A 72,089-nucleotide genomic window follows, 5' to 3' on the forward strand; every position below is an offset into this window, starting at 1 on the left:
ACAAAAAATGGGTGAATTTGTTGCCTCACATAACACTTTAGTTGATGCCCATGCTAACCACTCAGAGGACACAGACTGGCTTAAAGCCAAGATGGCCGACCTTGAGGAACGGGCAAGGAGAAACAATGTAAAGATACGTGGGGTCCCAGAAGCTGTTTTACCAGCACAACTTCAGGATTATGCCAAAGACCTCATGAGGGTGTACTTGCCCACCGCATCTGAGTCTGATTTGGTCATCGATTGAATACACAGACTTTCCAAATCATCTCACCTCCCGGATAACATCCCTAGAGATGTCTTAATGCGGGTACACTATTACCAGGCCAAGGAACAGCTCGTGACAGCATTCCGCAAAAATCATCAGCCTCCAGAGAGATTCTCACACATTCAACTGTACGCGGACCTCTCTCAGTACACCATGCAGAAACGCAAATCAATGCTGTCTGTGACGAAGGTTTTGCGCAACCATAGCATACCTTACTGCTGGGGATAGCCAACAAAGCTTTCTGTCACTCTAGAGGGGAAAACTACAGTGATCACCTGTATGGAGGAAGGTCTAACATTTCTCCGCTCTATAGACATCATACCTGAGCATAATGCTGAAAACCCCTCTCCCTCTGTGAAGCTGAGCATACACGGTTAATTGGCAATCGGTATCATGCAAGAAGAAAACTAAAAAGCAAAACACCCAATTACCCCTCACACATCATTCACAGCAACCTACTGATTCTCGGAAGCATTATGGGGCGCATACAGCACACGTTTTTTTTCCTCCACAGTAGTAATGGGCAGCTGTTCTGCCTCCAGATTCCTAACCGATTCTACCTTTTTACAGTACTGTTTGTTTTTGTTCCTGTTTTCCTTTTCAGTTTTTTCACCAGTTTTTTTCTCCTCTCCCAATGGTCTGACCTGCACGAGATGTACTCCTTCAATAAGGATACCTGCTGGCGAAAACCTCTCCCCGTTGTTACCACTCGGAACTATACTCCTCTAGAACCCTCCTGAACCTCAGTAAGGTACTGTCAGCATCTCGTTCCACTCTACACATATGTAGCTAGATTCATGAAGACTTACGACGGGCGTATCAGTAGATACGCCATCGTAAGTCCGAATCCGCGTCGTCGTATATTTAAGCGTACGCTCAAACTGAGATACGCTTAAATGTTGTGTAAGTCTCCTATGCCGTCGTATCTTAGCTGTCTATTTATGCTGGCCGCTAGGGGCGTGTACGCTGATTTACGCCTAGAATATGTAAATCAGCAAGATACGCCTATTCACGAACGTACGCTCGCCCGTCACAGTAAAGATACACCGTTTACGTAAGGCGTTTTCAGGCGAAAAGATAAACCACCAAAAAGATGGCGCAGCCAATGTTAAAGAGGTAGTAAACCCTCCCACATAAAAACGATTTTCACAATATTATTAAATAAATAGTAATTACGAATCAAATGGTTACTTTGAATATATATAAAATTTCGTTCTTACTGCAAATATTCTTTATATTGTAAAAGTTTCTCTGCATATTAGCTGGCGCCATCTCCACTGTGGTCTTCCGTGTCTGTAAAGATATGCATTTCCGCCCACAGTACATACTCCTCTCGTAATACCGTGCATGCGCACTAATAGCAATGTCCAAGCCTCTTCTTCGTTTCCTGTTACTACGGAAACGAAGCATAGCGAATCACAGCTGCTCCAATACAAGAGAAAACCCTCCACCCTGTGACGTAGTGAGTCCAGGATCCTCTGGGGGGAAAACTCAGTGCAAGCATCGCGGGATGTCGGGGCTGACGTCTACAACAGGAAATGACGCAGCCCCGACATAGACACAGAATCTATCCGGCCGAGGCTCTGCTTGCCGGAATGAACGGGGATCCGGCGCATGCGCGGTACACGTCCCCACTCGTGAATGCACCTGTAACTTCACAAGTATACAGGTAAGAAAAAAATGGCTAATAGCAATCGGTTTAAAATAATGACATGCCCAATTACCTTGAAAGTGAAAATTTTAACTATACAACCGCTTTAAGTATGGACGTCGGACAGCCATCAAATTTTTCACGTTTTAAGTCGTTTGCGTAACTCGTCCGTGAATGGGGCTGGGCGTAAGTTACGTTCACATCGAAAGCATTGACTTTTTGCGACGTGATTTGGAGCATGCGCACTTGGATATGTCCACGGACGGCGCATGCGCCGTTCGTTCGAAGCGTCATTTACGTGAGGTCACTATTAATTTACATAAAACACGCCCACCACTTCCACATTTGAATTAGGCGGGCTTACGCCGGACAATTTAATATACGCCGCCGCAACTTATGGAGCAAGTGCTTTGTGAATACTGCACTTGCTCATCTAAATTGCGGCAGCGTAGCGTAAATAACATATGCTACGCCCGCAGAAAGTTTAGCCGTCGTACGTGAATCTAGCCATAGGTACTTAAAATCTTATCTTTAATGTTCACGGATTGAACCACCCAGCAAAAAGGGCCTCAGTTTGGAGGGAGGCGCTGAAACTCCAGACCGATGTTCTTTGCATACAAGAGACTAATTTTTCCTCCTGCAACACGCCCGGTTTCAGCCACAAAAAGTTCCCCTATACTTTCCTCGCTTCTGCCTCGACTAAGCAAAAAGGAGTTTTCATTGCCATCAAAGACTCAGTGGCTTTCTCCCTACTAGAAATTCATGCAGATCCAGAAGGGCGCTATCTAATCCTGATAGTGGAGTATAATAAGCTTTTCACCATTGCAAATCTTTACACACCTAGGGCCAAATCCTCAAAAGGGATACGCAGGCTGAACTGCTGTTCAGCCTGCGTATCCCTGTGCCTATCTTTGGAACTGATCCTCAGAAGCAGTTTTCCAAAGATAGGCAGAAGATCCGACATCTGTAAGAGACTTACACTGTCAGATCTTAGGATGCAGTACCGCATCCGCCGCTGGGGGCATTTCTCATTGAAATGCCGCTTTGCGTATGCAAATGAGGACTTACGGAGATCCACAAAGCTTTTCAGCTTTGTGTTTTCTGTGTAAGTTTACGTTTGCATACGTAAAATTAGTTCTGATTTTACAAAGTGTAAACTAGTAACACCTTGTAAAAACAGATCTTTTTTTCGATCGCCGCGTTTTTTTTAAAATTTAGATTTTTTTTTTTCCGGCGCGTAACTTTTTTTTTACCCGACGCAACTTTATTGTCCCGTCGCAATCCACAAAGCCAGACGTAACGTAATTTTGCGCGCTGCCCGTCGGGAAAATGACGTCACGAGCATGCGCAGTACGGCCAGAGAGGGAGCGCGCCTCATTTAAATTGTCATCGCCCCCTGCAGAAGAGGACCGCCTTGCGCCAGAGACATTTAAGTTACACAGCCTGAAATTTCTAGGTAAGTGCTTTGTGGATCGGGCACTTAGGTAGAAATTTTAAGTCAGTGTAACTTAAATGGGAATAGTTAAGTTTGGCAGGATTTTTGAGGATTTGGCCCCTAATTCCCACCAACTCCGTTTCCTGAAAGCATTGTTTCGTAAGATAGCCTCTGTCCGTAAGGGTTCTCTGGTGATCTGCGGGGACTACAACTGATGGACATCAGTAGTATCTAATGTAAAGTCCGCAGTGGAGTTGGACCGTTTTCATCAGACGAACTGATCGTGTGTGGGCCCCATCGTTTTTTTATCCATCGGTGAAAAAAATAGGAACTTGTTTTAAAATTATCTGATGGTTAAAAAAACGATAGAAAAAAAAAACGATTGTCTGTGGGCACGTCTATTGGTTAAAAATTCACGCATGCTCAGAATCAAGTCGACGCATGCTCAGAAGCATTGAACTTAATTTTTCTCAGCACGTCGTTGTGTTTTATGTCACCGCGTTCTGACACGATCGTTTTTTTAACTGATAGTGTGTAGGCAAGACTGATGAAAGTCAGCTTCATCGGATATCTGATGAAAAAATCCATCAGACCGTTTTCATCGGATGAACCGATCGTGTGTACAATGCATTAAACTTATTTTGGACTTATATCACAACGACACCTTTAAATCCTTCACCCACCTGCAAACGCAATTCGGCCTACTTACCACTGACTGCTAAAAATACTTTCAAATCGCCCACCTCTTATGATCCATCAAATCACACCATATTTAACTAAAAAGAAGATATATGGTGATTCTATAATACTTCCCCTACACCTACTAATGGGTATATCATTTTTTTACAATATCCAACAAAAACTCAACTTTGTTGCCTCTCTTTCCTACCAAAAATGGGAAGCAGATTTAGGCACAACATTCACATCTTCCCAGTGGACGAATGCATTTAAATTGACTTACAAGGCCTCTAGATGCATTACCCACTGGGAAATTTTGCAGAAAATAGCCCTCAGGTGGTATCTTACCCCCTACAGGATGTCCAAATTTTCCCTTTCCAACTCACCATTGTGTTGGAGAAACTGTGGTTCCGTTGGTAACCTCCTTCATGTATTCTGGTCCTGTAAACATCTGACCAGCTTTTGCAGCTAGAGGTTCGGAGCCCGGTCTCAGCTACATGTGAATTGAGTTTGGTGGTCTCAGCCCGACTCCCGGTGGGTGTGCTATGAGAGGTAAGCTTGCGCTTAGTACGCCCACCCCCCTCCCACAAAAACCACCACACTTACAAGCACTCGAAATTGGGTTAACATGCACGCACTTTGACCACGCGGTCTCTAAAAAAAGAGAGGCAAAGGACTAACAGGGCTGGTTGAGTGGGCTAGATCCTCTCACTCCCTTATATTGAGTCCCTCTGCCCCGTTGGGCTTCAAAGCGGAGCAGGTAGGGCGGGCTGTGTGGGAGGACCCCCAAACACACCCACCATTGCCACCCGGGGCATGGAGAAAGGTGGAAGATTGCCTCTGGGGGAGGCCTGCCTACTCCCAACTCCTGCAGTCCGGCTCCTCTCTCGAGTACACGCACAAAATACATTTTAAAGAAAAAAAAATAACAGGTTTTTTGATATCCTCTAATCCGGATCTTGCAGTGCTAAATATAGGCATAGAAACCTTCCCCTCCGATCTAAGGATTGTGGTTACGCATATTCTTTTGGTAGCCAGAACACTTATAGCGCAGCAATTTATATGGCTCCTAACGCTTCTGAAGTACTTAGGATTACCCAATCCCATTATGTCTATGAGTCTCTACTGGCTTCCAGACAGGGTAATACGAAACAATTTGACTCTCATTGGAAAATATGGAAAGCTTGGTATAATGTACAGTAGATTGATATTGTCTCTCGACCCCAACTACCTCCAGCTGCTCTTGTAAAGGTCAGACCAAAGTCTACTTCCCTTCCTACCCCGTTCATACCCTACCCTCTGTGAATGTTAATATTATGTTTATGTTGTTTCATAAAATGTTGTTTCCAATCCATTTCTCTATCCAGTTTCTATAGTCTACTCAACTACGAATACTTTGAGTGTTTCATGTATATCACTCTGTGCCTTGGTAGATTGTACATAATGTACGGTTGATTGTACACTGCTATATTCCTTACATCTCTTGTATTCATGTTGTACAATGGAAAACTGCAATACAAACAATTTAAACTAAAAAAAGCATACATTCAAGTTGTGGTCAACTTATATAAGTATTAGGCGAAAATTTGTACTAAAGTGTCTATAAATCTGATGTTTCGCCAGCGATGGCTTCTTCAGGGGACTTTGTAGGACACTGGTAGTTAAAGAACTATAAAAAGAGATAAAATACATAATAGTCATCAGGAAATAACATCATATAATTGAATATGAAAAAAATTCAACACATTTTTAATATAGTAACATTTATCCTGTCAAGACCACCATCCGCTTACCCTAAAGCCCTGTACACACGATCGGAATTCCGATGGTCTAAAAACCAATGAATTTTTTCATCGGAAATCCAATGAAGCTGACTTTCATCAGTCTTGCATACACGCTATCAGACTAAATTCCGACCATCCAAAACGTGGTGACGTACAACACGACGACGAGGCAAGAAAAATAAAGTTCAGTGCTTCCGCGCATTCGACTTGATTCTAAGCATGCGTGGATTTATCGCTGATGGAATTACACACAGACGATCGGTTATTACTAGTGGCCCAGATTCAGGTAGCAATTGCGCCTGTGTAACCATAGTTACGCAGCGCAATTGCTGACTTGCGCCGGCGTAACGAGTTCTCCTGATTCAGAGAACTTGTTACGCCAACTGCAGCCTAAAATCTGCGTGGCATAAGGCTCTTATGCCACGCAGATTTTAGGCTGCATTCTAGCGATGACCGCTAGGGGGCGCTCCCATTGTGATCTGTGTATAGTATGCAAATTGCATACTAACACCGATTCACAACGTTGCGCGAGCCCTGCGTACGCAAATTACGTAGTTTGCGTACGTCGGGTTTCGCGTAAGGTTACACATCCTAATAGCAGAAGCAGCCAATGCTATAGGATACCCGGCGTTCCCGCGTCACGACGTTCAAATTTTACGTTGTTTGCGTAAGTGAATCCTTGCGACGTCATTTGCCGCAATGCACGTCGGGAAAGTTTCCCGACGGAGCATGCGCTGTACGCTCGGCGCGGGAGCGCACCTAATTTAAATGATTCCCGCCCCCAGCTCCGTGAATCGAGGGCAGCGCAAATTATTTGCGGGGGCGTAGGGCAAAATCAGCACAAGCGCAGGGCTTACCAATTCACATTGGGGGTTCAGGATCTTGGGGTCCGCTTGCTAAAGGGGGCTTCCAGATTTCGATAAGCCCCCTGCCAACTGACGCCCACAACCACCGGGCAAGGGTTGTGGGGATGAGGCCCTTGTCGCCATCAACATGGGGACAAGGTGTTTTAGGGGGCGACTACAAATCTCCCTCCCCATGTTGAGGGCATGTGGCCTGATATGGTTCAGGGGGGGGCGCTCTCTCGTCCCCCCTTTTTTCTTGCAACCTGCCAGGTTACGTGCTCAGATAAGGGTCTGGTATGAATTTTGGGTGGAGCAGGGTTCCCCCTTAATATTCATACCTGACCTAAAGGGCCTGGTAATTGACTGGGGGGAACCCATGCCATTTTTTTCAATGAGTGTTATCTACATACTGTATATTGCCGAGACCTGACAATTCAATACAGCCGCAATTTGTTTTAAATGACTTTTCTTCCTTTAGAAATGTAATTTTGCATTTCTGAGGTGTACCCCAATCTCATCAATAACACGGATTCTCTGAAACTTTCTTACATGCAGAAATGGGAACAGGAGATATCCTTCTCTTATTCCCCAGATGACTGGGAAGAATCTATCAACAACCTTCACAAATGCACTAGATCAATTGCTATTAACCACTTCAATACCCAGCCCATTGTCATTTGACGTCCACAGATGGGATCTCCCATCCTGGGTGGACGTCAAATGACGTCCTGGGCTTTGCGGGTGGATATCTGAATGATGCCTGCAGCTAGAGGCATCATCCAGATATCCTTTTGTTCTGCCGGCGATTCTGCGCAGCATAAGAATGATCATAGCGGCGGTTCCACCTCTTGATCATTCTTACAGGCGGCGGGAGGGGACATCCCCCCTCCCGCCGCCATCCGGTGCTTCTCCGGGCTCTCCCGTGCCATCGGGGGCCCGGAGAATGAATCGTCCGGCGCTCGCAGGAAGCATAGAGATGACTGGTGACCAGATGGTCACCAGTCATCTCTATGACCGTCGGAGGACCCGGGCGCGATGTGATGACATCACGCCCGGGTCCCCGTAAGTAAACAAAGCCGCGATTGCGGCTAGTAAGCAACAGTATTCATGAGATCGGTGAATTTTTTTTCACCGATCTCATGGTTTCCAGCCTGGAGGAGAGATGCGGGGTCTTATTGACCACCCCGCATCTCTCCATAAAGAGGACCTGTCATACACATTTCCTTTTACAAGGGATGTTTACATTCCTTGTAATAGGAATAAAAGTAAAAAAAAAAAAAAATTGAAAAGAAGTGTAAAAAAAGAAAAAAATAAGTAAAAAAATAAATAAAAGAATAAAAAATAAAATTAAAACGCCCCTGTCCCCGGTAGCTCGCGCGCAGTAGCGAAAGCACACGCAAGTCCCGCCGACATATGTAAACGCCGTTTAAACCACATATGTGAGGTATCGCCGCGTGCGTTAGAGTGCCAGCAATAAATCTAGAACTAGATCTCCTCTGTAAATCTAAACTGGTAACCTGTAAAAAAAAATTAAAGCGTTGCCTATGGAGATTTTTAAGTACCGAAGTTTGGCGCCATTCCATGAGTATGCTCAATTTTAAAGTGTGACATGTTAGGTATCTATTTACTCGGTGTAACATAATCTTTCACATTATACAAAAAAATTGGACTAACTTTACTGTTTTGTTATTTTTTTAATTCATGAAACAATTTTTTTCCAAAAAAAGGGCGTTTGAAAAATGATTGCGCGAATACCGTGCAAGATAAAACATTGCAATGACCGTTGTTTTATTCCCTAGGGTGTCTGCTAAAAAAACATATATAATATTTGGGGGTTCTGCTTAATTTTCTAGCAAAAGAATAACGATTTTTACATGTAGGAGAGAAGTGCCAGAATAGGCCCGGTAATGAGGTGTGTATAAAAGCCCGGTATTGAAGTGGTTAAGGAAACTGCACTGAAACTATTCACCAGATGGTACTATACCCCAGTTAAACTACATTCCTACCATTTCACAACTATGCTTCAGAAACTGCAACTCCATTGGTTCATTCTCACACACTTTCTGGGATTGTGATAGAATCACATATATACGGAAACAACTTGAGAAATTTGCCTCTAAGATTTCAAACTACAATATCAAACTGACAGTTCAGAACTGTCTTCTGTTCTCCCCTATTATAGGCCTCCCCATACAGCACATGAGACTAATCCACACAATGGCCCAGATTCAAGAAGCACTTGCGCCCGCGCAACCATAGGTTGCGCGGCGCAAGGGCTTACTTGCTCCGGTGTAACGAGTGCTCCTGATTCAGGAACCTCATTACACCGACTGCAGCCTAGGATGTGACAGACATAAGCCTCCTTATGCCTTCATATCTCAGGCTGCATTCTTGCGTTGGCCGCTAGGGGGCGCGGCCATTGTGATCGGCGTATAGTATGCAAATTGCATACTACCACCGATTCACAAAAGTTGCGCGGGCCCTGTGCACGCAAGGTACGGAGTTTCCGTACGGCCACTTTAGCATAAGGCTGCATCTGCTAATAGCAGGCGCAACCAATGCTAAAGTATAGCTGCGCTTCCCGCTCGCGACGTTCAAATTTTACGTCGTTTACGTAAGTGAACCGTGAATGGCGCTGGACGCCATTCACGTTCACTTAGAAGCAAATGACGTCCTTGCGACGTCATTTGCCGCAATGCACGTCGGGAAAGTTTCCCGACGGAGCATGCGCTGTTCGCTCGGCGCGGGAGCGCGCCTAATTTAAATGATTCCCGCCCCCGGCGGGATCATTTACATTAGGCGCCCTTACGCAGGGCTATTTAGCATATCGCCCGCGCAATTTACGGAGCAACTGCTCCGTGAATCGCGGGCAAAGCGCAATATTTGCGTGGGCGCAGAGAAAATTTTTTGCTCTTTGCCCACGCAAATATTGCGCGATTCTACCTGAATCTGGGCCAATCTGTTTTGCCATCCACTGGCTGTTTGCTTTTCACTGGAAATCCCCCACAGTTCCATTAGATATATAAATATAAACCTTATGGAAAAAATCGATCACATTGTTCAAAATTCGATCCATATAAATAATAAAAAATGGTACCCATGGTTTGAACATTCTGTTACTTTATTTAATCCCATCTAAATTGCATAATTCCTTTTGCTGATCTGTAATAACACTTATGTTTTTATATCTACCTTTTGACCCTCATCTTAATTCTCTACTCTTTAGCGCTATGTTTTATTAATGTTACATAAGATTTGTATAGATTACTATTGTATGTTTTTTGGCTCCTGGACATTTTCTTATGTGTACTCTTTTATGTATGCCATTTTGCTTTTTGTACCACCATTTTGTACCAAATAAAAAAAGTTTGTAAGCAAAAAAAAAGAAATGTAATTTTGTTGTGGGACTGTTCTAAACATGGGAAACATGTGCCACTTTACAGATATACTATAGAAACCCCCAGGCACAATATTTAACCACTTCCATACCAGGCACTTACGCACCTTCCCGCCCAAGCACTTTGAATGGCAATTGTGCGGTCATGCTACACTGTACCCAAACAAAATTGGCATATTTTTTTCCCCACAAATAGAACAGAAATATTTTTCTGTTATTTTTTTGTAAATAAGTAAGTTTTCTCTTTCAATTACGGGCACTGATATCGCGGCACTGATGGGCACCGATGAGATGGCACTGATGGACATCGATGAGGTAGTACTGACGGGCAGAGATCAGGTGGCACTGATTGTCGGCGCTGGTATGCGGCACTGATGGGCACACATAGGCAGCACTGATGGGCACACATGGGCAGCACTGATGGGCACTCATGGGCGGCACTGATGGGTACTCATGGGCGGCACTGGGCACTCATAGGCGGCACAGATGGGCACTCATGGGCGGCACTTATGGGTGGCACTGGTGGGATACTTATGGGTGGCACAGATGGGCACTGATAGGTGGGCACTGGGCATGGATGGGCACTGTGGGGTGGCACTGATGGACACTGTGGGGTGGCACTGATGGACACTGTGGGGCGGCACTGATTTACCCATGTTGCCAGTCAGTGCCCATTTGTGGGCACTGATTGGCATCTTTTTTATTTTTTAATGCTTTTTTTTTCAGACTTTTTTTTTTGCCCCCCTTTTTTTTGGTTTGCCCTTCCCTGGTGGTCCAGGGTGGGCTTCCCTGGTGGTCCAGTGTGGCGATCCGAGGGGGGGCTGCGCTGATAAACAATCAGCGCGAACCCCCCCTGTCAGGAGAGCCACCGATCGGCTCTCCTCTACTCGCGTCTGTCAGACGCGAGTGAGGAAGAGCCATCAACGGCTCTTCCTGTTTACATCGTGATCAGCCGTGGTTGGACACGGCCGATCACGTGGTAAAGAGCCTCCGTGAGAGACTCTTTACCTTGATCGGTGTTGCGGGGTGTCAGACTGACACCCTGCAACAACGATCGCCCTGATGAGCGCCCCCGGGGCGCGCAGCGGCTCAGAATCCTGAGGACATCATATGACGTCCAGTCAGGATTCTACAACCACTTTGCCAACGTCAATATGTCATTGGCGGGCGACAAGTGGTTAAAATAATATTTTATTTTTATTTTTCCCTTTTAAGCATTATTAAAATCACTGCTCCCGAAAAAAAGTCATTTTTTTTTCTTTTTGCATTGATACATGTCCCATGGGCAGGACCCGGTCCGCAAAGACTTTTTATGACAATACCATGCATATAACCCTTTAAAATTACGGTGTTCAAAATTGGCCTGTTGGCAAGTTCTTGTGCGATCCGAACCGAGGGTTGTTAGGCTCATGCTTATCCCTGACCATGTTTGCTGGTCCATGTGTCAGCAGTGACATGGATCTTTAAGCTGACTGCCTTGCCCAACGATGCCACAACATTGGTACAGAGCTGGAATGGCCTTACATATAAAAAATAGCAACTGGGAAGCCATTCTGAAAATTAATGGAAGGGGTAAAATTGATCAGACAAAAAGGCAGGATTTGTAAAGCCAGCAGCTTTGACAAGCTTGAATTTAGAGGCTGGGCATGTGGGTGGCAGTGGCTGTATTTTTTTTTTTGCTGCAGCAGATGGGTCGGAGAAATTTACCTGCTATAGTCTACAGCTGGGAGTTTGCTACTGATGGAATAGGGTGGCTGCTCTCTACTCTTCCACAATGGCTGCTTCCTTGTGGTTGTGCCTCACCCTCACTTTCCTCCTTTGCTCTATCCAGCACCAAAGTCATGTCAGTGACCCCATGATCATTCCCTCTATCCTCATCATCACTGGAGACAACTTTAGCAATACACTGCAGCTGGGGGAACATGACTGACAGTGTTTGCTCCTCACTGTAGGCTCACGTTCCTACCCTCCTTAACCTCAGAACCAACATCTGAATCAAGCAATGGCCTGCATCGTCAAAGAGCAAGTGGCTGATGCTGTGTTCAGATAACTCAGCTGACTCCTCCATGCCTGATGCTGGGGCTATGGCAGGAATAGCTGTGGACAAGGAGGCAAAATAAGCCACTCTGGCAGCTGCAGTGGACTGCGCACTAGTCTCTGCTTGGGTAATGGAGGATCAGGGAGGATGCATGCTGTGGGTGGATAGCATTGGCAATATACTGCAGTAAATGTACACTAACACATTGAAATATACTGAACTGAAATATACTGCGTTAAACGTGCACTAACACACTGAAGTGGATGCGTGGATGAAGCGTTGGAACGCATGGATGGGCCATAGATCCCTGAGGGCATGTAAAGCTAGGGAATCATACGGCCATCTTGGACAGCGGTCGCAACGCCTCCCCTATATTCTTTTTTGAGAGGTTAAAGTGCTTAGATTTAACTTTATTTTCTTACACTTTCTTTTTTATCACATTGTGACATGAGTCCGATTTAAAGTCACCCTTAAGGGGTCTGACTAAATGAAAAAAAAAAAAAATGTTGAAAATACATTTTGGTTATAAAATTTTGCAAATAAATAATCTTTCTTCATACATTTAGACCAATATGCATTCTGCTACATTTCTTTGGTAAAAATAACCCACATCAGTGTATATTATTTAGTGTGAGGGAAAGTCTACAAACTATTGGGTGTAGATATGAAAATGTATCAGTCCTGATGTACTAATGCCCTCATTTCGTTAGGCCTTAAATTGTCAGAACAGTACAAATACCCCAAATGACACCTTTTTTGAAAGTAGACTCCCCAATGTATTCAAGATCCAGGAACAGAAGGGGAAGGGATCACCGCTCCAGGTGTATGTGTGGAAATGGCAGTCTCCTCAAGGTGGAAGCATCAGGTGCAGGCTAAGCATATTGCAATTAGAAGAGGGAAGATCTGGACAGCCGCACTCCAATGAAAACGCCTTTATTGTGCAAATTAACAAAAGTAGCTATGACTAAGCACTGTTGAGAGTGTGAAACGTGTCAGATCTTTATCCTGTACCTTGCTGTGGTCTGAACTTTTGTTATTTTGCACAATAAAGGTTTTTATTGGAGTATGGCTATCCAAACCTTCCTTCTTCTAATCCCCAATGAATTTATTAAGAGGCATGGTGAGATTTTGAAGTTGTATTTTATTATTTTTTGTCTCAATTTTTTGGAATTTTTATTTTCATAAAGGTGTCATGTTAACAAGTTGGTTCTCACACATAGCATAGGCATACCTACAATTACATCCCACAACATATTCTGCTATACCTCCTGAGTATTAGGGTGCCACATTTGTGATACTTTTTCACAGCCTAGATACATAGAGGGGCACAAAAATCCAAAGAAGCACCATTGGGCTTTCAGGGAGCATACATTCTTCTAATTTCCCAGTTTGCCAGGACAGGAGAAACACCCACAAATTTACTACATTTTGGAACGAAAACACTACTAATGTATTTTCGAAGAGGCACAGGGAGTGTTTTGAAAACTTCATTTTTTTCTGCCACAAGTTTTTAGAAAATGTTGAAAGAAATTGTAAATGAACAGTTGTTCATAAAGGATGGCTGTGACACGTGTCAGTCGAACATGCGGATAGGTCTGTTCAAGTGCCAGGCAGAGACATGGTCATACAACAAGCAAAGGATTGATCCAGGCAACAAGCAGAATTGTGGTCAATAGAAAGCACCCCAATTCACTTGAATGTGCCATGACCGGCAGGTGTACAGGGGGCATCATTTCTGCCACACCTGTAAAGCAAAGCATCATAGCCATGGCGTATGTACACCCCCGACTGCTAGATCTGCAGTTAAAGCCAACTTCACATGCGAACGAGCCCATATAGCGCAGTGCTCAGTAAAAAGGTAATCTCATCCCGATGGCATTCTCCAAATGAGATATAACTAGATTAACAATCTATAATCAAAAATGTATTAAATGTTCTATATACATATTACCTATAATCATTTATGTCATTTTTTAAGCTGTCCCGCTATGTAAAAGAAGTACTGTACACTGATCCTAATGGCAAGATAATGTTTTTTAATGATAAAGGAGAACTGCCCATCCCACTGGACATTGTAAATTGGATTACAAGAATTACAGATACAAATGACACCGATTGGAGGCACGTGGGCCACTTTGATGGGTCCCTTTCAGAGGGTCTGCAGCTTGCACTACAACCAGAGCGAATATCATGGAAAGGAGACAAGGTGAGTTACACTGGGGAAGCTGATTCAGAACTTATACAAGAAACACACTAGTTTTGACCCTAAACCCATCTCCAGACAAAACCTAACCCCCTCCCCCCATCCTGTTCATAGACCGCTAACATCTGCCCTGACTCATTCCATGGTGATTAGATGAAGGTGTCAGTGATAGATGTGTGGATATAAATGCCGGGATATGCTCCCAATACTCATTATACCTGAAGAAGTGGATAATCTACAAAACATCTTCTACATTACAGAGTCCAGCTGAGTGTAACGGACTAGCTAACCCCCTCCTCATACCAAAGGCCAAGACATAGACACTCACAAAAGAGCTCCTGTGCACAGAGGAAGATAGCTGCTGCTAATCCAGGACTGATTCATTTTGATAAATGTCATCCGGTCCACGGAGTCTCTGGACAAACACACTCTCTAATCTGTCACAAAAACTCCACAGGAACGGAATGCCCATTCGGAAAGAATACTGGATGCAGGGCAGGGCAGGGCAGCACAGCAGCTCAATTGCATACTGGGCAAGTTCTAGCCAGTGGTCTATTCTCATGAGCCAGTAATCCAGTTGATCTTCATGTCTGTTTTTGCCCCTGGATAATCTCCCACCATATGATGCAGACTCTGCTGATTTATTCAGAATCATAAAGGTACGCACTTACATAAATGAGGTAAATTAGTAGCATGTAAACAATCGAGCCGGACGGCTAATCGATCTAGCAGCCCACATCTTCCGGGTCTAGCGTGTGACGCGATGACATCAGAACCTCACTCTCCTAACGATTCGTCACTAGAGGGACGTGGTCACGGGATGATTCTGAATACATTTTAAAAGGGTTTTATGTAAGGTTTTTTATCCTATGTGGTATATCCTGAATCGGTATACTGCACGAGTTGTCATCTATGCAAGTAGAGATTTTCCTGAGGAGATCCAAGGCTGGGATAATTGCTACATGCGCTAACTGATCTCCTATAATTAAGAGATCATGTTTACTCGGTAAGTGGCAGTGTGTTATTCAGGTGGAAGCACTTTTCTATCACCACTCCTTTCTGGATGCTGTGGAATATCTGCACGTTGGGGACTTTTTGATTTATATGGACATTTTTGGTGGTCTATTTTAATATATATATAGTGTCACTTTTCAAGGACTGTTTTATTTATATTTCACATGGGTTAATATCCATTCACTTTTTATTCATACAGCGGTTTTGTATTACTTTGCAATTAAGGTCACACAGACCCTTATCACTAATTTTTCATCCTTCTCCTTTATGCCATATATTCTTGGATCCGTTTGCAGGCTTTGAAGCATAAGGTTACCCATGCGTCTCAAATTTGCCAAGGCTTGAGAAGCAGATTCCTCGGGGGTCACTCAGGATGACAGCATCTGGAACTTCCTCCTCCCAGCCACATACTACTCCCAAGGGTCCTGGGGTTGGAAAGCCATTGCTTACAGATTGACGTATGTCTTCCTCTTCTTCAAAGCCTATGAAAGTGCCAGAATCCTCCTCCTCATCCTGCTCCCTTCTCTCCTCCTGTGTGTTCTGTGACAGGAATGATGGTGTCTGGATAAAGTGGGTCTTGAGAGGAAAGGTAGTCCTCCACTTTCTCTTGCTGATCTGCCTCCAGTACCTTGTCCATAATGCCATGCAAAGTCTGCTCCAGCAGGAACACAACAGGGATTGTGTCACTGATGCATACACTGTCATGGCTCACCATCCTTGTGGGCCTCCTCAATTGGTGACAATTAGGGATGAGCTTCGTATTCGAGTCGAACTTATGTTCGACTCGAACATCGTATGTTCATTCGTTCATCGAATTACGAATGTTTTGGGTTGTTTGCGCCAATTTCGAGTTACATTTCACAGCCCATAATTCACTGCGGCATCGCAGTGCATTGCTGGCTGATGATTGGCCAAGCATGCACTATGACCCGCATGCTTGGCCAATCACAGCTTGCAAAAAACGGAGAGCCATAAATGGCCAAAGCCAGGGTGGCTTTGGCCAATTATGGCTCAGGGGGTTTAGTACACGCCCCACACTATAAAAGGCCGCCTGCAGGTCAGCCTTGTGTAGTGTGTTGCAGTGGTTAAGAGAGAACAGAGAGACAGAGTCATTTTTTGCAGGTAGATAGAGCAGGCAGGCTAGTCAGTTAATGTTACAGTGTGTAGAGGATATATATGCATCCCAGGTGTTGTACATATATTTATACACTGTATAGTTTAGCTAGATCAGTTCTTCCTAATTTGCTGGCAGGCAGGTGATTGTGCTAGCTGCAGTATTCTCACGTGGTTTATTGCCTGTGTCCTCTGTAGTTTGCACCTAAAGCTACTTGGTGTGTACTGCACGTGTGCTCTGTAGTTTGCACCTAAAGCTACTTGGTGTGTACTGCACGTGTGCTCTGTAGTTTGCACCTAAACCTACGTGGTGTGTGTACTGTCTGTGTCTGCGCTATTTTTCTCAATGATTTTCATCCATATTGCAGGGACCAGACATTACATTAAAGCCGCAAGCAGTTTTAAATGACTTTTTTCTTATAGTAATCTCATTTTGTGCAGGGGCATTTCTAAACACGTGCCACTATTATAGACACCCAGCAGGTACGATATTTAAAGTATTTTTTCATTTGTTTTTGTTTTATTTAAGCATCATTAAAATCGCTGCTCCAGAAAAAAACTTTTTTTTCCATTGATACATGTTCCCTGGGGCAAGACCCAGGTTCTCAAAGACGTTTTACGACAATAACTTGCATATTAGGCTTTAAAATGAGTACTTTTGAATTCGAACGTTCGAGTCCCATAGACGTCAATAGGGTTCTAAATGTTTGCGCGAACGGTTGGTCCGTTCGAAGGTTCTGGTGCAAACCGAATGGAGGGGGGTGTTCGGCTTATCCCTAGTGACAATACAGTGCATGCATCCTTAATGATCAGCCATTGACATGGGGGAAAAAAGCAGAGGCGGCCTGAGCCTGCTGTCGTGCCGTATTCTCACAGGTACTCGTTGACGGCCCTCTGCTGCATGTATAGTCGTTGCAGCATTGACAAAGTCGAGTTCCACCTGGTGGGCATGTCACACATATGGTGGCCCTGCCAAGTAATTCAACCTTTTTGGAAGGAAGTTCATTGCCTCATTACTCCTATTACAACTTACTCATTAGACTATACTCCACCCCAATTTCTCTTACACCATACATCACTTCCACATGTATCATACCACCGGTTGTTAGCGATGCATCTAGTTAACTTGGAAAAATGTGTATACTAGCAGTAGTGTATTTAGGGTTTGTGCTGCCCTAGGCCTGACTAAACTCTTGCACAACCTAATTTAAATATGACCCATCCCTTCCTGTCAAGGCCACAGTCCTTTCTCTTTAAGGCCACCCTGAAATTTTTGAGTGGGGACACTAGTTCTGAGGGCCTGGGGGGGAGCAATGGATTCCCTTAATTTGCATAGATTTCCTCTCACTTCCTGTTTGGCTATGGGGCAGGAAGTGAAGGAAAATCTCTGCAACGGAACAGGTATAGTAAAAAATAAACTGACATGGGCTATAACCCTCCCTTACTCTATACAAAATGAAAATAAAAAGTGTTGCCTATAGTTCTACTTTAAGCGCAAATTTATGATTATTTTTATGGAAAGGACTAAGAAGATATAACCAAGTGAGGAAGAAGTTAGAAGTAGCAACCTCCCCCCTCCCCAGAATGTCTGCCGCCTGCATACCAGAAGTAGTGCGGCCGCTTTATGGGGGCGCTAGACTAATTTGCCTCTCAACCCAGTCCGCCCAATAAGACCGGCGGGGACACTTTCCATGCTGCCCCCCTGCAAAGTGCTGCCCTAGGCCTGGACCTTGTTGGCCTAGGCCAGGATACAGCATTGTATACCAGTAAACTGGCGTGCACCAACTCCCCCCCCCCCCAGCAATAGTGTATTGGTTCAGACATGTGAACAAAATTGCTGAAATGGAGGAACTTACCCATCAAGCCTGGGAGATGCCCTAGAAATATGAGAAAACCTGGGCTTGTTGGTTTTCCTTTGTGGAATCAGTAGATTATATTCAGATAATGGCTTGCCCTCGCACACTATAATTTCTTGACCTGTATGTGGAGTAGGATGGGGATTTCTTTCCCCCTCTTTTCAATAATTCATTCATCCTAACCTGGTCCCTCCTAACCCCTCCTCAGGACTCCTTTAACCCCCACCTTATTCTGCATTTTCCGCCTCACTCCCTTTCTCTTCCTCCTTATCTCCCTCTTCCTCTCTGCCCTCCTCCTCCCCCCTTTTTTTCTTTCTTCTCTTATCCTCACCATATTGACAACATGACATACTCCAACTTCCCTATTAAATGATTAAAGCTCAATCTCACTTGTACCCTGTCCTATTCAAAATGTTTGCCTCTCTTCAAGACTGATGCCTAGAATGTCATAAGACAATATAAGGATATACAATACCTGATTACTCATTCATATTCTTTCCTAAAGGATTGAACCTGTGTTTTGGAAATCACAATGTTTTGGTATCCTTGGTTTGTATCAAAAATATAATGTTATGGTCATTGTCCCTTATTTATTATACAGATATTTATTTTCTTCTCTCTCTTTGCATTGTAGGAGATTTTCTCTTTGAATTTTTAATGCAGTGTTTATGTTTGTACTGATGGTTTTGTTCATGTAACCTTTCTAATGAAAGGATTCTGCCTTTACTCCTAGATGTCTATTTCTGTCTTCTGATTAAGAGCATATTCTGTGGTATTCAGACTAGATATGTGCATTCCCGTTCGTACGAATGTTATTTTCGGACGAAAATGTTCATTTTCGTACCCGCGGAATAATGTGTACATACGAAAAAATTAAAGCACCAAAATACGAAAACGACGGGATTACGAATGAGCCGCATAACGAACAACCGCAAATACGAACGAACGATCCGACGAAAATACGTCAAAACGAAAACGGCAAAAGAACGAAAATGACATCTATAACAAAAGATTTGCATTCTGTATTTTGTTTGAATCCTTTTTCTGTTCGTATTTTCAGTCGTATGTTCATATGACATCTATAACAAAAGATTTGCATTCTGTATTTTGAATTCCTTTTTTCTGTTCGTATTTTGGATTCAAAATACAGAATGCAAATCTTTTGTTATAGATGTCATTTTCGTTTTTTTTGAATGGGCAGTGAGTGTAGTTAGTGAAGCAGCTTCTCTTTTGTGCTGAGTACAGTAGTACAGTAAAGCCAAATAAACTTTTCTGTGTATTTTCATCTGAAGGGAGATCAGTTGGCCAGACTTTGAACCCAAAAATGGTTTTCTGATGGAGTTTAAAAACAAACAAATTTTCTGAGAACGAACGGAAAATGATCGTTTTTATGTTTGTTAAAAAAGTCTGACCAAGTGTATGGGGCTTAACAATAGTTAATATGTATGAGCCGCGTGTTGAAAGTGCCGCGAATCCCGCAATATATTTCCGAAAGTACAAAATGACGAAAATCCTTTTTCTGTTCTTATTTTCAGTTGCATGTTCATATGACATCTATAGCAAATTGTTATAGATGTCATATGAACATACGACTGAAAATACGAACAGAAAAAGGAATTCAAAATACAGAATGCAAATCATTGACGAAAATTCACAAAAATTATTGTCTAACAAGTAACGAACATGAATTAAACAGAATAACGAACCATCCCGCATGTACGAAAATAAAACGGTAACGAAAATACGAAACGATTGGAATACGAAAAAATCTCGTCGTACGAAAAATGAACAGGAACGAACAGGAAAACGGGCGTCTTACGAAAAACGAACGGAAATGAACCTACGGAACGATACGAAACGGAACAAAAAATTCAGACTAATGAAGGGCCACCTTCTGGTATGGTCCATACGTTTCCACCACAGAATGTATTCTACATAATTTTTTAACACCAGAGCCTTATATCTGTAGTTTTGCTCTTGAATAGTTAATATCCTTCTATATTATCTTAGGTCCCAAGGGGTCGATGCTCCGAGGAATGTCTTCCGGGGTTCAGAAAATCTGTAAGAGAAGGATATCACCCATGTTGTTATAATTGTGCTCCGTGTTCAGAAGGAGAAATATCAAACCAACCTGGTAAGCTTTATATTTCTTTAATTATAAACTCTGACATTGGATTATAAAATAAAAACTTTGGGGGGGGGCGGAGCTTGCTGGGATCTGAGATAGCCAATTGATCACAGAGCTCTGGTGCCAGCGAGAGCCCAGCTGCTCATAGTGGCCCAACAGGGCCCTTCACATCCCCATTCAGTGGCATTCCAGCACCGACACACCAGGGGAGCATAAACAGGAAGACAAAAGAGGGCAGCCACCCTCAGAAGCTGATGGTGTTCTTCAAACAGGAGCACAGGCAAGATGACACCGGTTCTTCTTCCACCTTGGCCCACTGCATTTCACAGCAACAGGCACAATGTGGCAATACTCAAAAAAAAAGCAGTCCACCCAAGAGCCTGCAGTCTTCTCCCTTCCCAACAGCCTCTGGAAGTCCATGGATGGATGCATTGGATCCTAGCCACGGGTTGAGCGATTTCCATGAATGACACAGGAACCTCCCTGACTATATTGATTTATTCCACTAACAATCAACCAGTCATGGACACTGTCCTTTTAGAAATGCTGGTCTCTTTGAGTAATTCCCTACAATCAGACATGATATCTTGTGTCCACAAATTCAGTACAGAATTGCAGTCCAGTCCAGTGGCATCCAGGGTGGATCACATAGAGTCTAACATGGGAGAGTATGTCACCACAATAAATGATCTTATTGATGCTCATGATACCAAAGAGGAAGAAATGGATGAGATCAACGTCAAAATGGCTGATATAGAGGACAGATCACGAAAAGAACAACATGAAGATTAGGGGATCCCTGAATCAGTTCACTAGCATGACCTTCATAAATATCCCACTCAATTATTTACTGCAGTTATGCCTGACCCCTCAGCCTTATACCCGACTATAAACAGAATATATTGCCTACCCTAGCCACCCTATCTCTGTGACAATATTCCCAGGAATTCCATACTTAGACTGCACATATACCACGTTAACCACTTAAGGACCGGACCAATATGCTGCTAAATGACCCAAGGGGTTTTTACAATTCGGCACTGCATCGCTTTAACAGACAATTGCGCGGTCGTGCGACGTGGCTCCCAAACAAAATTGGCGTCCTTCTTTCCCCACAAATAGAGCTTTCTTTTGGTGGTATTTGATCACCTCTGCGGTTTTTATTTTTTTGCGCTATAAACAAAAATAGAGCGACAATTTTAAAAAAAATTCAATATTTTTTACTTTTTGCTATAATAAATATCCCCCAAAAACATATATAAAATTATTTTTTTCCTCAGTTTAGGCCGATACGTATTCTTCTACCTATTTTTGGTAAAAAAAAATCGCAATAAGCGTTTATCGATTGGTTTGCGCAAAATTTATAGCGTTTACAAAATAGGGGATAGTTTTATTATTTTTTTTTTTTACTACTAATAGCGGCGATCAGCAATTTTTTTCGTGACTGCGACATTATGGCGGACACTTCGGACAATTTTGACACATTTTTGGGACCATTGTCATTTTCACAGCAAAAAATGCATTTAAATTGCATTCTTTATTGTGAAAATGACAGTTGCAGTTTGGGAGTTAACCACAGGGGGCACTGTAGGAGTTAGGGTTCACCTAGTGTGTGTTTACAACTGTAGGGGGGTGTGGCTGTAGGTCTGACGTCATTGATCGAGTCTCCCTATAAAAGGGATCACTCGATCGATGCAGCGCCATAGTGAAGCACGGGGAAGCCGTGTTTACATAAGGCTCTCCCCGTTCTTCAGCTCCGGGGAGCGATCGCAATGGAGCGGCTATAAACGAATAGCCGCGCCGTCGTCCCGGATCGCTCCCTGCGGGTATCCGACCGCCGCATAGTGGGCCGGCGTATCCCAGGAAGTTGAGCTGGCGTAGTTGTGAGCATGCGCACATGGGATCGCTCATACGTCCTCGTCACTGCGCATGCTCCGTTCATGATACGCCGGGCGTAAAACACTGCTCCACGCTCGGACCATCATTTGCATAAGGTCACACCCACTTACACTTATGCCAACGAAATTACGCTACGACGGCGCAACGTTGGGAGCAAGTGCTTTGTGAATACTGTACTTACCTCTCAGAGTTACGTCGGTGTAACGCATATGAGATGTGCTACGCCGGTATAAAGATGGACCCCCGACCCACGTCTAGGCAGGGACGTACAGGTACGCCAATGTGCCTGTACGTGCCATTCTGCCGACGTATATGTACATGCGGCAGTCAGGAAGTGGTTAAAGAGCGTTTAATGACGGTATCAAGAAATAGAGATTAAATTCCTGCTTTTTACACCAATCTCCAATTTTATGCTGACCTGTCACAATATACGCTTCAAAAGCGTAGGAATTTAAACAACATCACAAAAGCTCTCAGGAACCATAGCTACAAATGGGGGTTCCCAATGAGGCTCACTGTAACTAAAGATCGATCTGAGCACTTGGTATATTCAGTGGAGAAGGGCATGGCGCTCCTGAAAACATGGCGAATTGTAGCAGATCACAACCCGCACACTGGAAGTCCTACACATGTGGATTATGAGTGGCGCACTGTTACCACCAAAAGTCCACACTCACATATGGGAAAATGTAAAATAATGCATTAAGGTAGCAAAAATTTGAATGCAATCTACTCACTAGGGGGAGAACCTCTGGGGGAATCTAAGATGGAAACGGACTGGGGGCCCTTGTAGATGACAGGCTCAAGCTGCTGCTAACAAAGCAAACAGAATATTGGCATGCATTAAAAAGAGGATTGACTCCAGAGATAAAGCGATAATTCTCCCACTCTAGAACACTCTGGTCCGGCAGCACCTGGAGTATGCTGTCCTGTTCTGGGCTACAGTCCTCAGGAAGGATTACTGGAAATTGTGTGAGTACAAATAAGGGCAACAAAGCCCAACAAAGATTATCTGGACAGTGTTATTTTTGTTGACCCCCCTCAGCCCCATAGCTCGAGCACCTCCTAGACAGACTAGTATACCTGATATACGGCAGTTGCCATGGAGGAGCTTCTCTGTGACAATTTTTTGTTTTACGTTTCTGTTTTTTTTTTTTTTTTTTTTTACCCAGTCTTGGTTTTTGTGTCTGAGGCCCCATACACACGAGAGGATTTATCCGCAGATACGGTCCAGCGGACCTTATCCGAGGATAAATCCTCTCGAGGATTTCAGAAGATTTCTATGCGATGGCGTGTACACACCATCGCATTGAAATCCGCGCTGAAATCCTCTGCCGATGACGTGTCGCGCCGTCGCCGCTATTATGACGTGGCGACGGGCGCGACGCTGTCATATAAGGAATTCCACGCATGCGTCAAATCATTACGACGCGTGCGGGGAATCCCTTTGGACGGATGGATCCGGTAAGTCTGTACAGACGAGCGGATCCATCCGTTGGAATGGATTCCAGCAGATGGATTTGTTGAGCATGTCAGCAAATATCCATCTGCTGGAAATCCATCCCAGGGGAGATTTATCCGCGGATAAATATCCGACGGAGTGTACACACCATAGAATCTATCCGCAGAAACCCATTTGATGGGATTTATCTGCGGATAGATTCTATGGTGTGTATGGGGCCTTAGTTGCAGAATTAAGGTTTCCATACCTGTAGATGTTAGGCAGCAACAGGTATTTTAAAAATTCTTAATGAGCGATCTGCACTCTCAGTCATTGATGGCCTTTTTTTTTTGCTTTCTCCTTCCTCTGAGGAGTTTATTTCCAATTACTACACTCCAACTTATGTTATACTGACATTACCCATAGCAATAGTATTGTTTGCTTGTTCGGATACAAAATGTTATACAATCGTTAACCATGGCCTTCATCACTCTGACTGGTACATGTATTATTATGTTCATGTTTTCCTTTGTAATACACCTTCTTGTATATTCTTGACATGATTGTCATTTTTTGTTGTGAACTAAAAATTCAATAAAAAAATATTGAAATTAGAAAATGGAAACTTTTAAAGTCATTTAAAGTGATTCTGTAACCACTTTACACTTTGCAGGCTGAACATATCCCTAAATTGTATGAAATTAATGATTACTGATGGTGCTTTTTGCCTTTTTTTTGGGAAAGATTGCTGCACTTTTCTTTTACCTCTGACACTTCTGGGAGGGTTGGAGGATTTCTCAAACAAGCAACGGAAAACAGCTTCCTCTTACTGTCTGTCTGAGGAAGCCTCCAAAACTTTTGCACTTATCTAATAGTAATGGCCGGGAAACTGATTTCACTGAAGAGACCAAAAGTGATCAAATAAGGGACTTTCATTGTTACATACATGTTAAGGTTACAGATAGACAGTGTAAGGCCTTGTACAGACGGGCAAACATGTACGAGGAAAACGGTCCGCCGGACCGTTTTCAGCGTACATGTCTGCCCGGGGATTTCTGTATGATGGCTGTCTACACCATCATACAGAAATCCGCGCGTACATGATACACGGCGACGAGGCCGCGCCGTCGCCGCGACGATGATGCGGCGACGTGCGCGGCCCTGCCAGTTCAATGCTTCCATGCATGCGTCAAAGTCATTTGACGCATGCGAGGGATGGCGGCCGCTCGGACATGTACGGTAGGTCTGTACAGACGACCGAACATGTCCGACAGGCAGGATTCCAGCGGGCATGTTTTAAAACATGTTCAGAAATATTTGCCCGCTGGAAAAAGGCCCGGCGGGCAAATGTACGCTGGAATCCTGTCCGCTCGGGCCTACACACGACCGAACATGTCTGCTGAAACTGGTCCGCGGACCAGTTTCAGCAGACATGTTCGGTCGTGTGTACGGGGCCTTATGGTCATCACTGAGGCTGAAGGTTCTTTGATATTTAGTAGGGCATCATCACACTTTGTTCATGACTAAAGCTTCCTTGCGTTATTCACATTAAATTTTGTTCCAACATTTTTTTTTGTATGGCTTTAATTTGTATTTAATATTACATCTCCTATTCAAAAAACGTTACTGTAAAGTAAAGACATTGCTGAAAAAATTGTCAATACTTTCAAATAGTTGCATTCTTGGTATAATATGCCTAATGTTGCTTTCACTTCTTTTTACTCTACAGACAGTGAACTCTGCAAGAAGTGTCCTGAAAATGAATGGCCTAACAAAGCTAAAACTATTTGTAGTGACAAGGTCAATGAGTATTTATCATACGAGGAGGACATTCTAGTTTTATTTTTTTCTATAACTTCAGTCATATTTGCTACAACATCTCTCCTTATACTTGGACTATTTGTTTGGTTTCGGAGCACTCCCATAGTCAGAGCCAATAACCGGAACCTCAGCTTCATTCTGCTCCTCTCCCTCATACTGAGCTTCCTTTCTGTATTCCTGTTCCTTGGCCGTCCTGTGGATATTACCTGTATGCTGCAACAAGTCACTTTTGGAATTCCCTTCACCATCTCAGCTTCTTCTATCCTCGCCAAAACCATCATGGTCTTCATTGCTTTTAAAGCCACCAGACCTGGAAGCTCTTGTAGAAAATGGGTGGGAGTCAAACTTCCCAATACAGTCATGTTATTCTGCTCATCCATTCAGGTTATGAATTGCATTCTCTGGTTGTCCATCTCTCCACCATTTCAGGAGTATGACATGGACTCCTATCCTGGGAAGATCATCATTCAGTGTAATGAAGGGTCAGTTATCGGCTTCTACTCTATGTTGGGTTATATGGGGTTTCTGGCAGCTGTGAGTTTTCTTCTGGCTTTCATGGTGAGGACATTACCGGACAGTTTTAATGAGGCCAAGTACATCACCTTCAGCATGCTGGTGTTCTGCAGTGTCTGGATTGCCATGATCCCGGCCTATCTGAGCACCAGAGGGAAATACATGGTGGCTGTGGAGATATTCGCCATACTGACCTCCAGTGCTGGAATATTATTGTGTATGTTTTCTCCAAAACTCTACATTTTACTTTTAAAACCTGAACTGAACACAAGAGGGACAATGCTTGGGAAGAGAATGGTGTAAATGTAACCCATTAATTCAATGTATAATGCTGTAGATCAGATTAAACAAATTCAATCATATTGTTCAATCTTCATCATCATTATGTTTTAACTGTATATTAGTTGCTTTTTGTCTGCCTATTGTACATAAGTGGATGGAAGGTGGATGGTACATTATGGAATGCTAATTTGCAGCTTAATTTATTTAACATGCCCCCTAACATGCACAAGCTAAGTACTGTGACTGCACTGTCCATTGGATGATGCCGATCACAAAAAGATGCTGTAACCAATCAAAGCGTCCCACCATGTAACCAACACCTGCAGTTAGTAGCTCGCTCCCACTTTGCTCTCACACACGTATTAGCGTGTGGGAGGAAGTAAAGCTTCAAGATCACCAACCAGCAATAATTAAATCCAGAATTCGACCCGCCAAGCCTCGTCATGTGTCCTTCGAACCCAGTTTTTGAGCAGGAACATCTCCATTCCCTCACCTTCCACAAGAAGCCTTCTATGTTTACGAGGGACAGCTTTGTCAGCAGCTCCTGCAACAAAAAGATCCCTGTACACACTCACGGTGGAGCACATCGGGGACAGATTTACAGAATCTGAGAGAGAGAGAGAGCAATCTCTCTGCAAGGTGAAAGTCACCTACACAGGAAGTGTACCCCTGAACTCTGCACTCTGAATCCCAGATACAACTGGCCCTTAAAGGGCAACCATATTGCTGATGCGGCCCACAAAGAAATTGAGTTTGACACTCCTGCTCCACAGTATATGTAGGCAATTGTTTTCTTTCCACCTTTCCTGTTCCAGCATGACTGTCCCCTTGAGCACAAATCCAGCTCCATAAAGACATGGTTTAATAAGTTTTGTTTAAAAAAAGTATCTGCCCATGGCGAAGGCTTATCACCCCCTTGCCTATTTAAGAAATGTCAGATAGCGGAGCAGGCAGATGATGGTTAGCCTTCATCGCAGGCAGAGCTTTTTTCGTGTCCGGCGGTGTGGTGGGCATCGTGATTGATGATGAATCTACATTGGGGGGACATTTTTTTATTTTTAATAAAGGAATTGTCAAAAACTGTGTATGTGTTTTTATTTATTTTGCACATGTTTTGGTGAATGGGTAACGGTACAATACTCATTCACATGGGGGTGGGGGATCTGGGGTCTTCCAGATTCCGATAAGCCTTCTGACCATAGAACCCCACAGCCACAGCCCAGGGTTACCAGGAAGAAGCCCTTGTACCCATCAACCAAGGGACAAGGTGCTTTGGGGTGGGGGGCAGAGTCCCAGCACCCACAATCCATACTGCAACCAGTACCTTTCCTGGATGAAGGGGAGAATTTTCCCTGGTGGCACTGCTCACGGGCTAAAGTTTTCTTCCAGAGTTCCCAGTGGACAGAATCATACCATCCCAGCATTGGAACCTGCTTTGAAACTGGTCCCCTGTGCTGTATCCCCATCTCTCGCAACTTCCTTCCGAACTCCTCTTCCATGGCATCTAATATCTGTACTACTCCTCTTATGCTATTCAGACCGGTGGAGGTTTGGATGTACGAGATTGCAGGAAGCATTCCACCTCTGCCACCAGAGTCACTGAACCATCCCATTACCTTGTTTGAGTGCTTCTGTCAGTATACCGCTTCCTTTAGTCTAGACATTGGAACCAGATATTATAGCAGCAGCATACATGACTAGCCGACAAATAGCTTGTATGAAAACTGGAATCATTTATTGAAATTCAGACACATTCTTTATACCACACAGGAGGACAGTCCCCTCCTGATCATATCACCCGAACAATACAAACTGTAACCAGAAACATAATTAACATGAGCTAATTAACTAGTCACTTAAACCAGCCTAGGTGACTCAATGCCCATCCAAACAATGTTGTGATTAATCAGACAATAAGTGACCCAATTAACAGTTAACCATGGGACAAACATGCTTAGCAGAAAACATATAACACCTTAATAAACAGAAAATAGTAGGAGACCACCAGCACTTGGTGGCTTTCTCTTTTTTTTGTTTACAAAAGTTTTATTGAAAGAAAATCATAGGAGTTACATGACATGGTTGGGGAGGGTAAGGAAAAAAGGTTAATATAAACATTTGGTCAACGGTAGTGCAAACATCGCATCTTAAGGCAAGGGATGAAAGGTAGCATGTATAGGTAATGAACATAAATGCAGACATGGGTATGCAAAATGACAGGAAGAGAACACATGAAAAGACAAGGGGTTAGATAAAGAAGTACCTTATATGGGGTTCCAATAGGACCATTTTGCATCATAGATATGGAGACTATCATTGAGGGTATGAAAAATTATTTCTGAGATTTTTAGCATCTCCATTCTAGCAAGTACCTGTGACCAAATTAAATTCTTGGACTTCAGATCATCCATAGTATACAACTACACAGGGAGTGAAATAGTCTAGCACTGGGTTTAGGAATATCGGGGATATTATCAAATAATAGGCAGATTTGGGGTGTAATAATAATCTTGAGTTTTGAGGAGGATTCAAATCTGTCTGTAGCTAATTGCCAGATTTGATCCAGATGTGGGCGGTTCCAGAAAGTATGCAAAAATTTAACTGGGTCTGGGCATCCCCGGAAGCAGCCAGGAGATACAGTAGGGTAAAAAGTATGAATCTTGGAGGGGGTTAAATACCACCTGGAGAACAATTTCAGTGGGGTTTCTCTAAAAGAAATGGCCCTGTTGTACTTTTGTATGTTATCTGCCATAGTATGCCATGTTTCTACTGAGAGGGAACAATCTAGTTCCACCTCCCAATGGAGCATGGGTTCTGATTTATCTGATTGTGTAGAGTCGTTGAGAGATTGGTAAAGTCTAGAGATTAGTCCCCTATCTCTAGAGGAGGAGATACAGACTTTTTCAAATATTTTGTTTTGGACACGGGCAGACAGCGAGAAGTGGTTAGCAAAAAATTATCTGATACATGTGTAATGTTCTTGTTCTGAGTCTGGGAGACCAAATCTTGCCTGTAACAAGAGAATAAAGAGAACTTCCATTTGGTTAGAAATTATTTCAGAGTAGTTAGATTTTTTGCAATCCAGGGTGAAAATTGATTCTCATCGCTGAATGCTATTGGGAGTCTGGGATCCCCCAGGAATGAAGCTAGTGGGGGAGGGTTTGATGAAAAGTCAAATGGAGCTTCTATTCTGCGTCATAATTGTACAAAATGGGTCACAATGGTGTTGCATTTGGGAAGGTTACGGTATAGAACAGAATTAGCCCATAGGATACCCTGTAGATGGTAAGGGCGGACAGATGCAGCCTCAAATCTCCTCCAGGGGATGTCATGGGATAGGGAGAACCACTGGGCAAGTTGCGCAAGTCTCGCTGCGAGAAAATAGTGCCAGAGATTTGGGAGACCCAGGCCCCCTCTGGATTGGAGTTTGTGTAAAAGTGCGTAACTACATCTAGGTTTTTTATCTGACCATATAAATTTATTGAATGCCCGTTGGAGGGAATCCAATTTGGTTTTGGAGATATTAATGGGAAGTGTACGAAAATAGTAGAGGAGTTTGGGAATAATGTTCATTTTGATGGCACATATCCTGCCAAGGAAAGATATGTGGTATGAGGACCGAGTTTTGAGTAGTTGCTCTATATGTGAAAAGAGAGGGGTATAGTTAGATTTGTATAAGAGCTTATGGGTGGATGAAATGTGCACCCCTAAATATTTAAAGGAATGTGAACACCACGTAAATGAGAAGTTACTTTGTAGTAAATTGTGTAGGTTTTGAGGAAGATTGATTGGGAGGGCCGAACACTTACTAGTATTTATCCCAAGGCCTGAGATATCGTTGAATCTATCCAGTTCCTTTAGAAGGATCGGGAAAGAGGTGAGAGGTTCTGTGAGGAAAACGAGGGCATCGTCCGCATATAAACTTATTTTAAAAGTGTTTTGGCCTTTAGTATATCCCCTGATATCTGTGTTATTCCTGATGGCTTGGGCAAGAGGTCCAATAGCTAAAGCAAAAAGGAGAGGAGACAGAGGACAACCTTGTCTTGTGCCTCTGCCTAAACTGAAAAATTGGGAGTTATTTCCAGGGATCCTAATCCGAGTTTGGGGGGAATTCATATAAGGCGTTAAAGCCCTGGAGAAATTTATCTGGGATATCAAATCTAGGGAGGAGATAATTGAGATAGGACCAATTTATGCTATCAAAGGCCTTATGAATATCTAAACTAAGGAGGCATGCTTGGCGGGAGTGCAAATTGGCGTCTTGTACTATGTTGGTTACTAGTCTAATATTATCTACAATTTGTCGGTCTGGGATAAAACCTGTTTGATCTGAGTGAATTAAAGGTGATATAACCCTGGACAGCCTGTCAGCCAACAATCTACCAAAGATTTTCAGATCATTGTTCAGAACAGAGATGGGGCGGAAATTTTGAGGGAGAGAATGATCTTTGTGTATTTTGGGGATGAGAGACATGTTAGCAAGGAGCATTTCCTCATGGAACTGGTTGCCAACTAGGATGTGGTTGAACAATTTAGTGAGGTAGGGGGCCAGAATACGTGCAAACTTTTTATAGTAGGAGGATGTGTAACCATCTGGTCCAGGCAATGGAGGTTTTCAAAGATTTAATGATATTAAGAATTTCAGTTACTGAACATGGTTCATCAAGTGAATCAATTTGTTGTTGATTAAGGGAGGGAAGTTGTATATTGTCTAGCCAGGCTTTGGAGGAGGGGTCTGGGAGGTCCTGAGGGCTAGCTAGCAGGTCTTTGTAAAAGGAAGTGAATATTTTAGGTATCTCCTGGGGGTGAGTAACTAAATTGCCACTATTATCCCTTAGTTTGTAAACATGCGTGGGTTTGTTGTCTTGATTGAGTTTCCTTGCAAACATAGTCGATGGAAAATTACCATGTAAGAAGTATTTGGCCTTAGAAAATCTAAGAGATTTTTCAGTATTGGCGGAGAGAATGAGGTCTAACGCATGGCTTTTGGTACGAATCTGTTGAGTAATTTCCTGATAAGGGGATTGGTGCAGTTTATTGTATAAGTGCTCCAATTCTTTAGTAAGACTTCTAATATCCGCTAGTCTAGCCTTGTTTTTGGAAGCGGCCAAGGTAATTAGGTGTCCCCTTAGAACTGCCTTATGAGCAACCCATAGGGTGGATGGCGAGGTTTCCTCGTTGGAGTTCTCAGAGAAATAGTTTTCAATATGAGTGGACACAGAGTGGGTGTCATGTATGTCTGTTAAAAGTGAGTCATTAAGGCGCCAGTTGAAGGGCGAAGGGGAGAGGCCTATGTAAGAAGTTCAAAGGAGGTAATGTTGTGGTCCGACCAAAGGCAGGGGTGGATATGTGCGTGGGCTGAGTTGGCTAGCAGAATAGGGGTGCAAAAAATATAATCCAGTCTGGCGTAACAATCATGGGGGTGGGAGTAGTGGGTATATGATTTCAAACCTATGTTATGGGCTCTCCAGGAGTCAATCAGTTGCAGTCTATTTAAGGAACGGTTCATAGATTTAGAAAAGGCCTTAGAAGAAGGGGAAACCTTACTGCGATCTAGGGCGGGTTGAGCGGAGAGATTGAAATCTCCCCCTAAAATAATATGGGGGGAGTTAAACCGGTCTAAAACTTAAAAAAAACTCACAAAAAACGTTGATTGGGATTCGTTTGGGGCAAATACTGATGCAATAGTGATTGATAGTGCCTTTAATAAATCACCCTTCTGAGTCTTTAAATATCTTCTGAATGTCAAAAATAATGGAGTTGCAGACAAATATGGCGACTCCACGGGTTTTGTTGGTAAAGGTTGTATAATGAAGTTGACTATAGGTCCTATCAAAGTATTTGGGGTGGTTATTAGATGCAAAGTGCGTTTCCTGAAGCAGAATAATATCAGCTTTGAGTCGTTTGTAATGATGAAACGCCTTTTTGCGTTTATGAAGCCCTGGACATCGTGGGAAAGAATTTTAAGTCCCATTAAAAATTATATTTGGGGAACAGAGTTGTAGAAAAAAACACATTTAAGCATATACGTCTGGGGATGAAATAAGGCCAATGATCTGGGGTGACTACAGGGGAGAGTTATAGTGAGAACCAACCTAGTGAGAGCTATTGTTATCAGAGTCTATAGGAAAGCATAGAAATCAAATACATACCAACTTCTATAAACAGCATTGAATGACAAAAAAGAGCGATGAGTACAGTATACAGTAAAAAGTAAAGAAAGATACCATGGCAACCAATTAGCATGTAAGACGAATAACTGGCCAAAAGAGCCGCAAAAATTTGAAAAAACAAAATAGTGCAAAAAAAAACATGGGGACAAGGGATTACTTGTCACACAAACAACGAGAATAGTACCAAGGACAATTTAAGTCCTAAACCTGCAACCGGGCAGGGCGTCACACCAACAAGGATGGTGCAATAGCCAACCACGGAGCAGGTGGGGGTCAATCTAGCGACGGCGGATGTTCCAGGCATATGCAAAGTGATAGCAGTTGAAGTGCATGCAATAGAAACAGTAACATGTGAAGAACATAGGCAGGGGTAGCAGGTCCAAAATAAACTATAACAGAACAAAGGACAAAACAACGGCAAAGTTTATTGCAAAATCAGAGGTGGAAGTCCTTTAAACTGTCGCCTTGGAAAGATCAGCTGGGGGTCTAGTGTAGCGGGAACAGGGAAGGAGAGAATTTGGTATAAAGACCTTAAGGACACTGTGCAAGTGAACTGTGGCAAAAAAAAATCATGGGCAAAAGGGAGGGGGTGGTAGATTCAAAACAGGGCTAGTGGATCCAGGCAGACAGGGGCTAGCAAAAAAAAAAAAAGTAATGTCAGTCCAGATTGCCAGACCACCAGGGATCCATAATATAAAACAAGGGGGGAAATGGACCCAAAGGAGTAGGAGTGTATATCGTTGTCCATAGAAAAAAACAGAACACAATCAAGCAGCTAGATCCTGCAAGGGGTGAAACATTCTCCTTTGATCCCTTTGACTGCGCCTGGATGCAGGTGTGGACCATATAGGAGAGGGCCTAGGAGTGGATGGCAGGCGATTGGGAGGCTCTTTGCCCTCAATCACATTATACACTGTGTGGGTGGTGTCAGTATAGGGAATATAGAGTTTAACCACTTAAGCCCCAGACCTTTAGGCAGCTAAATGCCCAGGCCAGGTTTTGCGATTCGTCACTGCGTCGCTTTAACGGACAATTGCGCGGTCGTGCGACGTGGCTCCCAAACAAAATTGGCGTCCTTTTTTCCCCACAAATAGAGCTTTCTTTTGGTGGTATTTGATCACCTCTGCGGTTTTTATTTTTTGCGCTATAAACAAAAATAGAGCAACAGTTTAGAAAAAAAATCTATATTTTTTACTTTTTGCTATAATAAATATCCCCCAAAAACATATATACATTTTTTTCCTCAGTTTAGGCCGATACGTATTCTTCTACCTATTTTTGGTAAAAAAAATTGCAATAAGCGTTTATCGATTGGTTTGCGCAAAATTTATAGCGTTTACAAAATAGGGGATATTTTTATTGCATTTTTATTATTATTTTTTTTTTACTACTAATGGCGGCGATCAGCAATTTTTTTCGTGACTGCGACATTATGGCGGACACTTCGGACAATTTTGACCAATTTTTGGGACCATTGTAATTTTCACACAAAAAATGCATTTAAATTGCATTGTTTATTGTGAAAATGACAGTTGCAGTTTGGGAGTTAATCACAGGTGGCGCTGTAGGAGTTAGTGTTCACCTAGTGTGTGTTTACAACAGTAGGGGGGTGTGGCTGTAGGTCTGATGTCATCGATTGTGTCTCCCCTATAAAGGGGATGACACGATCGATGCGCCGCCACAGTGAAGCACGGGGAAGCCGTGTTTACATACGGCTCTCCCCGTCCTTCACTCCGGGAAGCGATCGCGACGGAGCGGCTATAAACGAATAGCCGGGCCGCCATCCCGGATCGCTCCCTGAGGGAATTCGCCCGCTGCACGCAGCAGGGGGGGGGTCCCGATCGGACCCCCGACCCGTACAAAGGCAAGGACGTATATATACGCCCATCTGCCTGTCCGTGCCATTTTGCGGACGTAAATAGTCGTGCGGCGGGCGTTAAGTGGTTAAAGGGGAAACCCCAGCGGTATTTGATTCTTGCTGTTTGTAATATGCTGGTGACTTCTTTCATTCAGCATCTTCTGTCCAGGGTGGCTGGGGAGATATCTGGGTATATCTGCAGCCTCTTACCATCTAGTGTGATATTGGGGGTGTTCCTAAAAGCTTGCAAGATGTCCTTCATGCACATAATAATGTCTCTAGGGGGCTTATCAGGTGTGGGCTTAGGGCGGAGGGCCCTATGGATCCTATCACAGGTAAATGCAGCAATAGGCCTGTCAGGCAGGAGATCATGAAAAATCTTAGCAACTGCAGGCATGAGGTCAGTGATCGTTTCTGGGACACCGCAAATCCTTATGTTATGGCGGCGGTTCCTGTTGTCCAAGTCCTCGACCTGGGCCTGCGTAAAGGCAAAATTGTCAGCAAGGTTTTCATAGTCTTTCCTCAGATCATTATGCGACAAGGTGAGTTCATCATGTTTGGTCTCCAAGAGATCTGTGCGGTTGCCAATGCTAGCAATCTCATGTGACAGGGCTGCTGTGGAGCTATGGACCTCTTTCTCAATCTTCTCCACCAGCTTGTCAAAAATGGCTGTGAGGCTGGCATCTAAGTCTGCCTTGGACAGGGGAGCGTTGTACTCACTGTTAGACCGTGATGGTGAGGGGTCTGGAGGTGCCTTTTCTGGTGCCGCGTGTTGTCCGGCGCCAGCGCCATCTTGGGAGACCTTGCCAGCTCTCTGCTCCATGTCCAGAAGAAAGTTAGTTAGGCTGTGTTTCTTGCGCTGTTTCCGCAGTTTTTTAGCTGGTGGCATGCACTGATGCTTCCCACAGGGGTGCAGGGTGAAAACGCCAAGTTTGGGGTAGAACTGCCCTGGGTAGCAGGCCTGGAAGGACCGGATTCCGACGGAGCTAAGCTCAGACGAGTCCTTCCTGCATCACGCCGCGCATGCACCCCAACTTGGTGGCTTTCTCATTGTATTAACATTTGCTATGAGTCTTTCAGTCTGAAAAGGTGGAATTCATTGCTCTTCATATATTTCTTGAGGGCTATTGTTAATAAATATTACTGTCCCATTTGAAGTAATCCAAACCACATTCTCAGTGTCTATTAAGTAGTTGTCCATCATTTTCTCGATCACCCTGTGCCCCTAATAGACACAGAGTGACTTACACATAAGAGGGGCCTGGGGAGCTGAAAATTGAGTTTTCTAACCTCTCTAAGAAAAACTGTGTTCCACGGGCCCCCTGCCCAAAGTGACTCCTGTCACAACGTTTATATAAGCTCCTGAAGAAGCGCTCAGTCGTGAAACATGTTGTGCTGGATCTAGACACTCAAAGTTGTGACAACTCCCTGACTGAGTGATACCTTTATGTTTTCTATACTACCATTCATCATTTATGTTGGGGGGCTCAGTCTACCTTTATGTGGGGAAGATTGTTCTATCATTACCGATATATATTTTGGGATAATTTGTTCTTAATTATTTTATATACTTAACAATTTGGAATAAAGGCACGTAAGAACACAAGGCAAGAACTACTATACAACCCTAAACCAAAAAAAGCCAGTAACGCACTTAGAAAATAGGAGAATTGTTAAAAAAAAAACCTGACACAATGTAACCATCGACCCACTGATAGGACCCCTAATACCAGAAACACCTGCGTTTACATTTAAAAGAGCCATCTCCCTTAGAGATAAATTGGTATTAAGTGAGTACAAGGAAGGGAATAGGAAAGATCCTTGCAGTATGTCTGGCACCTTTATGTGCGGTGGGTGTAACTATTGTCAATACATGCATACTAGTCGCATTACCAACTTACCAAATGGTGTGTTTTTTACACCAAAATGCTTTGCAAACTGCAAAAAAAGAAGTAATATATCTCCTCTTATGTGACTAATTATGTTTCTAGATAGGGAAAACTAAAGTGAAATTTTGGCGTACAACATATTGCCACCTAACAAGCATTAAGTAGTGTGACCCAGAACTCCCCTTGGGTAGACATGTAACTTTGGTGCATGGGGGTGTCTTTCCCAGAATTTCCTTTTTAATTTTAGATCATATCCATCCCAGCCTGTGTGGCAGAGACTGGAACAAAAGTATTTTGCAGCACAAGCAGAGATGGATATTCAAACTCAATGGCACTTCGCTCCCTGGCTTGCACAAATCAGTTTCCTGCAAGTCATTTTTGGAGGGCTTTGCATCAGGGGGATGTGAGATAGAATGCCTTTTTTCTTTCTTTCTTTTTCTTTGCCCCCCCCCCTTTTTTACTTTTTTTTTTATTGTAGCCTTGTCTTTCTCAAAGAATATGAATCATTATTTTTATAAAGTGTGGTACAATTGTCTGTTTTTACAATCCTTCTAAGCTGAACACAGGATTGTATCCATCACCAAAGCTGCTACATTTCTCTATATTTGGTCAAGTTTCCTACATGGAAACACACCAAGTATCCACTGGATCACCTCTGTGTGACACCCAAACTAGGTTGTTCTTGTGGCCAACACTTGTGCTGTACTGAGTCCATATGTGTAACCAACTGCTGAGCATACTCTCCTTTTACTGTATATTGACTTAAGTTGGATTATTTAACTAGTTAAGAACACATCTACATTAAATAAAAAATTGGTCTCACATAAATATATCAAGATGTCTCAAGTTTGATGTTTGTGTGTAGTGGGCACAATAATTGGTCGTATGAGTCGTCGTTCATTTGCTAACTATTTATAAAATACGATCTTTTTGTCTGTATTTTATTATTAGTGAGCGAATGAACGACGACTCATACGACCAAATATTATGCCCACAAACATGAACCTGAAAGAAAAAGCACATGCCGCACAATAATAAAAAAACTAATCAGAGTACACATGAAAATTACTTACTTCTTCTAATGACTTTTTTAACCTTCTCCATTTGCTCCGGCTTTCTTAATTTAAGGTCAGACCACCTTTTGCGAAGCTGTTCCTTTGACCTGTGCACCCCAAATTTATGGTGGAGACTCTTCAGCACATTGTCCATGATTTGGGCCTTCACTCTGTTTGGATTCTTGTAAGGGCCATGTTTTCCATCATAATCCTCCCTCCTTAGGATTGCCACCATTTCCACCATCTCCTCAAACACAATATTTGTGGCCTTGTACCTCCTGCTCCTGTATCTGGTGTTTGCTACCGCCTGGCTTCGCTCCTGGCTTGAGGTTGAAACTTGCCGAGTGTCCTCCATGTTGTATTGCATTAAACGACGAGAAGGGGCAGGGAAAGTACTAGAATGATTGTCAGGGGCTGGAAACGTGCGGAGCTTCTCGCATGCGCAGTGTATAAAGGGATATCGCGTGAGTGAAAACGTTGTTTCACAGTCTGTAGAAAAAGGCGGAAGAAACGATTGTGTAGTACGACGGTACGTAACTTGATTTTGGACTTTATGATCAGTGCATGAGTTTGTGGGTTAGATATGGGGAGAAAGCTTAGTAGTAGAGGCTTGACTGACATTAGCTTTTTTTGCTTAATTTTGACTTGCAGAAATAATGGAGGCCTTCAAAGAACAGGAGTTCTTCACAGAATTTGTTCAAAGAGGGCCCCGGATGGCAACCCCCCTTTTTTCTAGAATTTTTCTTTCCCAAAAAAATAATTTATTCAGCCAAGATCTGGCATTGGAATGGCCCCCCCTACCCCTAAAATAATCGACATATTGTTGCCGCACAGCACGTGCGCTTTGGGGGGCAAGCCTGTATGGCCAGCCTCACGGGCCGCCACTGGAACATCAGTGGCCTATCAGGCACAAGTGTCATGTAGTTTGTTGAGTGTCTCTTTAGGAAATTGTGCAATATGCAGCAGCAAAGTATGACATGGTTCAGATTCTACTTAACAACAAACCTACAGTCCCTGTCTTGTTTGCACCCCCTGTATACTTCTGTTCAAAGTATATAGGGCCAAAGGGTCTTGTCATGACCTGGGGGGAGTGGGGGCGGGGAAACCCATGCTATTTTTTTCAGTGATTTTCATCCATATTGCAGGGACCAAACATTACATTAAAGCCGCAAGCCGTAATAAAATACTTTTTTCTTATAGTAATCTCATTTTGTGCAGGGACAGTTCTAAACACGTGCCACCGCACAGGCATACTATAAACACTCAGCAGGTACGATATTTAAAGGAATTTAGAATTTTTTTTCACTTTAAGCATCATTAAAATAGCTGCTCCAGAAAAAACGACCATTTAAAAAAAAAAAATTCCATTGATACATGTTCCCTGGGGCAAGAGAAAGAAAGAACCGCCACTCCAGATGATGTACCTCAGTGATAAATAAAATAGCCCAAAATCCAGTTGGTTATCAATGTGAAACTAGTTAGCTCTATTACCCCAATGTTTGCTGTTTTTTTCCTGCTTTTGTAGTATTTTTTACCAGAATAAAAGGCAACACCTTTTTACCTTTTATTGGAGTGCGGCTGTCCAAAATTTCTTTCCTCCCATTTATTCCCTGGGGCAAGACCCGGGTCCCCAAACCCATTTTCCGACAATAACTTGTATATTGGGCTTTAAAATGAGCACTTTCGAATTCGAACGTTCGAGTCCCATAGACATCAATGGGGTTCTAAATGTTCGCGCTGAACATTCGGTCCGTTCGAAGGTTCTGGTGCGAACCGAATGGGGGGTGTTTGGCTCATCCCTACCTGGGACCTTCCATTGTGGTGTTCCAATGGCCACAAATTTTCGAAACGCCTCCGAGTCCACCAGTTTATATGGCAGTAGTTGACGGGCTATCAGTTCCTGACAAGCCAGCGGTCAACCGTTGGGCAAGAGGGTTATCTGGCATCATCTTTTTTTTACGATCGAACATTTGGGCCACGGAAGCCTGCCTTTTTGCATAAAAACGTGAGGAAGGCATGATGGAAGGTGGAGTGGAAGACAATTGTGAGCATAGAGGGGAAGGAGAGGGAGAAGGAGAAGAGGCTGGACGGTGAGAGCCTGGAGTGTGGCTTTGTGGGTTCTGATGGCGTTGCTCCCACTGGGCTCTGTGATGGGAGGCCAGGTGCCTTCTTAAGTCAGTCGTCCCTAGGTGAGTGTTGGGCTTACCGCGACTTATGCATTGACTGCAAAGGCTGCAGATGGCAACACTATTGCCTGCAGTGGAGACGCTAAAAAAAGCCCACACTGTGGAGCCATGGGCCGTTGTCCTGGGAGCACCAGATGTGACCGTACATGGTTGATGGCTCGCTCCTGATACGTTAGGAGTCTGGTTTGTCCCTCTGTGCAATGAAAGTTTGGCCTGCTTCTCCTCCCTATCTGTTGGTCCATCTCTCCCTCTGAACTCCCCTCCTCTTCCTCTCTTATGGGCACCCACATGACGTCTGTAGACATGTCATTATCGATGTCACCTTCCCCATCACTAACAATAGAGATCTCGGAGTAGGCAGCAACAACGGGGACCAACCTCCTTGGGCTAATATGGGTACTGTCATAAGACTGCTGAGTGCCGGCTGTTGCTACCTCCTCTTCCTGATCCAATGCCAAGAATGTCTGCGCATCCAAAATGTCTTCTGATGGATCGGAAAATAATTCCTGTGGCTCAAGCGGAGGGTATATGGTGGTGGTGAGCCACTCAACCAAGTCTGGTGTCCCTGCTCGAAACAGCAAACTGTCCATACACTGACTGTATATGAATGTATTACACCTATGTACTGCAGAGCAAGTAATACACCTATACCAGTGCTTGAAAGGACTTTTATGGACCTTTTAGGTAATGATTTGTGTCACTACAGTCTGTCCCTGCTCCAAACAGCAAACTGTCCCTACACTGACAAAACGTATATGAATGTATTACACACCTATAAACTGCAGAGCAAGTAGCACACCTATACCAGTCCTTAAAAGGACTTTTGTGGACCTTTTAGATAGTTATTTGATTGAAACACCAACCTGTCCCAACACTGACAAAAATCAGAATGTAAGATGGCTGCCAGATCAGGTTTATTTATAAGGTAGGGGGTATGTCCATGTGCTGAAATGTCTCAATTGGCTGTCCTGCACCACCTGATGAATGTGTCATAGGTCAAAGTTCTTCTCCATGTAAAATAGCAGACATCGCCAGATGTCCGTCAGTTTGGCGGACCGCAAACGAGCAATGTTCTTCGCGAAACGACCGCCGGGCGAACCGCCAGGCCATCTCTATTAGGGACAGTCGAGGTAGGGAGAGATTTTCTATTTTGTCATTGGTCCATCCATCTGCCTCTGAAGCAGAAAGGTTCACTTGTAGACCTTTTCTTGTCCCATTACACAATGTGATAAAAACAATAACAGGTCTACAATACCTTCTGCTATTTCACAGAATTAGTAGAAGACACAAACAGACATTTCAATATAGAGACCTTGGCTAGATTCTGAGGTGAAGGTCTATAGTGATTTCAAATTGTCAAATTCTCTTTAGAATTTAGAATACCACACAGCAAACAGCAATGTAAAATTGTCCATCAGCAGGACAGTTTTAATCAGGGATAATAGGCCTAACTGGTGTATGAAGAAAGAAAGGGTAAAACCTGCGCTTAGGATAAGTTGGTAAGTGGAAGGTATAGTTTAATGACCAAACTGCTGCCCCCCCTAAAGAATATTCTCCAAGGAAAATATAAACAAAGAACGGCAATAAATATGGGGGTAGTGGCGCTGTCTGTGCACTTCCTGTTTTGAGCAGGGAAAGGCTAAGCTAATAATAGCAGCCAAGAAATAATCGTAACCGCTAGTAGCGAAGGTCTAATATTGAAAATATGTGAATAAATGTGTTAAAGTCAAAAAAATATATTATATTGATAAGTGTCCACTAGATGGCAGTGTGTACCATAACGTGGAGTGCAAGTAGTAAGCAAAATGTGGATCCAAAACACACACCGTGTAGGAGTATACGACAACTCTCTAACAACAATATGTAAAATATATAGAATGCAAAATTCAAATATAAAATATATACACAACAAAGGTGGTAGCCCTAAGATTTTAGGCAATTAAATCCACATAGTACAAAGATAACACTAAGTACCGTGATTAATGGGTGAAGGTGAACAATAAATGTGAGTTAATATATAATATAATCTATACACAAAGTAAATGTAAGTAAGAAAAGTCCTTCCAGCCTGTTGCAATGAGCAAGTGACAACAGTTGATCAGTTCATTCAATAAGTAGCATCTTGGTGACTTGATTGGTGAACAAGCATGCTACGCCAAGTGGGGTCGCTGTGATTCCGGTGCTCCCCCTTATGTATCCCCACTCACCAGAATTATGCACCCCTGCAGGGGTAGAAAGCATATATGGGGTCTCGACCAGATGTTCCACGACTCGGCTTTCCCGGCACTAGGTTCTCGGACGGTCCCTTTAAATTTCAGAGTGGGGCGGGATATTTGGATGTCCTTATATATCTCCGGAGACAAGAAAAACAAAGGCTCCCATAGCGTAGTTTGTTTTTGTATAAAAACAGGCTAGATTTATTTAGTGGTGAGTGGGGATACATAAGGGGGAGCACCGGAATCACAGCGACCCCACTTGGCGTAGCATGCTTGTTCACCAATCAAGTCACCAAGATGCTACTTATTGAATGAACTGATCAACTGTTGTCACTTGCTCATTGCAACAGGCTGGAAGGACTTTTCTTACTTACATTTACTTTGTGTATAGATTATATTATATATTAACTCACATTTATTGTTCACCTTCACCCATTAATCACGGTACTTAGTGTTATCTTTGTACTATGTGGATTTAATTGCCTAAAATCTTAGGGCTACCACCTTTGTTGTGTATATATTTTATATTTGAATTTTGCATTCTATATATTTTACATATTGTTGTTAGAGAGTTGTCGTATACTCCTACACGGTGTGTGTTTTGGATCCACATTTTGCTTACTACTTGCACTCCACGTTATGGTACACACTGCCATCTAGTGGACACTTATCAATATAATATATTTTTTTGACTTTAACACATTTATTCACATATTTTCAATATTAGACCTTCGCTACTAGCGGTTACGATTATTTCTTGGCTGCTATTATTAGCTTAGCCTTTCCCTGCTCAAAACAGGAAGTGCACAGACAGCGCCACTACCCCCATATTTATTGTCGTTCTTTGTTTATATTTTCCTTGGAGAATATTCTTTAGGGGGGGCAGCAGTTTGGTCATTAAACTATACCTTCCACTTACCAACTTATCCTAAGCGCAGGTTTTACCCTTTCTTTTTCCATTATTTTCACACCACCTGGTGTGAATTTTCCACTTGCAGCTATGGAACTATTTGACTACATGAGTAGCAGAAATATAGATGTTGGCGGTATTTTTAGTCAGGAAGAAGTCATTAATAGGCAGGATATGCAAGGACTGGTGAAACAATTGAGACATACTATGGAAAAACAATTACGAGTATGGTGGGACATTGCAACGTTAGAAACCTACATAAAAGAGAAAATGACACCTAGGAGGCTACGTTGGGATGTACACCCAAATGATAATATAGAGGATGCAGCACTCATGAATGAGTGGTATAGTTTCTTTAATACTAGCGAGAATGAGCTCCTGCACAGGATAGTGAAAAGAAGAAAGTTCAAACTCAAAGGAATAGAGAAAAGCATCACAGAAATACAAACCCTATTGATACCATTCTCCAGCCAGCAGGACTACAAGGACAAAACACGAGAACTGCAGGATTTGATTAAGAAATATGATAGTGACATTCAAATCAAGAAACAAAAGAAATATAAAAGGGATGTCTTGGACTATAAAAACATGCAAGTGTATAAATGGCAGGCTTCAATGGAAGAACTAATTGAAGGGCTAGACGACACCCTTACGGATGAAAGTGAATTAACACTCATGACTGGGAATGACGGTGCCATGCCCAATCACAACACCAGCCATGATCCATCTTCTGGCTACAGAGAACCTATACAGGCAATGACACATACACCAAGATGGCAACAGGGAAGACCAGAAAACCGAAGGGTACGTTATCAGGAAACAGATAACTATAGGAGCCCCAATCCACCTAGGTGGAGATCACATAGTCGTAATAGACACTATTCGGGAGACTATTATTCCCACGATGGCCACTATTCCCAGGGGAGAGGAGCAAGGGAAAATAGGGGTTTTCACAGGGGTGGCCCAAACACCCGACCACCGAGACGGTGGAGACCACGAACAGGACATGGAAATCCCAATTGGAGGGGGACGAATGGCAACCGAGGGGATACCCATGGAAGACCCCCAGGAAGAGGAGAATACCAAGGAAATCAAAACCATCGAGACCACGGAACCAATTCCAACCCTTGGAACAACAGGCCCCACTACCAGGACAGAGAAACAGATCCCAACCAAAGAGAAGGACTAGGAGAGGGTGCCGAGGGGGGCAGAAGAAAACGCCCAAGACATCAATAGGCAAAGGCATATTCAACCTCAGTGATGTCCAGTTATCTAGGGAAGAATTGCAGATACTGGACTTAGGTCTAAAATATGCGCCGGAGAAAACAATTGATCAATTTGAAGCGTACATTGATCTGCAAAAATTCCTGAGAAAACTAAACCTGCGGAAACATTTTTACAACAATACTGATGAAGAGAGATCCGAACCATCAGAATATGTTCAGACCAATTTAAGGAATAATTCAACATTTAATCCTACCATACCAGGTAGCCAGTGTATAGGGGCTTTCAAAAAAATGGTAGAAAGCGATCTTAGGAAACTACAGAAGAAATCTAAAAACAAAAATAAAAAAGTGTGGGAGAACACCAAAGCCATTGGAGAAAGGAATGAGGTGATTATCAGACCAGCGGACAAAGGGGGAGGGTTAGTCATCCTTAACAAAACTGACTATGAAAGGGAGATGGAAAATCTACTCAATGTTGAGGGTACGTATACAAATCTCAAAAGTAACCCCAAAATACGGTTCAACAAGAGGCTTGAGAAGTTCGTAAAAAAGGGAACATCTATAGGAATACTAAGTAAGAGTGAGGCTGAATACTTAGTGTCCAAATCGACGAAAACACCGGTAATGTACTACACCCCAAAAATACACAAAAGTCTTGAGAAACCACCCGGGAGACCCATAATCAGTGGGATTAACTCCATTTTTTCAAGACTAGGGGAGTACCTGAATACCTTTCTTAACCCCATAGTCAAGAAGGGGAGATCGTACCTTCGTGATAGTTGCCAACTACTCAACGAATTACAGCATGTGGAAGGGGCAGAAAGTTTATTATTAGCCACTATTGACGTCAACTCACTCTACACTAGCATCTCACAAGCCGATGGAGTGATGGAGGTAGAAAAAGCCCTACACGAAAAGACCGCACTCAAACAAGAACAAATTAACTTCATTATCGAAGGACTCCAAATGGCCATGGAGTGCAATTATTTTTGGTACCAGAAAACCTACTATGTGCAGACCAAGGGGGTCGCGATGGGGGCTCGGTATGCCCCAAGTGTCGCCAACCTACTAATGGACTGCTGGGAAGAGGAATATGTGTATGGCCAAAACATCCCCGAGATCAAACTCTATAGAAGATACATTGATGATCTCATCATCTTGTGGGATGGCACACCTGACACATTCAACAAATTCCTATCAGACCTCAATAACAACAGATATGGACTAACATTCACTGGAAAATGTGACCAAGAATGTATTGAATACCTAGATCTACAGATCTTCAAGTATGGCTCCAAACTACACACAAAAACGTTTTTCAAATCCACTGATCGCAATGGTTATATACCATCTACCAGCTGCCACCATCCAAGATGGAAAGCAAATATTCCAAAAGGGCAGATGATGCGACTTCGTAGGAACTGTAACTCAATTTCAGATTTTGAAACCCAAGCTGACGTGATAATAAACAGATTTGAAGAAAAAGGGTACAACAAGGAACATCTAACCAGACAGAAAGAGGAAGTGCGAAATATGGATAGGAATCTCATGCTGGAACCAAAGACTAAAAAGAGGCATAAAACTACAGATGTGGCATTCATCACAGGGTTCAATTCTCAGTATAAAGACTTTGAACATATAATTAAAAAATACTGGCCTATTCTACAAGAAGATCACATCTTGACCAGCATTTTAGGAAAGAAACCAACATTCATCTACAGACGAGCCCCGTCCTTACGCCACCATCTGGTGCATAATGTCATTGACCCACCCAAACCTGTCAACCTTTGCCCAGAGCTGAAAGGCTTTTTCAAATGCCAGAAATGTCTGGCATGCCGGGTCAGTAAGAAGCAGCCAAGAAGAAAAACAAGCTTCAAATCACGTTATGACTTTAAAGAATATAAAATCAAAGATCTGATAACTTGCAATACTACACACGTCACATATGTAATTGAATGCCCGTGCCATCTGCAGTATGTTGGCAGAACTACTCGGCCCCTGAAAGTTAGGATCCAGGAACATATCAGCAGAATAAAAAACGCGTACCCTAAACACAACCTGTCGCGGCACTTTGAAGAATACCATCAGAAAGACCCATCTGGGCTCATTTTCTATGGCATAGATCTAGTCAAGGACAATTGGAGGGGGGGCAATAAGACTGTAGCTATTTCGCAGAACGAAACTAGCTGGATATACCGGCTAGGGACCCTGGTGCCCCACGGGCTCAACAAAGATATCGACTTGAACTGTTTCTTGGCCAACCCATGACACTGGGGGCCTATCTTAGCAATGCAGTAATTATATTATTAGGCTATTGAGTGCCCTATTTACTGTTTTCCTCTGTTCCCCGCTTTTTTCTAATTTTTTCTATTTTTTTCTAATTTTATATTCTAGACTAAGTGAACAGCTACACCTATTCAATCATAGGTCCAATAGCAAACTGGCCACACCCCTAAGGGTGAGGAATATCTTTTTACACACTTTCTAGTAAGGCATGTGTAACATAGGCTTACCCAATTGCTAACCCAGTAATTTGCCAGCCTTTATAACAGGCCTATGGAATAATATTCTTTTCCTTCCAACAGTGACCCATAAGCCCTCAATTTTTTAGACCTTGGCCCTCTAGGTCCTGTAAGACTAACCTTGAGGAGTCAAATGGCCCCTGTCCTATGGCATATATGGCCCATCTCTTTACATGGTTTCTATGTGCTACCTTCCTTTTTGACGTCAGGGCATCTGCCCAGTTTATGTGCCCATTGCACAAGAAGGCGGTAATATCTTGGCCAACTAAGCCAATTAGCTTTGTCTCTGTTCTGTTTCATATAACAGTTATGTTGACATTCCAAGCTTAAGGCCACCCAATAGGGAACCTATCATGCATAAATATGTAACTATTATTCTAACACTATTAAGCATGGGATAGTAGTCATTAATCATTGGTCTGGACGTATATAATTACAGTTAGCATATCGAAGCTACTGCTACTTTGATTACCCCTCTATCTTTCTACATATTATTATTATTATTATTTATAATGAGGCATTATATGTACAGTACTATACAACTGAGCCATCACATATAATATGTATGATAGATATTTTCCGGACACACCATGTTAGATCTACTACCCACATGATGCTGGCCCTAATGCCACCCTCCCTCCCATTTGACATACAATATTGAAAATCGAGCATCTATACATAATTGTATATACGGCTATGTGTATATACATGATAGCACAGACCACCCTATGATAGAATACTAACCATCGAACCTGCCATATATATATATATACACCTTTACATGCACACTTGTGCCATTACGCTCTACGTTCAGCTGGTGGGGAGCACTATTTAGTCAGCACCCCCGATTTCATATATAGCAACAGCTTAAATACAGCTCCAGTTATTCTATCAGGCAGTCAGTCAGTCAGTCAGTCAGTCAGTGTCAGCGGTGGAGTAGGGCGCTTCGGACCTTCCGCTTACGAGCCTGCTCTCACCCAGACCTGGCAGTCAGAAGCTAGGCAGACTCTCCATACCTGCACTGCACAAGAAACAGCTCCTAGGAACCAGGAACCAGCTCCTCTCTCTCCTCGTGGACTCCATCTTTTTCCATCTTTTCTCCACAGGTAAGACCCTGCTCTCAGGGCCTGACATCCTGGGGAACCTCTGACGGCCGTCCTTCTCAGGGCAGCCGTCACACAGACCCCACTCTGCGGCTCTCTGCCCGTCTTTTCGCCCGGCATCCCCTCCCGCACGGCCACCCACGATTGTGGTGGCCCCCTGACACCCCCCCTGGGTGTATTTTCGGCGCTTTTTGGCGTTTCTACACGCCCGCGCCAGCCTGCTCTTTTTCGCGGCCGCCGCACCTCAGGAAAGTCCGCGGCTTCAGCCGCGGCCTACCGGCTTGCCGACCGCTCTCCCTGCTCTTACTACCTATAGTGCAGATTCTCTCTGGATTTTCGCCCCCGCACCCCTAGAGGTCCCCTCCACCCCCTGTTCAGCAACCTGATCGATAAAATTATTGTTTTTACCAAGCTGACAGCCCCCCCAGCCTGGGTCCTGTGTTTTGCCTGGCGGCCATCTTGGTACACCCCAGCAGCAGTGACACCCAGCATCCCCCCCTTTTTCCCCTCCATAGCCTTCAGTCTTTGATCCAGGGTTTGACCCGATCGCCTTCAGGGATCAGGAAGGAATTTTTTTTCCCTGCCGCAGCACATTGGCCAGCTTGCCCAGGGTTTTTTTGCCTTCCTCTGGACCAAAAACTCCCCCGAGCAAGGATTCTGCGAATCCTCTCTCACCCATCACACGCACCCCCGCCCACGGTGACTGGCAACAATGGTTAAATTGCGATACTCGGCAGAAACCATTTGGGGTCTGAGACAATTCGCAACAATATTACCTGCCGTCACCACAAAAACCTTAAAATCCGATCAACTTTTGAGATTCGATCGTCGATCGATCATCAAAAATTTCAACCATTCAACACAGCTCAAGCACATATCATGTGCGTTGCTTAACACTAGATCGGCAGTAAAACACCGATCAGAAATCCATGATTTCTTACTACAAAACGATCTAGACTGCCTCTTTATTACAGAAAGTTGGCTGTCAGACGACTGCAACACCATTCTCGGAGAACTGGTACCAGCAAATTATCGCATCTTAACGGAAAATAGAATAGGGCAAAGAGGAGGAGGCCTGGCGGTGATTCATAAGTCTCATATTGCAATCACTAAACCGGTCCTTCAAAATCCTCTACCTTTTATGGAAACCCTTACGCTTCAACTTCAAGCTCACTCCCAGGAGACCGTTCACATTCTCCTCTGCTATAGGCTCCCTGGGCCCAAATCGCAGTTGCTTCCAGCATTAACAGAGTTCATATCCGCTTACTCCCTTAACAGCAATCATCTTTTTTCAATCTGTGGGCCAACTCCTCACAGGATCCCATCGCGGAGGCCTGCATCGACCACCTGGAAGGGATAGGACTTCAGCAACTTATATGCGGACCCACGCATGCTTCAGGTCACACACTCGACCTAATTTTCAGACAAAATCTGAAAATAAACATTTTGGGTAATGAACCTTTGCCATGGACCACCATGCAATTAGCTTCATCATTCCCAGAATTCCACTAGTTATGAAAGCACCCAAGCCGGTGACAATACACTGGGCTAGATCTCAGAAGAAGCTCCACTCGGAACTCTTCAGATCTACCCTGGGAAACCGAATTGGGGCTATTCCTCCTCAGCTAGCAGCCTCAGATACATTGGATGCCATAAATGCAGCTCTGCTACAGTCAGCCGACTTAGCAGCACCAAAGCGCAAAGTCCGCATCCGGGAAAAAAAGTCCAGCTGGTTCAATAACCAGCTGTCGCTACTGAAGCAAGAGCGCAGAAGGGCGGAAGCCGCCTGGAAAAGAAGTCCTTCAGAAGACCGCCTCAACTTCTACAAAGCAGTAACAACACGATATCACAAAGAAATTTTCAAAGCCAAAAAACTTCATTTTTCCATGGTGATTAACAGCGCAGTGAATCGCCCACGCGAACTCTTCAGGATGGTCACCCAGACCATGAATCCGGGATGTCTTGAAGTCCCCACTTCAGACACCCAAGAGTTCTGCAATGAACTTTCGGATTTCTTCATCAACAAAATTGAAAAAATTCGGGTAAGTATTCGGCAAAACAATACTCCACTCAGCCCCCTCTTCAATCAACTACAAAACACCGACAGAAAGTCTCTACAATCAACTAAGTTCACTCTGGAACCCGTCTCCATCTATACCACCAAAAATATCATTGGTGCGTTGCGCAACAGCACAGCACCCAATGATATCATTCCCACCAAGCTATTGAAGGAATGTGCCGACATCCTGGCGCCTCCAATCACACAGCTTATAAATCAGTCATTTAAAGAAGGCATAGTGCCTTCCCTGCTGAAAGAGGGCACAATCCTGCCGATCTTGAAAAAAACTAATTTGGATCCTATGGACCCAACTCACCGCCGTCCCATAACAGGTCTAAATGCTTTGTCCAAGATAATGGAGAAAGTGGTGGTAAAACAGCTGCAACAGCATCTGGATACCTACAACCTACTGGATCCATTTCAATCCGGATTCCGTCCCGGACACGGGACAGAAACGGCCTTACTGAAAATATGGGACGATGCGCTCGAGGCCGCAGACGAAGGAGAATCATGTCTCCTGGTTCTGCTGGACCTAAGCGCAGCCTTCGACACAGTAGACCATAAATTGCTACTGAGACGACTAGCAGAAGTCGCCGGAGTCACAGAAGATGCTTTACCATGGTTCTCCTCCTTTCTCGGAAACCGATCACAAACAGTGAAACTGGGATCTTTCACGTCAGAAAAACGCACGGTGCCATGTGGGGTCCCCCAAGGATCCCCCCTATCACCGGTGCTGTTTAATATCTATCTTCGTCCTCTCTTTGATATTATCAGTAGCCAAGAACTACTCTATCACTCTTATGCAGACGACACGCAGCTGTATTTTCGCATCTGCCACAAAAAGGATCATCATCTCAGATTAGAGAAATGTCTCTCTTCAATAGAAAACTGGATGACTAAGAGTTATCTTAAACTCAATAGCGCTAAAACAGAACTCTTTATGTTTGATGCCAGTCGGAAGAGTCAACTGGCATCAAACTGGACACCATCGCCCATTCTGGGACAAATCATCTCCCCTAGCTCCAAAGTCAAAAGTCTAGGAGTCACATTTGACACCTTCATGACAATGGATGCACAAATAGGGTCAGTTGTCAGCGGGGCGCACCATTTGATGCGCCTACTACGCAGACTTATTCCATTTATCCCCAAAGAAGACGTAGCAGTCGTGGTGGGAACAATCGTGAATTCCAGACTGGACTATGCAAATGCCCTTTACCTCGGGCTCCCCAAGTACCAAATCGCTCGTCTTCAAGTCGTACAGAATACGGCCGCTAGACTGGTGACTGGGAAAAAATCTTGGGAATCAATCTCACCTTCACTGAGATCCCTTCACTGGTTGCCAGTGAAAGACAGAATTGCATTCAAAGCACTCTGCCTGACACATAAGTGCATCCATGGGAAGGCTCCAAGATATCTATGCGACAAGATCAAACCGCACAATTGCAACCGCATTCTGCGATCCACCGACCAAAATCTGGTCAAGGTTCCAAAAACCAAATACAAGTCCAAAGGAGAAAGAAGGTTTGCTTTCCAGGGCCCCAGGCTTTGGAATGCTTTACCAACCAGCATTCGGTTGGAGCAAAACCACCTGTCTTTCAGAAGGCAGATCAAAACTCTGCTTTTCTGATGGCATGAGACACAAACAACCAGCGCCCAGAGGCGATTCAGTTCGCATGTGCCGCGCTATATAAGTTTTTCATTCATTCATTCATTCTATAGTAAATTTATGATGAACGTTTATTCGTTTCTATTTTATTTTTTACCTGTACTTATTTATTTATTATTATTATCCCTTTAGAATATACATGATTCATTTGTTTCTTGTATAAATATCATGACTATTTGTGCTATGTAGCCATACTTTATAAGAATGTCACTACGGGGGGCATATGACCCCATATGTATTTCTCAATAGTAGTCCGCGGTAACCTTAACAATACCCAAAGGATTATCTCTCAGCAACACCCACTAATTCGCAGGGTTCCCAACTGAAATTCCGATTGGCTATTACCTGTAAGTGGGAGGACGGTTACGCGCTGACGTTTTTCAATTTAAATTGCAAGTAGAGGTAGGCGTGTACCCGCTTCAGAAGACGTAACTTGACGAAACGTGCGTAAAGCGGATACACGCACACCCCCACGCACTTCCGGGAGACGAGCTGGAACGCATCTGCAGCGCACGCCGCTCTACAGCTCTGTTACTGACACCGGACGGCAAGTGCTGAGTGGGAACTTTGCTGCTTCTAGCAGCCATTGCTCTTAAATCTGGACTGCTCAATCAGCTACCCAGCCTGGACTTTTAAATTTTTCAACTTTTATTTTATTATATTTTTTTATTTTGTTCAGTTCCTGTTTTTTTTACATTATACTCCTGTATATTTATACATTTCTATACGCACCTGCTGGCATCGCTAAATAAATCTAGCCTGTTTTTATACAAAAACGAACTACGCTATGGGAGCCTTTTTTTTTCTTGTCTCCGGAGATATATAAGGACATCCAAATATCCCGCCCCACTCTGAAATTTAAAGGGACCGTCCGGAGAACCTAGTGCCGGGAAAGCCGAGTCGTGGAACATCTGGTCGAGACCCCATATATGCTTTCTACCCCTGCAGGGGTGCATAATTCTGGTGAGTGGGGATACATAAGGGGGAGCACCGGAATCACAGCGACCCTACTTGGCGTAGCATGCTTGTTCACCAATCAAGTCACCAAGATGCTACTTATTGAATGAACTGATCAACTGTTGTCACTTGCTCATTGCAACAGGCTGGAAGGACTTTTCTTACTTACATTTACTTTGTGTATAGATTATATTATATATTAACTCACATTTATTGTTCACCTTCACCCATTAATCACGGTACTTAGTGTTATCTTTGTACTATGTGGATTTAATTGCCTAAATCTTAGGGCTACCACCTTTGTTGTGTATATATTTTATATTTGAATTTTGCATTCTATATATTTTACATATTGTTGTTAGAGAGTTGTCGTATACTCCTACACGGTGTGTATTTTGGATCCACATTTTGCTAACTGGTGTATGCCTAACTTTTATCTTATCAGTTGGGATAGGGGGTTTGGTGAATGATGGGCGGTGGTTTAGGTGCACACTGTTCTTGCACTAAGTCTTTCTAATGATCCAGTGGCAGTCTTTGAAGAAAAGTTTAAAGAACAGATTGGCGGTATCACATTTATGCTCTGATTTGTGCACTGCCATGGGGGACATGCACAGAGGAAAACATACAAAATAATAATCTCTCTCTAGACAGCTGTCCCTAACAACACTGATAATAAAGCTGCTGTGACCCCACCCGGCCATCGATAGGTCATCCATTCCTTGTGTACTGCATTAGAGGATGTTCTCTATGTTGGTGGTGAACCTGCAAACTTTTCAGCCAAAAGTTTGTGATTCACAATCTTTATGAATCCCAGAGATTCACCACAAATCTATGGTAGCTGCCAAACCTTATCCCTACACCTATATTAATATAACAACAATCATCATAATAACATTTTTGGCCATCAAACTTCTCATTTATACAATTTCATGTGCAATATATCATAATGGTAATTTTATAACCTTCACTATCTACAGTGCTGACAGAGATGGCTTCTGTGTATTTTACGTTTGTCCTTTTTTTCATACTCTATAAGCAGATTCATATTCCAGTCTATAGTAATAAATAACAGAATTATTCTTTATAAACCTGACACTCTCACAGCCTTCAGCTGAGCCATGAAGTCAGTGTCAGGATCCTGGGCTGCTGTCAGTGATGATGAGGTGGGAGAAGAGGAAGAACTCATTGGATTCTATCAGAGACTCGGCCATGTTGTCTTCAGATATCCACTTAGAATATTGTGGTTGTTGTCTTTGTGTGTGACCCCCTGCACATCTGACACCCAGAACTCTGCTCACCGCTGTGATATGACTATGAGGAATTATACATTTGAGTACAAGTATTCTCAGGATGGAGACATCATTATAGGAGGGATATTCGCTGTACATTCTGTAGTGAAATATTGGAGTCAGATGAAGGGAAGTCTTATTAAACATCTCATGTGTGCAGCGTAAGTGAAGTATGAATTGTAAAGCTTCCAATCTGATCTACAGAGCTGTGTCTTTAGGAGAGATGTGTGATAATGTGCAGGACTCATTCAGTCTGTTACACGGCATTTATATAAAATCAAAGTATATCCTTGAATATGTTAGTGAAAACCACGTATGGCCCATTCACATTTAGGTGTTCCATTGCCGGGTGTTAATGGTCACATTCATTCATTATGAATAGCTGCCAATGTACCACAATGGATGAAAAAACACACAATACCTGTTTGTTAATAAGCCAGCACAGCACAGAGCATGATATGTGTATTATGGTGCCTAGAGGTGTGTTGTGTGTTGGGATCTACTGTACAATGCATTGGGGTGCAATTCACAATGAATGACATCACATTGCACTGCCCATAGAGAAGGTGCTTTGCCATGCATTGTTATGTGTTAAGGTGTACATTACCACAATACACACGTGTAAATGGGACCTTAAATGAGTTTGGCCCTTAATGACTCTGTATTTTGTTTTTCCACTTTTGAATAGAGTGGAAAAAGGATAAAGAATCCCTGTCAGGTTTTTATTGCTATCTGGGGCTCCATAAGAGATTTCCCTCACAGAAATACTATATAATGTTATTGTGATGCCTTAAAATGCATGTCCAACCAAAACCTTTTATCTTTTGGACAGCCACTGTCCAGGGCTCCATTAGAGAGATTTTTCCTCACTTCCTGTCCTGCACCACAATAACATTATATAGTATTTCTGTTTCTGATGGCTGGAATTGCATTTACCTTGTCACCAGCATGCCCAATTTTAAGGCTTTACATGTTGGGTTTCTATTTACTCTGAACAGCCTCATATTTTATATTTTAACAAGAAATTGGGTAATGCATCTCTTTTGTATTACTGTGCTTGATTGGCTAGCAAACTCGTCTGACCTGAACCCCATAGAGAATCTACGGGGCATTGCCAAGAGAAAGATGAAAGACATGAGACCCAATAATGCAGAAGAGCTGAAGGCCGCTATTGAAGCATCCTGGTCTTCCATAACACCTCAGCAGTGCCACAGTCTGATCGCTTCCATGCCACACCGCATTGAGGGGCCCAAAGCAAGTACTGAGGGGCCCAAACCATGTACTGAGTTACATATGCATGCTTCTACTTTTCAGAGGCCCGATATTGTTCTATGTACAATCCTTGTGTTATTGATTGCATGTAAAATTCTAATTTTCTGAGATTGTGGATTTGGAGTTTTCATGAGCTGTAATCCATAATCATCACAATGATGACAAATCACGGCTTGAACTATCTTGCTTTGCATGTAATGAGTCTCTCTCATATATTAGTTTCACCTTTTAAGTTGCATTAGTGAAATAAATGAACTTTTGCAAAATATTAGAATTTTTTGAGTTTCACCTGTATATCAATTGTTTTTATGCTATTTTGCGATGTGAATATATATATGATTTTTTTTTACTATCTAGTTATGTATCCATTGCTACGTGCCATACAGTGGGGATCTAAAGTTTGGGCACCCCAGATAAAAATGTGTATTAATGTGCATAACGAAGCCAAGGAAAGATGGAAAAATCTCCAAAAGGCATCAAATTACAGATTAGACATTCTTATATGTCAAAAAAAGTTCGATTTTATTTCCATTAATTACACTTTCAAAATTACAGAAAACAAAAAAATGGCGTCTGCAAAAGTTTGGGCACCCTGCAGAGTTAATATCTTGTACTGCCCCCTTTGGCAAGTATCACAGCTTGTAAACGCTTTTTGTAGCCAGCCAAGAGTCTTTCAATTCTTGTTTGAAGTATCTTTGCCCATTCTTCCTTACAAAAGTCTTCCAGTTCTTTAAGATTTCTGAGCTGTCTGTCACACACTGCTCTTCTAAGGTCTATCCATAGATTTACAATTATGTTGAGGTCAGGAGATCGTGAAGGCCATGGCAAAACCTTCAGTTTACGCCTCTTGATGTAATCCCCCGTGGATTTTGAGGTGTGTTTAGGATCATTATCTATTTGTAGAAGCCATCCTCTCTTTAACTTCAGCTTTTTCACAGATGGCATCAAGTTACCATCCAGAATTTGCTGAAATTTTATTGAATCCATTCTTCCTTCTACTCGTGAAATGTTCCCTGTGCCACTGACTGCAATACAACCCCAAAGCATGATTGATCCACCCCCATGCTTCACAGTTGGACAGAGGTCCTTTTCATTAAATTCTGCGCCCTTTCTTCTCCAAACGTACCTTTGCTCATTCCGGCCAAAAAGTTATATTTTAACCTCATCGGTCCACAGAACTTGTTTCCAAAATGCATCAGGCTTGTCTATATGTTCATTTGCAAAGTTCAAACGCTGATTTTTGTGGTGAGGACGTAGAAGAGGTTTTCTTCTGATGACTCTTCCATGAAGACCATATTTGTACAAGTATCTCTTTATAGTGGAATAGTGTACCACAACTCCAGTGTCTGCCAGATCTTTCTGGAGGGATCGTGCCGTCAAACGTGGGTTTTGAATTGCTTTTCTCACAATCCTGCGAGCTGTTCTGTCTGATATTTTTCTTGGTCTTCCAGATCTTGCTTTAACTTCCACTGTTCCTAATGACTGCCATTTCTTAATTATATTCCGAACAGAGGATATTGACATCTGAAAACGCTTTGCTATCTTCTTATAGCTTCTCCAGCTTTGTGAGCGACAACTATTTTCACTTTCAGTTTTCTAGACAACTGCTTAGAAGAACCCATGGTGCTGATTGTTGGGGCAAGGTCAGATGAGTCTGGGCATTTAAAACCTTTGAGATTGACATCACCTGGTCTTCCCAGACGATGATTGAGAACAATCCATGACACTGGCAGGTCTCAGCTTTGCAAAGGGGGCAGTGCATGCGATAAATTCTGCAGGTTGCCCAAACTTTTGCAGACGCCATTTTTTTGTTTTCTGTAATTATGAAAGTGTAAATGATGGAAATAAAATCTAACTTTTTTCGACATATTATAAGAATGTCTAATCTGTAATTTGATGCCTTTTGGAGATTGTTCCATCTTTCCTTGGCTTCGTTATGCACATTAATACACATTTTTACCTGGGGTGCCCAAACTTTTGATCCCCACTGTATCATGTTTTGATGATAATAAACATGTTTACATTGTTTCAAGTTGCTGATCCTATGCCTCATTCAAAGTCCCACTGACCCTTTTATGTTCCAGTCCTGTTGCAAGTTTCTGGTCTCTGACCCTTTCCTCTGATAAGTCTGCATTCTCTGACCCTTTTCTGTAGCATTACATATACTGAATAATGTATGTGGCTGCTTGGCGGTGTCAGGGGCTACAGCTGAGGTCCCCTATGCCTCCTGAACATGTTATGTGTCCGCTCCTGAAGGAGTGGTGTTGATCCACAAAACGCATCAAGCTTATGGGATTCAGTCATGTAATTTACGGTTTACATTACCGGGTACTGCAATATGTCACCATATGATTCATGTCCATATGTGATTACACTAGAACTACGTTTATGTGCCACTATGTGACCCGTGTGTACAGGGCCGCTTTTAGAAATCACGGGGCCCCAGACAACTTACGTGACAGGCCCCCCCTCCCCGGGAAATATCAAGTTGCTAAAATGCCATGGTCGCAATGGCGTGCTTTGCAGCCATGGCAGAAATTAGAGCCATGCTACTGCCACCTCATGACTCCTGTTTTTTTTTACTTTTTTAAATTGCTGAATGGCAATTTTACATCGCAAGACCGCGTTGCAACTGTAAAATAATTATTTGGCTTCAAGGTGCAGAGCGGCCCCATTGAACTCAATGAGAAATTTGACAGGCGGCGGTGCTGCCTGTCAAACTCTGCAGCCTGCTCTAAAAATACTGCAGCTCTGAAGTAAAGCATTGCATCAATGGCATGTATACAGCCCTGTCTGACTATATGACAGCTGGCTTCTGTTGAAGGGGCATGACCAAAAAAGGTCTGTCAACTCACCAGTGCTGTCAGCCAATGAGTACTGACCAGAGTGTTCTGATGGGGTGGGGGGCATCCCCTTTTAAGAACACAATAGAACAGTAGGGGAGATTTAAGTACTAACATTGGATTGTTAGTACATCGGCTCTGATCTGAGCTGTCAGGTTTGTTTCGTACAGCCTGTGGGGTTGAATGGAAAAAAAAACTAGCAGTGTATACTAGACATTAGGCTGTATTCACATTTGACGTTTCATGAATGTGGGATAAAGTGCACAGGTAGTGGACGTTTTTTAAGGGCATTTAAATGCACATAGCGCTTGTGGTGTCATTAATAGTTGATGGCACCCTGAATACAATTAGCAGACCTGCGTTTTGTCATGTGGCAAATCTGAATGCTTTAAAAGGTTCTCGAGAGTGTCACACAAATGGCGACACCCATTCAAGTGAATGGGTTCCCCTATATGCGAAAAACAAGCAAAAAAACAAAAACAAAACATGTGCAGGAATATGTTTTCCTGACGCATTCATGGCAGCACACAATGGGTTGTGACTCCGCCCCCACAACCTGACAGGATTGGTTACCTATAAATTTGAAGAGGGAACACCCCGCACCATTCTCTTTTTTATCCTCACCTGACAAGACTGGACGTTACAAGAAGATTTGCCTCTTACCGCAATCGCCCCAGCAGGTTCAGGCCTCTCCTGTTGGAAGTCCCTCCTGTACAGTCTCTAATAGAGCTATATGGTGGGAACCCCGCTCTGGTGGTCTCAGGGGTCTGTTCAATGTCTTTTCCTGGCTATCTTACAAGCTTTAAATAAGCTTAATGTGGCATGGCTCCCCCCTTTTTTCCTTTTACTATATTCATGGCTTCCCCAGAGTCTGCTGCTGCTGCCTGGTTATTGGTCTTATTAGGCTCTTCTGTTCCTTGGCCCCTGCAATGATTTACCTGGGTTGCTGGCTTTGCTGGGCTTTGCTGTCCCTCTCACCGCCACCGCTGCATCTCCCGGCCGTTCTGCGCATGCGCGCAGCAGGCTGATGACGTCGACGGTTCCTTTCGCCCTCACCCAAAATGGCGGCGGTCGGCGCGGGACGCTACTGCGCATGCGCGGACGCGTCATTAGCGCCGCGACTACGGCGCCAATTTTAAAAACAGAGAAATCTGTTTTTTCCTTCTCTAGGCTGCTGCTCTGCCTGAAAAACTTCAGGAAAGCTATCCAGGTACCTGGGGGCTTCTCTCCTTTCAGGCCCTTCTGCTCCTTTCTCATTCCCCTAAAGCTAACATCTTCCTTTCTCCTTTCAGACACCTGCTGCTGTCCCTGCATCCTTTCATGGAGTCCACTGCCCTAGCAGACCACCACCAGCAAACAAGGTAAGGAGGCCGTCCAAGTTGGTAAGTAGTGAAGAGACAAAAGAGTGCCGGCCACTAACACTGCATTGTTTTTGCAGTCCCATCAGGCCTAGAGATGCAAGTCCACGGCAAAGAAGGAGGTCCAGCCGTGCATCCAGCAAACGCTCACGCAGAAGTCGGTCAAGGTCACCCTCTCGCCATTATCGGAGGCATAGCCGGTCACATCGCAGCCGCTCCCGTCGAAGCCGGTCTCACCGCAGACGGTCTCCGTCAGTCCACCGCGAGCATTTTCAGACCCGTCCTGCAGCAAATGCTTGCTGGGTGTGCGGTGCTGCTGCATTGCCAGGAAAATTAGCCTGTCGCTCCTGTTTTGCCGAGGCAACCAGAGAGAAGGAAGCTGACGCCAGAATGGCCACGGATATCTTAAGAGAGTCGGTACGGGAATCATTCATGGAGACCACGGCCATGCCTACTGACCCTATTCCGGGTCCTTCATCTGCGCATGGCTCGTATGCCCAACTAGCAGAGACCCACTCTGACTTCGGAGAACGCGAGCCAACATCAGGATTTGATTTCAGCTTAGTGGAGCCCTTTGCCCGCTCTGTTAAGGAGGCTATCGGCTGGGAGGAAGCCATAGAAGAGCCCCAAAAACTTGGGAAATACTTCCCTGAATTAAGGAAAGATCCTGAGCTATTTCCATTCATTGAGGAACTGGAGGATCTCATTAGGGACGAATGGGAAAAGCCGGACAAGCGGCCCAGCCTGTCCAATAAGCTGGCAAAGCTGTACCCTCTAAAGGAGTCCAAGGTCACCTCCTTCATTAATGCTCCTATTGTGGACTCATCCCTCATGCGACTCGCTAGGCATGTCACCTTGCCGATAGAGGATGCGGTCACCTTCCGTGATGTCCTCGATCGTAAGATCGACTTGGAACTGAAAAAAGCCTACTCCTCGGCAGGGGGGGCCTGCAGGCCAGCCATCACCACAGCGGCCGTGGCTAAGGCCATTTCTGCATGGGCGGCCAATGCGGAAAAAGCCCTCCGAGAAGGGACTGACCAGAATGAAGTACTCTCCTCCCTACAAGAAATCAGGCTAGCAGGTGACTTCATGGCAGGAGCCTCAGTGGACATTATTCGCTCCGCCGCTAGATCTATGTTGGCCTCAGTAATGGCCCGCAGGGCCTTATGGCTGAAGCCCTGGGTCGCTGACTCTGCTTCCAAGTCTAATTGGTGTAAAATACCCTATGACGGCACGAATCTGTTTGGTGCGAAACTGGACTCAGCAATTTCTAAAGTCACTGGAGGAAAGTCTGGACTTATTCCCTCCGACAGAAAGCCCAAGCCTCAGAAGGGCCCTGCCTTCAGGCGCAATCTGCCGGACAGGTACAGGGATACTAGATCCTACCGCTGGGGGCAGAACCCGGGCAAGGATTTCAGAAGGGATTGGAGGTCGACTCGTCCTTCCTTTGCGAGGGTCCAGAAATCCAAGGCCTTCACCGCCGGAGACCAGCAGAAGTCCTTTTGAAAGCTCGCCTGCCCACCCAGCTCAGGTGGGCGCCAGGCTCAGGAGTTTTGCACGAATTTGGGCAGAGCACATAAGAGACCCGTGGACACTCTCCACGATCAGATATGGCCACAAGTGGAATTTTATGTCATTCCCAGGAAGTTTCTTTCGTCCTACCAAGGTTCCTTCTTCCCCGGACAAGAGGAAACTGCTCCTGCAGTACGTCTCGGAGTTAATTCAGAAGGAGGCAGTCATAGAGGTTCCTCCGCACCTAAGGGGCAGGGGATTTTATTCCCCTCTATTCTTGGTGCGAAAGAAGTCGGGGGATCTTCGGCCCGTTCTGGACCTCAAACGGCTCAACGCAAGCATCAGAATAGAGGCCTTCAAGATGGAGAGCCTCCAGTCCATCCTTCTGGCAGTAAATCTGGGAGACTGGATGCTGTCCATAGATTTGTCGGACGCCTATCTCCATGTGCCAATCCATCCAGCCTTCCAGAAATTTCTCCGTTTCTCCATCAACGGGTGCCACTTCCAGTTCCGATGTCTACCATTTGGTATCTCCTCGGCACCCAGAACATTCACGAAGGTTCTCCTTCCCCTCATTGCACTCCTCAGGGAAAAGGGGCTACGGGTGCACCACTACTTAGACGACATTCTCCTATTGGCAGAAGATCGGGAGACTCTGCTCCTCCAGCGGGAGACCCTAATATCTACCCCCAGAACTTTGGCTGGTTGATCAACTGGCGGAAGAGCAGCCTGCAACCTTCACAGGTCATGGTATTCCTGGGAGCAGAGCTGGATACCAAGCGGAACAGGGTACAGCTCCCGTCAGAGAAGGTGGTACCTTTGGTACAGAAAGTACAAAACCTAATGTCGTCCAGACGTCCGTCAGCCAGAACCTGCCTGAGCATGCTGGGCTCCATGGCATCAACCATACCCATGGTGCAGTGGTCCCAGTGGCACATGAGAACGTTGCAGAACGCATTCCTCAGACAGTGGAACGGGACCTCAATGTCACAGTCCATCCATATTCCCGACTGGGTGAAGCACTCACTTTGGTGGTGGACTCACCACCCCAACCTCAGAAGATTCAGGCCTATAGTCCCTCCAAGTCCAGAAATAGTGACTACGGACGCCAGTCAGAGAGGTTGGGGGGCTCATTATCAGGACCATGCGGTCCAGGGTCGTTGGCACTTTCCAGCCCAGGGTGTAGTCTCCAACGTATTGGAGCTACGAGCAGCCTTCCAAGCCCTCTTGGCCTTCGCACCTCTACTACGAGGGAAGAGTGTCCTCCTCCGAATAGACAACAAGGTCGCGGTGGCCTATATTCGAAGACAGGGGGGTACCCGGAGTCGCACGCTGTCGGAAGAAGTTCGTCCCATAGTGGAGTGGGCTCAGATACACCTTCTGGATCTGAATGCAGTATATGTCCCGGCAGCGCAGAATGTGCTAGCCGACTATCTGAGTCGGGAATCGCTCTCGAACAACGAGTGGTCTCTGAACCACCGGGCATTCTCCCTCCTAACGAAGGCATGGGGCATCCCAGAGGTCGACTTGGCAGCAACACCAGCGAATGCCAAATGCCCGAGATTCCTCTCCAGAACTCCCTTTCGGTCAGCCGAGGGGACGGACTGCCTAGTACACCCGTGGGACTTCAACCTGGGGTACATCTTTCCCCCAACTCCTCTAATAGCGAGGTTCCTAGCCAGGCTCCGGAGATCCTCAGTCACAGTAATCATGGTGGTGCCATTCTGGCCGAGGAGGCCGTGGTTCACGACCCTCTTGCAGCTCAACACCCGGCCTCCAATCCACCTGCCGTTCTCAGCAGATCTCCTATATCAAGGCCAGTTCCTCCATCCGGCCCCGGACAGACTGCACCTAACAGCATGGAGGTTGAGAGGATTAGGCTGAGAGAACAAGGTTGCTCCCAAGAGGTGATAACGACACTGATGCAAGCCAGGAAAAATTCCACAAATACCACCTACACTAGGGTTTGGGAAAGATTCTTCCTGATGGCACAATTAAAAGGCTGGGATCCTGTCTCTCCAGCTCCATCCCAAATTCTGGAGTTCCTGCAGTCGGGCGTTGATAAGGGACTTAATTCAAGTACCCTCAAGGTACAGATATCCGCCCTGTCCGCCAAAACAGGCACTAGATGGGCTATTCACCCTCTGGTTATTCAGTTCATGAGAGCTTGTCTGAAGATCAGACCCCCCAGAAGACCATCCTTTCCTACATGGGACCTTTCGGTGGTTCTAGAAGCTCTCTCCTTACCACCCTTTTTTCCGTTTAACTCCATTTCCCTGTGGGACTTGACTCTGAAATTATCCTTCCTCATCGCTATTTCTTCAGCCAGAAGGGTGTCAGAGATCCAGGCTCTGATGATCAAGGAGCCCTACTTAGTCTTCTTATCCGACAGAGTGGTACTAAGGCCTTCAGATCGTTTCCTACCAAAGGTTGCTTCGGCCTTCCACTACAACCAGGATATCGTCCTTCCACACCTTACGGACGAGAACGGCGAACCCCACGCCTTGGACATTAAGACCACTATATCCAGCTACCTTTCGGCTACCACTCACCTTCGAAAGACAGAGGCTCTCCTGATCATTCCACACGGAGCCAGACGCGGCCAAGCAGCTACTTCTCGTACCATCGCCTCCTGGCTAGTCAAAACTATCGAGAAGGCCTACTCCGTTCAACAACTTACAGTTCCAGAGGGCATCAGAGCGCACTCGACCAGGGCAGTGGCAACATCCTGGGCAGCATATTGTGGTGTCTCATCAGAATCCGTCTGCAGGGCAGCAACCTGGTCTTCCAGGCATACGTTTATATCCCACTATAGAGTGGACGCTGCTCTTTTGTCTACAGCCGACTTTGGTAGATCCATCATCAGGGCCAATTCTTCCGCTCACTAGGAAATAAATACTATTGCATTAAACCCTCCCGACTGGCGAGTTATTTCCCATTGTGTGCTGCCATGAATGCGTCAGGAAACGGAAAATTGTATACTCACCTTTCCGTAATTTTCCTTTCCTGACGCATCTTCATGGCAGCACACAGATCCCACCCTGCTGTTTAATGATGATATATACAGAGAATGGTGCGGGGTGTTCCCTCTTCAAATTTATAGGTAACCAATCCTGTCAGGTTGTGGGGGCGGAGTCACAACCCATTGTGTGCTGCCATGAAGATGCGTCAGGAAAGGAAAATTACGGAAAGGTGAGTATACAATTTTCCGTTTTCCCACTACATGAAGTACAAAGGGGGCCTTAGGGCTGGTGTATAGAAATGTTTTGGCAGATATGTCTTTCAGCTGGAGGGAGAGATGTGTACACTGGTTCATAGCTTAAAGCGGAGGTTCACCGGTAATATGCTCTTTTTACCCTTAGATGCATGCTCATTTAGTCTAGGGGAATCGGCTAGTTGTTTTAAAATCCGAGCATTACTTACCGTTGTAGAGGGCGATCTTCTCTGCCACTTCCGGGTATGGGTCTTCCGGACTGGGCGTTCCTTCTTGATTGACAGTCTTCCGACAGGCTTCCGACGGTCGCATCCATCGCGTCACGATTTTCCGAAAGTAGCCGAATGTCGGTGCGCAGGCGCAGTATAGAGCCGCACCGACGTTCGGCTTCTTTCGGCTACTCGTGACGCGATGGATGCGACCGTCGGAAGCCTTTTGGAAGCCTGTCGGAAGACTGTCAATCAAGAAGGAACGCCCACTCCGAAGACCCATACCCGGAAGTGGCGGAGAAGATCGCTCTCTACAACGGTAAGTAATGCTCGGATTTTAAAACAACTAGCTGATTCCAGTAGACTAAATGAGCATGCATCTAAGGGTATCAAAGGTTAAAAAAACATTTATGGGAGAACCCCCTCTTTAATACTGCAGTGGCAGCTACCTGAGTTCTAGGCTGGCTCCATATTTACTTCTCTCCAAAATCCTGAAGTTACTGTCCCTTCACTGCATCAGCAACCCCCACCCCCACTTACCCTTTTCAGCAGAAGGACTGCACAATGCAAACACTGGAGTTCACCGTGAACACAGATCACAGATGAGAGAGCATGGTCTGAAGGGAGGGGGATCAGAGGTCAGGACTCAGTGAGGAGGTGGAGCAAACTTCCTGCTCATTCATCACGCTGACCAGAGATAACACTACCGACTGATGGAAGGGGAGTTTCAGGACCCGAGAGAGGCACATACAGAGACTCTGCAGCTGTCTCCCTCTGCTTCAAATTGGGACACTTTGCAGTATGTAGAATTGATCCCCCTGCATAGCTGCCAGGGGGGAGAAAGCAGGCTGCGCTGCAAGCTGATCCACAGGAGTCACAAGGCAGTATAGCTAGCTCTCCTTCCCGGGCCCCTCTTCTGCTCGGGCCCCCTACTGGAGGGATGGCTGTACTGCCCTATCAGCGGCCCTGCGTATGTACATATATGAATTGTCTTTATGCCATTTAGCGATGTGTGTGTGTGTATGTATATATATATATATATATATATATATATATATATATATATATATATATATATATATACCGTATATACTCGAGTATAAGCCAAGTTTTTTGTGCTGAAAATGCCCCCTCTCGGCTTATACCCGAGTCACCTTTTTGTGCCTGATCTCAAACTTGGCACACGTGTAGCCCCACTCTTCCTCTACAAGTGTGCAAAGTTTGTTGTCTGGGGGACCAATGGCCGGGAAGTACAGATTTTTTAAAGCTGGGCACCCCTTCCATAGACTCCCATGTTAAACGTCAGTCTAGTCATGGACACAGTGAGGCATGGGCACAGTGAGGCATGGACACAGTGAGGCATGGACACAGTGAGGCATGCATATGGACACAGTGAGGCACAGTAAGGCATGCAGATGGACACCCTAGGCTTATACTCAAGTCAATACGTTTTCCCAGTTTTTTGTGGTAAAATTAGGTGCCTCGGCTTATATTCGGGTCTGCTTATACTCGAGTATATGAATGAATGAATGAAAAACTTATATAGCGCGGCACATGCAAACTGAATCAGCTCTGGGCATATATAATTTGTTTTACTATCTAGTTATGTATCAATTGCTACTAGGGATGAGCCGAACACCCCCCCCCCCCGTTCGGTTCGCACCAGAACCTTCGAACGGACCGAACGTTCGCGCGAACATTTAGAACTCCATTGACGTCTATGGGACTCGAACGTTCGAATTCAAAAGTGCTCATTTTAAGGCCTAATATTCAAGTTATTGTCGGAAAACGTCTTTGAGAACCCGGGTCTTGCACCAGGGAACATGTATCAATGGAAAAAAGTTTTAAAAACGGTCGTTTTTTCTGGAGCAGTGATTTTAATGATGCTTAAAGTGAAAAAAAAAATGAAAGATTCCTTTAAATATCGTACCTGCTGGGTGTCTATAGTATGCCTGTGAGGTGGCACGTGTTTAGAACTGTCAAAGTAATTTAAAACTGCTTGCGGCTTTAATGAAATGTCTGGTCCCTGCAATATGGATGAAAGTCATTGAGAAAAATAGCACAGACACAGACAGTACACACACCATGTAGCTTTAGGTGCACACTGCAGAGGACACGGGCAGTACACACTACGTAGCTTTAGGTGCAAACTGCTGAGGACACGGGCAGTACACACCAAGTAGCTTTAGGTGCAAACTGAAGAGGACTCGGGCAGGATCTAGCTAAACTATACAGTGTATAAATATATGTACAACACCTGGGATGCATATATATCCTCTACACACTGTAACTTTAACTGACTAGCCTGCCTGCCTACTAAAAATGATACTTTTTCTCTCTCTCTCTGTTCTCTCTTTTAACCACTGCAACACACTACACGAGGCCGACCTGCAGGCAGCCTTTTATAGTGTGGGGTGTGTACTAAACCCCCTGAGCCATAATTGGCCAAAGCCACCCTGGCTTTGGCCAATTATGGCTCTCCGTTTTTTGCAAGCTGTGATTGGCCAAGCATGCAGGTCATAGTGCATGCTTGGCCAATCATCAGCCAGCGATGCACTGCGATGCCGCAGTGAATTATGGGCTGTGAAACGTAACTCGAATTTGGCGCGAACGGCCCAAAACGTTCGTAATTCGACGAACGATCGAACATAGGAGTTTGACTCGAATACGAAGCTCATCCCTAATTGCTACGTGTCATGTCATGTTCTGATGATAATAAACATGGTTAAGTTTTTTCAAGTTGCTGGTCCTATGGAGCAATACACACGACCACCAATCCCACTATAGATCTCTAGTTGAAATGTGTTATACATTTTGCCACAAATAAATTTGGATTAAATCCTTGTCCTGTAGACCAATGCAAAACTCTCCATTTTCTGCAGGGTTTATGGGAGAGAATACAGACATCTCCTGGCTTTTATATTTGCTATTGATGAGATAAACCACAGTCCAGATATTCTTCCCAACATAACTCTGGGATACCATGTGTATGATTCTTGTGGACATGTGAATAAAGCTATAAAAGACGTTCTACAGATATTGTCTGGACATACAAAGGAAGCTCCAAATTATTCCTGTATGGAGCGGGGTGCCCTGGCTGGTTTCATTGGAGATCTCAATTCTGACACCACTCTCCAAATGGCCCAGCTGCTGAATCTATATGGTTACACCCAGGTAAGAAAAGAAGAATTTCCTATATTATGTAACGTTAGGACAGTGAGTTGTCCTTATGGTGAGGTGGGTCAAAAGGGTACAAATAATCTTTGTGGCAAAGCATCATAAAGTATAACATTGTTCTAAAAAAAACAAGGCAGTGCTGTGTAGAGATGGGTTAATGGTTCAACCTTTGGCTGTTATGTCATTTGGAAATATGCCTGAACTTTTGCCCATTCAGTCTCCTGATGATCATACCCTATATAACCAAACGTATTGGGACACCTGCCTTTACACACACTTGAACTTTAATGACATCCCAGTCTCAGGCTGGGTTCACACTTGTCCTACAACGGTCCTACATTGGGAGCTCATGTAGCATGACGTGTGAAAATCAATGTTTCCCTATGAGAGCTGTCTTAACTGGTCCTACACAAGTCGGTCCGACTTTGAAACTACTCCCTGTACTACTTTGGTCCTACTTTGATCCTACATCAGCCCATTGAATATCATTAAAGTAGGATCAAAGTAGGAGCCTTGTCCTAACCATCCGACTTTTGACATCCGACTTGTGATTACAGCAGCAGTAAAAGGAATTTATCTCACTCTGGGATTGTTTTGATTGGTCAAAGAACAAGTCAGACTATCACAAAGTCGGATCAAAGTAGTATCCTGTTCATGAAAGTAGGATGGATGTAGGACCAATGTAGGATCAGTGTAGGACCAATGTAGGACCAATGTAGGATCAGTGTAGGACCAATGTAGCAGAGCAAAGTAGGATCAAAGTAGTGTAGTAGTGTGAACCCAGCCTCAGGCTGGGTTCACACTACTACACTACTTTCATCCTACTTTGCTCTGCTACATTGGTCCTACATTTATCCTACATTGGTCCTACATCCATCCTACTTTCATGAACAGGATACTACTTTGGTCCGACTTCAATGATATTCAATGGGCCTGAAGTAGGATCAATGTAGGACCAAAAGTAGTACAGGGAGCATTTTCAAAGTTGGACCGACTTGTGTAGGACACTACAAGACGCTCTCATAGGGAAACATTGAACACAGAGCAAAGTAGGATCAAAGTAGTGTAGTAGTGTGAACCCAGCCTCAGTCCGTAGGGTTCAATATTGATTTGGCCCACCCTTTGCAGCTGAGGCTGGGTTCACACTACTACACTACTTTCATCCTACTTTGCTCTGTGTTCAATGTTTCCCTATGAGAGCGTCTTGTAGCGTCCTACACAAGTCGGTCCGACTTTGAAAATGCTCCCTGTACTACTTTTGGTCCTACATTGATCCTACTTCAGGCCCATTGAATATCATTGAAGTCGGACCAAAGTAGTATCCTGTTCATGAAAGTAGGATGGATGTAGGACCAATGTAGGATAAATGTAGGACCAATGTAGCAGAGCAAAGTAGGATGAAAGTAGTGTAGTAGTGTGAACCCAGCCTAAAACAGCTTCAACTCTTCTGGGAAAACTGTCCACAAGGTTTAGGAGGGTGCCTAGTGGAATGTTTGACCATTCTTCCAGAAGCACATTTGTGAGGTCAGGCACTGATGTTGGACTAGAAGGCCTGGCTCGCAGTCTCTGCTCTAATTCATCCCAAAGGTGTTATATCAAGTTGAGGTCTGGACTCTGTGCAGGCCAGTCAAGTTCCTCCACCCCAAACTCTCTCATCCATGTCTTTATGGACCTTGCTTTGTGCACTGGTGCGCAGTCATGTTGGAACAGAAATAGGCCATCCCCAAAATGTTCCAAAAAATTTGGGAGCATTAAATTGTCCAAAAAGTCTTGGTATGCTGACGCCTTAAGGCCTTGTACACACGACCGAACATGTCTGCTGAAACTGGTCCGCGGACCAGTTTCAGCAGACATGTTCGGTCGTGTGTACAGCCGACCGGACAATTTTCTGGCGGATCGGACAGGTTTCCAGCGGACAAATGTTTCTTAGCATGCTAAGAAACATGTTCGCTGGAGGCCTGTCCGTCGGACATGTTCGGTCGTCTGTACGATATACCGGACATGTCCGCTCGGCCGAAAGCCCTCGCATGCGTCAAAGTGATTTGACGCATGCGTGGAAGAATTGACCTTCCAGGGTCGCGCATGTCGCCGCGTCATCGTCGCGGCGACGGCACGGCCACGTCACCGCGTATCCTGTCTGCGCGGATTTCGGTTTGATGGTGTGTACAGCCATCAGACCGAAATCTCCCAGCATACATGTCCGATGAAAACGGTCCGGCGGACCGGTTTCATCGGACTGTCCCCTCGTGTGTACGAGGCCTAAGAGTTCCCTTCACTGGAACTAAGGGGCCAAGCCCAACCCCTGAAAAACAACCCCACACCATAATCCCCTCTCCACCAAATTATATGGACCAGTGCACCAAGCAAGGTCCATAAAGACATGGATGAGCGAGTTTGGTGTTGGGAAAACTTGACTGGCCTGCACAGAGTCCTCAACCCGAAAGAACACCTTTGGGATGAATTAGTTAAGACGCCTTTCCTCAATAGTGAGATTTTAAATGGACCACAAACAGTGATGTATGAAAATGGTTTCAATTTTATTAACATATACAAAAAAAGAATATGTGATAAAACATTGTGCACAAGATAAAAAACAAGCACGTAGAATTGGGGATATATACTGCTGGAAACTGCATTTTACATGCCATGAGTTTTCATCCAAATAACCTAGTTACCGTATTTTCCGGCGTATAAGACGACCCGGCGTATAAGACGACCCCCTAATTTTCCAGGAAAAAAATTGGTTTTGGGATATACTCACTGTATAAGACGACCCCCTTCCTACTAGTCTTTCTGGAAGCTGAGGGGTAGCCGGAACAACCGCTGACAGAAACAGGCTTTTTCAAATCTCACTGTGCCATTACATTACATTCCTCACTGTGCCATTACATTACTTGCCCCTCACTGTGCCATCACTTGCCCCTCACTGTGCCATCACTTGCCCCTCACTGTGCTATTACATGCCCCGACTGTGTCATTACATTACATTCCTCACTGTGCCACTGTGCCATTACATTACATTACATTGCATGCCCCCACATTGCCATCACTTGCCCCTCACTTGCCTCTCACTGTGTCATCACTTGCCCCCACTGTGCCTGAACTTGTGGCCCCCCAGTGCAGTAACCCCAAACACTCACTTTTGTTTTCCAGTGGTGACAGTCTCCCATGCTACGAGCGCGAGCGTCAAATAATTTCAAAGCCGCGCCTTCTCTTCAGAGTGTTCTGTGATAGGCGGAACACAAATCTTCCTAGCAGCGCCTCTGTTCTGTTTTCATCTTGTCCGAGGATGAGAAGGCATCTGTGATAGGAGGAACACAGAACAGAGGCGCTGCTGGGAAGATTTGTGTTCCTCCTATCACAGAACACTCTGAAGAGAAGGCGCGGCTTTGAAATCATTGACGCTCGCGCTCACAGCATGGGAGACTGTCACCACTGGAAAAAAAAGTGAGTACTGAGACCGTACCCGGCGTATAAGACGACCCCAGACTTTGGATGCATGTTTTTGCATCCAGAAAGTCGTCTTATACGCCGGAAAATACGGTAGGTAAATACCCTTTGGGCAATATCTGCGGGTGAGACACAATTGTTCAGATGAGATTTCAAGAAAGAAGCTGATGAACTCAGGCTAATGCCGCGTACACACGATAGTTTTTCGGCATGTAAAAAACAACGTTTTTCAGCCTCTAGAAAAAACAACGTTTTTTCCAACTTCATCATTAAAACAACGTTGCCCACACACGATCGTTAAAAAAAAATGCTCCAGCAAAGCGCGGTGACGTACACCAGGTACAATGGCACTATGAAGGGGAAGCTCCATTCGGATGGCGCCACCCTTTGGGCTGCTTTAGCTGATTCCATGTTAGTAAAAGACGGTTCGCGCTTTTCAGTCTGTTACAGCGTGATGAATGTGCTTACTCCATTACGAACGCTAGTTTTACCAGAACGAGCGCTCCCGTTTTAAAGGTCGTTAAAAAAAATGCAGCATGTTCGGAAAAAAAAATTGTCGTTTTTCAGAACCCGAAAAATGATGTGAAGCCCACACACGATCGTTTTAAATTAAATCTTTTAAAAACTTTGTTTTTTACATGCCGAAAAACGATCGTGTGTACGCGGCATAAGACTCGTCACACAAGGATAATAAAAAAAATCTTAAAAAAGCATTTAGGAAAGCTACCTTGAAAACCAGGCAAGAATTGGACCAAATATTTGGAAAAATTACGGTAATCCAATACAATCCAATACAAATTATTACCCATTTTTCAAACCAACAGGAAAGGTTCAAAAATATTGTACATAAATACTTGCACGTTCTGGCTTTGGCCACCCTAGTTGGATCTCTAGTGCCAGAATGTCCAGCATTTACTTTCCGTAGGGCTAGATCCCTACGAGATAAACTTGTTTCCAGTGAGTACAAAGGGGGTCCTAAGGACCCATGTAAGAGGTTTGGGACATTCAAATGTGGAGGATGCGGTTATTGTCAATTTATGGACGTTGGCACCCACAAACTACTTCCTAACTGTAAGACCTTTGGGGTAATATACCTTTTGCAGAGTATTGTAGTATTGCAGAGTATTGGCAGGGGTATTGCGCGGTATTGTGGAGTATTGGCAGGGGTATTGCGGGGTATTGTGGAGTATTGGCAGGGGTATTGCGGAGTATTGGCCAGGGTATTGTGGAGTATTGGCCGGGGTATTGTGGAGTATTGGCCGGGGTATTGTGGGGTATTGGCCGGGGTATTGCAGAGTACTGGCAGGGGTATTGCAGAGTATTTGCAGGGGTATTGCAGAGTACTGGCAGGGGTATTGTACAGTATTGCAGGGGGTATTGCAGAGTATTGCATGGGGTATTGCAGAGTATTGCAGGGAAGGACGAGTATTGCAGGGGGTATTGCAGAGTATTGCAGGGCAGGAAGAGTATTGCAGGGGGTATTGCAGAGTATTGCATGAAAGGAAGAGTATTGCAGGGGGTATTGCAGGGATGGCTGAGCATGGATGGCTGGATCTGTGACTGCAATTGTCACAGATCCAGC

At 44.2% G+C, this 72,089-nt stretch overlaps 1 protein-coding gene across 1 annotated transcript; it reads left to right on the plus strand.

The window, feature by feature from the left end:
- Nucleotides 1–301: 301 nt before the first annotated feature.
- On the plus strand, nucleotides 302–26,384 carry LOC120936092 (vomeronasal type-2 receptor 26-like). The gene is made up of 4 exons (XM_040348599.1): nucleotides 302–454; nucleotides 14,072–14,299; nucleotides 20,290–20,413; nucleotides 25,477–26,384. Exons 1-4 carry the CDS (start codon nucleotides 302–304, stop codon nucleotides 26,382–26,384), a joined length of 1,413 nt encoding a protein of 470 aa, XP_040204533.1.
- The last annotated feature ends 45,705 nt before the right edge of the window (nucleotides 26,385–72,089 follow it).

Source organism: Rana temporaria, chromosome 1 (assembly GCF_905171775.1).
Source record: "Rana temporaria chromosome 1, aRanTem1.1, whole genome shotgun sequence".
In the NCBI taxonomy this organism is placed as follows: domain Eukaryota; kingdom Metazoa; phylum Chordata; class Amphibia; order Anura; family Ranidae; genus Rana; species Rana temporaria.

What these genes read in the sequence shown, in the direction of transcription:
- LOC120936092 (XM_040348599.1), top strand. Translation starts at nt 302, where the DNA reads ATGCGGGTACACTATTACCAGGCCAAGGAACAGCTCGTGACAGCATTC. An exon ending in TATCATGGAAAGGAGACAAG is followed by an intron (nt 14,300 to 20,289) that starts GTGAGTTACACT and finishes ATATTATCTTAG; the next exon opens with GTCCCAAGGGGTCGATGCTC. An exon ending in AGAAATATCAAACCAACCTG is followed by an intron (nt 20,414 to 25,476) that starts GTAAGCTTTATA and finishes TTTACTCTACAG; the next exon opens with ACAGTGAACTCTGCAAGAAG.